A 72,089-nucleotide genomic window follows, 5' to 3' on the forward strand; every position below is an offset into this window, starting at 1 on the left:
GTTAATAAACTATTGATGGAAGAAGAAGTTTTAGGGATTGAACAGTGCGACAATGTGGAGCCTCCCGGAGGGTGGAGTCCTAGTATTGCCTACCGTCTGCTAGTGTATATATATATATATATATATATATATATATATATATATATATATATATATATATATATATATATATATATATATATATATATATATATATATATATATATATATATATATATATGTAACCGGTCGGAATTCTCTCACTTAATTGTTTTTTTTGAGTATAGTGGATGGTAATGCAGTGGAAGCGCCCCTCAGAGAAAATCCCGAACCAGCACAAACACAATAATTTAAAAATATTCTCCGTGACCGTGGAAAGCTAGCACCTGTGATTGGGGTAAATGAGACGCACTGTAAAAGATGACACTTCTATTCCCTCCAACACTACAAACACAATCAATAATGGTACACCAACACCAGCGCACTTCTTAGCATGGCTTAAAACACTACAATGGGGAACAAAAGTTATACACATGGTATCAAAAAATATTAAGAAATATTAAATGCATTATGAGAAGACTACTAAGGCAACAGTACTACTTACACCAGAATGAGGAACTCATCTGAAACAGTTCCTTCGTTATCTTACACCAACACCAGCGTACTTCTTAACGTGGCTTAAAGCACTACAAAGTTATACATGGCATCAAAAATTATTAAGAAATATTAAATGCATTATGAGAAGACTTCTAAGGCAACAGTACTACTTACACCAGAATGAGGAACTCATCTGAAACAGTTCCTTCGTTATCTTACATCACTTAGTGGCACATAAAACATTAGAAAAATATCACTTGCACCAATGAACATGCCTTAAGGGCCTCCGGCAAAATAATAGCAATCACTGAGAAATAGAAATCCCGATTTTAGTCATACTACACAAGAACATGGATCACTCATAGCATGTCTGGGATGACCCACAAAATACTATAATCCTAATTGTCTGAGAACTCGAAGGGTGTAACGACTAACCAGCCAAAGGGCAGGCATTTACAAGAAACCCGAGAAAATCACTCATGACCATCAGGCAGGCGGGTGCTCTGCTGTTTTTACATAAGAACATAAGAACATAAGAAAGTGATACTGCAGGAGGCCGACTGGCCCATACAGGCAGATCCCTTTCACACCCATCCCAGCACTTCCATGTGCCTATCCAACTTCGTCTTGAAGGTCCCTAGCGTCCCCGATCCTACTATAGCACTGATCCTATTCCACATATCCACAACTCTATTACCAAACCAGTGCTTGCCTATATCCTTTCTGAATCGGAATTTATCTAATTTAAAGCCATTTGTTCTAGTTATTTCGTTATTACTGAGCTTCAGAACATCTTCCATTTTACCCTTGTTAATCCAATTTACCCACTTGTACACCCTATCATATCTCCCCAACTCTACGCCTCTCTAATGAATGTAAGCCTAAGCTTTTCAGTCTTTCATATGGAAGGTTTCTAATATTATGGATCATTTTTGTCATTCTTCTTGTACTCTCTCCAAAGAATCTATGTCCATTCTATAAGGACACCAGAACTGAACCGCATAATCCATGTGTGGCCTCACTAATGCTAGGTAAAGTTTCAAGATAACGTCAGCAGTTCTGTTACCACAGACCTAGATATGAACCCAAGAATCCTGTTTGCCTTGTTGCGAACGCTAATACATTGTTTTCTAGGTTTCAAGTCGTTGCTAAAAATACACCTAAATCTACAAACTCTAGTTTTCTATTTCCGTGTTACCTAGTTTATACTTTAATGTTTGTATTCGTCTTCTCCTATCCCTTACTCTCTAGATTTCAGGAGTCATGAATGTTTTTCTCCACCAATACCCGTAACATGCTTCACACACATACTGTAGGTTCCGAATGCACCTGTACTTTTAAGGTATTAGCAGCCTTTCACAACTTTTAGAGAGGAACTCTTACGTCTCACGTGTGTAATCAATCATGAGGAACGTTGATCTCACACCTGGACTTGGCTATACTAATCACACCTTACCCCCATCGCCCGTAACATGCTTCACACATATGCTAAGAGCATACCCATACTTAAGGTACTACAGATTATCATCAACCTTGAAGAAGAGCCCCATTCCCCCGTGTGCAACCATCCATGAGGAGCGTTGATTATACACCTGGACTTGGTCAAAATGGTCACATACACCCAACTGTCATGGGTTGCGTTGGGCCTCCAGAACAACCCATCCCAAATGTTTGTTTACGGTAGAGATAAGGCAACCGGCCAGCCATAAATGGGACATATGTTTCCCATTAGTGGTAGGTTAGCCAGCCGATAGGGGGGGCAGGTCAGTGAGACAGTGGTGTACTGTTCATCACTTCACGCCTCAAAAACAAATTTTAGCTAGTGGGCTTTAGACCTTGGGTTAGAGAAGACCTCCTGCTCCACGGACTTAAGAACAGGGGCCATACAGTCCTACCAGTGCTACGAGTCTGTGTGTGCAAATCCCCGAGATTTTGTTAAGTCCAGCGACACGTTAACACATCCTGTAAAGAAAGTGATCAATGGTGAGGCCTGTTTGCTACAAGAGCACTCCAGGCCGGCCTAATAGATCTAGACGATTAATTCTCAGGTTGACAAACTCTCCCTTATAACTTAAGGTACTGTGGCGTGAATGTGAGTGACTGACCTATCCATACAAATTATAAGTCTAGTGTATGGAATTGTGCCAAATAAACGTAAGTCAATTATCTGCCCATTCAGATCCTCTATTATTATTATTACCAAGGGTAATGACTGATTGGTTATGACAAAGTATAACCAATAACTAAGATGGATGTTGGAAATTAATGGAAGTCATTAAATCATCATTTATCAAGTACAACGCATTGAATGCCGGAAGCAGAGTGAAATTTCTACGTAGTGATACACCATAATCTCTTGGGTGAGTAACCAGTGTGATGCAAGTAACCCATACCAGGTGCTGCAGGAGCTGGAGAGGAAGAGAAAGAGGCAGGACGGTATGGATCAAGAGGAAAGAGACGGTTAATGCAAGCCCTGCCCACAGAATGAGTCGTGGTAGTTGGTGACAGCCAGGTGGTTTATGGATGGGCTTTTTGTGCGAGATAGGAAACGTAGGGCTAGGGTATGTTTTCCTGGGGCTGGGATGGGGCATATGTAAAAGAGGAGAGGTTGGTAAAGTTTGTCAGGGAGAAGTACCAAACCAGTGGTGTGTCTTGAGTGGGAGGCACCGGCATAGGTAGGATAAAGTGAGAACTTCTTGATAAGTTAGAGAACAGCCATAGATTGTATTAGGACTAAGGGAGGATCCCCTGTCATATCACGGTGTCCTGCTACCTAGAAGGAGAGTTGGCAGTGAATGGTTGTCAGGCAGTTGGTGTTAACGACAAATCTGTGAATGTGCAAATTATATCAGTCCCATTCATTAACAACTGGGACCTTCTATGGCGAAGGGACGCTATGCTAGGGATGAGTGCACCTGTCTGGGGATGAATGCTTAACCCTGGCTGGGGCTCCTGGGGGGCAGTTCAAAAGATATCGAAGTCTTTAAGCTGCTAAAGGGAACTTTATAGGGGCACGGGGGTGGAGGGAGACTGCAGTGGGGGTGGGTAAACAAGGCGAAAGATTACAGGGGAAAGCAGTGTTGGGAATGATGACCAAAACTAAATTAGACAGGGAGTTTAAACTAAACGCGGTAAGGGGAGGACTCAGGAGCACGACTAACTTAAATGTATACTCTTGCCAGACAGTAGAGTATGAGAAAGCAAAATGGATGATATTAAGGCCTTGGTATGTACCGAGAAATCGATATAATTGCATTCACTTCCAAACATGGATCAACCTGGGCCACGTGAATTACCAGTCGAATACCAAGTGCGGGTACAAACTGTTCCATACCGATGAGCAGACCAGGAAAGGCGGAGCAATCTATGTTGAGGATATTAATCTGAGTAAATAAATAAAATAAAACAAGAGAATACAAGAAACAATTTGGATAAATTAAGCGGCGGTCGGGAAAAATTAATCACAGGAGTAATATAGACCCCCAATCTTGATAGGATCCATGAGCGACATCTGGGATGAAATCTTAGGCTTCCATACACAACAAAGTCTGTATAGTAGGCGACTTTAACCTTGGCCAAATAAGATTGGACCAGAGCCTTCTGAATGGCACTCAGAATCAGAGGATTTTCTCGAGACGATCCAGGACTGTTTCCTAGTCAACATATAACCGAACCCACACGGAGGTAATAATATATTAGTTTAGTTTTGTCAAACAGAAAAACCTCCATTAGCAATAGGGTGAGAACGAACTTGCAAACAGCGTCACAAAGAAATTCGATTCAATTTAGATTTTGGGAGCCAGACCGTAAGGAGAATTCCACTACGAAGTACCAGATTTCAGAAGGGCAAACTTTGCGACGGTTTAAAGAGGCAGCTGAGAGAGGTGTGGCCTTGCGTGAACTAACAGATATTACCGACCTGATACGAATCTGCAGGGCCCAGGATTCCGACAATTTAAATAACGGTTACTTAATGCACAAAAGCGGGAACATACCATACAAAAACTCATATCAGATATATGACCCTAAATGGATAAATAATTATTTACTTATCGTGTTATTTAAAGAAGGCTATAGGTAGAAGAATATAATGGAGTGGCGAAATTCACCTCGGGACTATTATAAGACGTTAGCGGTAGGGTTTCGCTCCGAGATAAGAAATAAGAAGGAATAATGAGGTAAGGATAGCAAAGGGAGGCGAAGACAAACCCCAAAAGTTCTGCCAAATGTATCAAGCTTCATACGAAAAGATTGGACCAATGCGGTCAGACTCAGCTCTCACTGAACGGCGGAGAAATGAGCAATAATTTGAATAAATATTTTCAACGGTTTTCACCTCAGAAAATTTAAACATGATGCCGAGGCACCGACTCTGTTCAGAGATAGTGGAAAGAAAACAAATTAAAATGAGATACGTGACTAGTAACGATGTTAGTAAGCAAATAGACAAACTAAGCCTAATAAGTCGCCTGGTCGATGAGATATTTGCCCAGAGTATTAAAGGAATGTAAGGAAGAGCTTAGTATGCCCATAGCAAAAGTTGTTTAACATGTCATAAAACAGGTGTAGTACCCAGAATCTGGAGGATAAGCAGAATATAACTCACGGTGATTTTCAGAAGAGGATAGATCACTATCTTCTAACTACCGCGAAATCAGTCTAACATCAATAGTAGGCAAATTACTGGAAGCAATCATTTCCAAACTCTATTCGAAATCACCTGGAGAAGCACCGATTGATCAATGATTCCCAGCATGGCTTCACAAGCGGACGTTCTTGCCTAACTAATCTATTAACATTCTTTTCATCAGTTTTTGAATCAGTGGACGAGGGGCACAATTATGATGTGGTATATCTCGACTTTAGCAAAGCCTTCGACAGAGTCCCCCACGAAAGACTAATTAGAAAGGTAGAAGCTCATGGCATCAAAGGTGGCATCCTTAAATGGATTAGGGCGTGGTTACAGGACAGAAAACAGCGAGTGAGCATTAACGGCACTAAGTCCCATTGGAGCAACGTCACAAGTGGAGTTCCCCAAGGCTCAGTACTTGGACCATTATTGTTTATTATATACATAAACGACATAGATATCGGCATAGACAGCAACATAAGTAAATTTGCTGATGACACTAAAATAGGACGTGTAATTAAATCTGACGAGGACTCCGCAAAACTACAGGAAGATCTAAACAAATTTTTCGAATGGTCTGAAAAATGGCAGATGAAATTCAACGTGGAGAAATGTAAAGTACTCAGTATAGGAGATGTAAACAGGGAAACCAGATATCAGATGAACAACGATGCCATAGAGAAATCCGACTGCGGGAGAGATTTGGGAGTAATGATAAGTAGGAACCTTAAGCCAAGTAAACAATGTGTTTTTGCTCGTAACAAGGCTAATAAAGTACTTGGGTTCATACAAAGGAGTGTTAGTTACAAGACTAGCGAGGTCATCCTAAAACTGTATCTTGCTCTTGTGAGACCACACCTGGATTGCGCAGTTCAGTTCTGGTCACCGTATTACAGAATGGATATAGAATCCTTGGAAAGAATTCAGAGGAGAATGACAAGACTAATCCCAGGCATTAGGAACCTTGAGTATAGAGACAGGTTAAAGCATCTTAATTTGCACTCCCTCGAGAGACGTAGAGCGAGGGGCGACCTGATAGAGGTGTATAAGTGGAAGGCAGGGCTAAACAAAGGGACATTACAAAGGTACTCAAACTATCCAACCAGGAGCGAACTCGTAATAATGGTTTTAAATTAGACAAATTTAGATTTAGGCGTGAAATAGGTAAACACTGGTTTGGAAACAGAGTAGTGGATGAATGGAACAAGTTGCCAAATATCATCATTAACTCGAATACGCTGAATAGCTTCAAACATAGGTTGGATGCTTATATGAGCAATAGGGGTTGGGTGTAAATGGGACTGCCCAGTATGGGCCAACAGGGCCCGCTGCAGTTTCCTCCATTCTTATGTTCTATGTTTTATGTTCTCACGGGTAGAAACCACTTTCCTGCATTTAAAACGTAACACCAACACTGGGGAGATAAATGTCCCTAAGTACCCACTAGACTCCTGGTTTCAGTGTGTGACCTTCCCTTTACTCAGGCTGCACTCAGTTTTACTCCCAGTACATCCATGGACCGGAAGAGAGTGACCATCAGCAGGTGAACCATGCCCAGCTGAGGGAGGGGTTCTATTTTCCCGTTAGTAAGAGTTTTCACTAACTGAGTGAAGATATGTGGTGTTGTATGAACCAAAGTGGGGAGATTTGATGACCCAGAACGATCATCAACCAAGGGCGGCCGCTGATCCCACGGAGTTAGTTGTCAGGGACACTCGTTCACTTCAGGCGTCCCAGCTAAACGACCGCTAACGAGTGACCAACACAGACCGCGTGGGTTCTCAAAACCCTGCAAGAGAACCCTCTGTTAGCTATTGTTAATTTCATCTCCTCCCTATCTAAACCCTGTCTGAGATCGAATAACTTACTTGTACCACTGATGGAAGTGTGTGCGCACAGGAACGGGACCACGTGATCGTTTTCCTTGGCGGAAACGCGCGGACGAAACGTCCTGTCTGTCCAAGCGTCCTGGCGCGACTAAGGCCCGGCCAGCGTCGGCATGCCTCAAGGCAGCCTGCCTAGTGACATCATCTTTCCACATAATAAATAGTTTGTTTGGGACACACGTAACATTATTTAGACGGAGAAACGATCTACAATAACTTTAAATTTAATAATAGTCCCTTAACTTCATGAATCGTGTCCACATTAATTCGATAAAGTACATTTAATTTTTGTTAAAATGCTTCCACCTGCATGGGGGAGGCGTTACTTGCGCTTATTTGACTCACCACGAGGCTTGGGTGTCTCAGCCTGCTCACTGATGGTTTTTTCCTGTTTTGGCAGGTCGGTCATTTTCGTACTAACTTCTCTAAATATCACACCGAAATTTCATGAATCATGAAATTAAATGACAGTTATTGAATTAAAAATTATTATAGATCGTTTCTCAGTCTAAATATTTTACGTATGCCCCAATTAACCTACTAGTTGTGCGGAAAATAGGTCCCTAGCCCGGGCCCACGCGTTGGGGCACATCAGGCATGATTCGCGTGGAGGCGGTCTAACAGACAGGACGCCTGCGTGTCAGGCCAGGACAAAACGGCCACGTGGTTTGGTCTCCTTTGTGTTACAACATCAGTAATAAAAAGTAAGTTTTATTCGATCTCAGACTTGGATTAGATAGGGCAGAGGAGAAGTTAACAATAGCTAACAGAGGGTTTATTATAGGGATTCTGTAGAGCCCACTAGGTCTGAGCGGTCTGTCGGTCTGAGTCCACTCGGTCTGAGCCCACGGGGTCTTGAGCTGTTTTGAGCCCACGCAGTTGAGTAAGCAGTTTGAGGGTTGGAGGGAAGCCAGCTGTCTGTGTGGACAACTAACTACGTGGGACCATCGTCTGCCCCGGTTGACGATCGTTTGGGGTCACGAGATTGTATATGTTCTGCGTACCAAGTTCTAGCTACAGGAGCGAACACAAACACCTGTAGAGTTTTCGTAGGTTCTATTTACTGGACAAACAGAGATACACAAGTGAGGTGGCTCTCCCTAATCTGTCTGGGGGTCAACTGGCCTCTCAGGCGACATGTGGCAAGTGATACATTAGCAGCTTCCATATGTCGCCAGGCACATAAATTAGGCGTGTGGGACATGGTAAATACATTGCCACACGCTGCTAGCTAGGCTGAATAAATAATGTATATAAATGGAACACATACATAATATACATACAGCATACATAATATACCTACACCTCCCTCCCCCCCTATACGCTCATAGCAAAGTCTTGAGCGGACCTTTTATTTTGGATCCGTTCAGAGCGTCGAGGGACTTGATCACTGGGGAGGGTATGGGACTCGACACTGGTGGCGGGGTCAGCAGAAGGAGTTGTTATGGGGCGGAGAAAATGGCGGTTCCTCCACCACACACGACCACTGGGTAACCGCACTTGGTAGTCCCGTGACCTACCGAGACCCATGACTATGCCCACTTTGTCCCAACGTAGGGAGGTCAGGTCTTCAACACGGACTTGGGTGCCAACACTCAACTTGGGAAGAGGACGGGTGTGGTCGTTGTAGCGGGCAACGACATCATGAACACGTTCGGCGGCTCGGCGATCACAATCCTCTGTCTTGGCCTGCCACTCCTTGGAGAAGGAATGAGGGTGAGCAGGGACACAAGAACAAAGGGGGCGTCCATGCAAGACCTGGGCAGGGGAGCGTCCGGTGTAGTTAGGTGTGTTGCGGAGTTCAAGAAGACCCCGGTCGAAGGCCTCGCAGTCAATATTCCCAGAAGGGGCCACCTTGAGGATGAGGTGCTTCAGGGATTTGACAGCAGCCCCAGCGTGGCTGTTGGACTGCGGGTAATGGGGCGATGACAACACATGCCGGACTCCCCATCGGTCGAGGAACACAGCAAAGTCCCGGCTTGTGAACTGGGGCCCTCCGTCGGTTCGCAGGCGCACAAGAACGCCCACGTCACGGAAGTAGTGGCGGAACTTGCTGATGGTGGCGGCAGACGTCGTGTCATTACCGCACTTGATGACAACTGGCCAACCAGAGAGACGGTCGACGATAACAAGGAAAGGACTTTCCTGACACACAGAAAAAGTCGGCCGACACAGACTCAAAGGGGCGGGTGGGGTTGTCGTCACTCATGAAGGGTTCCTGCTGCTGGCTGGGTTGTAATACTTGGCAGGGCTCACACGCACGGACAACATTGGAGATGTCGGAATCGATGCCGGGCCAGAACACAGTCTGTCGTGCACGTCGTTTGGTGGCCTCAGCTCCACGGTGACTGTCGTAAAGGCGAGCCAAGACGTGGGGGCGTGAGGCAGCAGGGACAACTACACGTGCTCCATACAGAACAAGGTCCCCATCGCAGTAGAGTTCATCGCAAAGTTTCCAATACGGGAGCAGGATGTTGTGAAGCTCGTAGCGGTTGCTAGGGAATCCATTCCTCACACACTCGACGAGTCGGACGTAGGAAGGGTCATCTCGGGCCGCTGTTCGAAGGTCCTCCATTGCCTTGTCGTCATCTGGTGACAGGTCCGAACGAAGGGATTGGACGGCGTGTAGGGTGACCACAGTCCTGACGGAAAGAGCGAGGTCGGCGTCGAGCACATGGTCTTCTGGAGTAGGGTGGCTGACAGGAGAGCGGGACAAGGCATCAGGGATGCAGAGCTCCTTACCAGCACGCCACACTGCTGTGTAGATGTACGCCGAGCGCTTCTCTTTCAGACGCTGGAGGCGAGGGTTCTCAACGGCGTCCTGCGTGTAGTGGTTGAGGATTGGAACAAGCGGGCGATGGTCGGTCACTAGGTGAAAGTGTTGCAGGCCTATGAGGTAAAACCTGCACTTGGACATCTCCCAAACCACAGCCAACAGCTCCAACTCAATAGTGGCGTAGCGCGTCTCGGTGTCAGAGAGGAAACGCGAGCCACACTGGACGAGCCGGAACTGCCCTCCACCATGATCCTTCAATAGGGCGTATCCCACGCCGTACAAGCGTGAAGCATCTGTCTGCAGAACCGTCGGCAAGGCTGGGTCAAACGTGGCGAGGACAGGTGGACTAGACAGGGCCTGTTTCACTTGCTGGAAGGCCTTGTCATGGTCGGGGTTCCACAGGAATGTCCTCTAGGGGCTCATCAGGGGGCGAAGTGGTTGGGCAGTTGCGGACATGTCCGGCGAAAACTCTGCTAACTGGTTGACGAGACCAATGAAGGACCTCAAGTCAGTGAGGTTAGCAGGGGTGGGGAAATCCGTGATGGCGGGGACCTTCTCCGGGTCAGCTGCAATACCATTCCCTGAGAGGGTGTACCCACAAAAGTCCGCCGAAGAGCTGGCCAGAACAAACTTGTCGGCATTTAGGGCAATGCCGTGCTTCCGGCACCTGCTGAGTACCTCGTAGATACGGCAGAGGTGATCCATGAAGTCCTCATCGTACACGAGTATGTGGTCGACCACTTGCACGCAGTTTGCCAGACCTTGTAGAGTCATATCACCTCGAAGGCAGAAAGCATCTCCTGTAGCAGCGAATCCCATGGGGCCACGGCAATAACTGTAACATCCATGCGAGGTGATGAAAGTTGTAAGTGGTCGGTCTTCTTCGGCAAGCTCTATCTGCCAGTATCCATCGTCGTGAAGAAGCGCGCCTTCGGGTTCACACTACGTATAGCTGCAAAGTGTGTGGGAGAAGGGTGCGCAGGACGAGACACCTGGCTGTTGAGCTTGGAGAGGTCAGTGGTGATCCGAACACCACCTTTGGGTTTTGCGACAACTACCATAGGGTGACACCATGGAGACGGGTCATTGCCGGCTGGTGCAATAATTTCTTGGGCGACCATGGAGTCCAGCTCGTTTTTCACCGCATCGTGGAAGGCCAGGGGACCCAGTCGAGGGGTGTAGATAGCGAAGGGCTTCGCGTCGTCCCTCAAGTGGATCCTCATGGGGGGGCCTACCATCTTCTTGAGAGGCTTGGATTCCAGAGCGGACTTGGTCACCAGAACGTCGCGGAATTCCTTCAGGAAGTACTTCCGGGCATCCCAAGGAGAGGTGTCACTGGCAAGAGGTAGGGGTAGGGTGACAGCAGGGTCGTTACTGCTCCCTTCGTGCACCCTGTTGGCGTGTTTTACCTCGAGAATAGGTTTTGGGAAGTCCTGGGAGATGATGGCCAGCTCTTGACAATGTCTGTAGGACAGGAAAGGAGTCGGGACACCGTTATGCACATCAAATCAGGCTTGACACGACCTGTTGCCAAAGGTGACCTGTGCTTGGAGTGAACCTAGGGCTGGGGCCATTTGTGAACCATCTGCCGTGAAGCGGAGATCCTTGAGGGGCGGTCCTAAATCACTTGGAGAGAGCCCCAAACATTGCAAATGCTGGGGACCGATGACTGTAACATCAGCACCAGTGTCGGGCAACATCTGAAGACGGGATGACACACTGCCGTAGGTCACGATGACGCTGATGTGCTGGGGAACTTTGGTCCTGGGACGGGAGGGGGAGTACACCTTCCTAATATGGCTCGAGCGTTGTCCAGGGTCGTCATGCTTCTGATTGGAAGACTGTGGGCGGCCCTCACTGGTGGAAGGGCGTTGCTGCTTCCACCGACGCTGTTCCTTGGGTTTGTTGGTAGGGCAACACTTTTCGTAGTGGCCCAGACGACCGCACACATTGCACTGGACGCGTTTGGTTGGGCACCGGACTGTGAGTGACCAGTGGCCCTTACGGTCACAACTGTTGCAGGTAGACTCAGCAGCTGGACACACCTGTGTTCCGTGCTGCTTACCACAGTTGTTACAAAAGGAGCCGGGCGTGGGCGTGGTGGGCGAAGGCGTTGGAGTAGACTTCTTGTCCTTCTTGTACCGGGACACAGCGCGTACAGCTGTAGGGGGAGCTCGGATGGCAGAGGTGGCACACCTGGCAGCCCCTTAGGAGCGACATATTGTCAACACATCCTTAAGAGAAGAGGAAGAGTCGAGGGAGGTGAGGCGTTGGACAAGCTCCTCGTCCTTAACACCTATCAGGATCACCTGCTTTAACTGGGTCTCCTCGCACTGCTGGTGGTTACCTGGGCATATATCTACCTCTTCCGAGGCTCTCTTGAGTCGTACATAAAAGGCATCGAAAGTCTCGCCCTCCATCTGTCTACAGCTAAACAATTCCCTCCTGCATAGAGCTTCATTATGCCATTGTAGAATATCCAGTACCACCTCTACAGACAACGAAGAGGTCGGAGGTACCTGCAACGTATGTTCCAAGACACGCTGATTATGCCTTTTGTTACGAGTGAGCGTTCCATCCTTGGTTGTGGATGCGCAACGTGAACGTCTTTTGTTTGTGACGTAATTTCTGCCGCCTCCTCTCGCTTTGTCTACTTTAGTATGGGCCCGGCAGTGTTAAGTTAAGTACAGAGTATCTCCTTTCTTATTGTACAGTATGTTTCTAGTGGTATAACGTGTAAACCTTGCTCGACTTTTATAACACCAAGTAAAGTATTATTTGTGAAAGATTATTGTTATTCATATTTTGGAGTTCCACAGAAATTAACTTACTTATTTATGAGGTTTCGTGTGGTGGATAGACCACATTGTTCATCGTAGTTTCTAGACTAAATAAGTCTTTACTTTTATGTTCATTATTTTGTCACTCGGTTGAGTCATTTATTTGATCAGATTTAACTTGTATTTGTTTATTTTTGTACATACTGATGTATTTATTTTATTGATTATTTGTTTATATATTCTGTTATTAAAACTACTGCATGTATTTCAATATACCCCATAGTAATGAGGTGATAATTTGGTGGGATCTATTCTTGGACCTATAGTACAAAGTGTAATTTGTGAATTTGTGATATTGTTACACCCTTAAGAGGCCCAAGGGTCGTAACACTTTCATCCCTCATAAACTTTATTAAAGCAATTATCTCTGAAGACAATGCTGAAGATCGAGGTAGATTATATATATATATAAAATATATATAAAGAAATGACTGCAGTCAGTGTGTTCGTGCGTGTGTGTATGTGTGCGCGGTCGGGCAGTGTCTCGGTGGGAGGGAGAGGTGGCGACTCACAGTCAGGGTTGCCATATGGCCGTTTCCACGGGCAAATTTTCTAATTAGGCCGTAAAAAACTTCGCCTGGCCGTGAAAAAATGGATGGTCACGGCCAAACTATTTGGCGGTATTTTGGCCGAATTTTGTAAAACACCTATTAATTCCTCATCTACTGGATTTTGAAGAAAAGTCTAGCAGATTTTCAAATTTCATAATGAAAATGCTGGCTCGGTGACCTCACCTTGTCATGACCTCACCTAATCAGTGACCTCACCTCTTCACATGTTTACATGACCTACTGAGCTGACTGATCTTTCTAGTTACTACCTTAGTTGTTAGTTCTCATATTTGAGTTGTTCAGGCTGAACGTGTCCAGCATATAGGGTTAAGCTTCAGAGCTTTCAAAGCCATCTGAGTTACTTTCTGAAATTCCGAGTGCTAGTTTTCAAAATGTCCACGAGTAAATGGAAACGGTCCTACGATAGTGGTAGAAAATATAACAAACCCTGGGACGATGACGAACTAGACGTTTTTGCTTATGCCAACTAGTGTTATTAACTTCTCCACCATTATTGTGCTCCACCACCATTTCAGATTAAGGTAAATCTTCATTGTAGATTATAGATATTATGTTTATGTAATTATTGGGCTCTCAATTCAAAGTGAAATTTTGGTTTTATTACAACATTTTAAATGGATATTGTAAGGGATACTTTTATTTTGTGTGGATTGCAAAAATAGCCTTATGCTTCCCATCAAAAAAGTTTTGGCCGATTTGGCCATGAGATGGCTTGAAGTTGGCCGTGAAACTTGTCGTACATCTGGCAACCCTGCTCACAATCAGCCTTCAGTTACCCTCTAGACCCTGCCGGAGGAGGCTGCACTGAACTCTACTCCTCACAAATGCCCTGAACATGCCTTCCACCTTGGGAATCCTTTAGAACAAGGTCACAGACTTATGGCGCTACACACACAATGCACTTATATACTTCACAGGAACTTGCTCTCACTGACACTGCTCAAAGTTGCTATAAATTCTTGGAGACGGCCATTAGCGGTTGACGACAGAACAGGGGTCCATAAGCCAGTCTTGCCACAAACTTTACACTTCACTTGTATAATGATCCAGTTAATTAACACACTGCGCCATGTATATGTTCTGGGTACCAAGTTCTATCTACACAAACACCTGTAGAGTTTTCGTAGGTTCTATTTACTGGACAAACAGAGATACACAAGCGAGGTGGCTCTCCCTGATCTGTCCCCGGGGTCAACTAGTCTTTCAAGCTACATGTGGCAAGTGATACATTAGCAACTTCCATATGTCGCCAGGCACATTAATTAAGCGTGTGGGACGTGGTAAATACATTGCCACTCGCTGCTAGCTAGGCTGAATAAATAATATATATAAATGGAGCACATACATAATATACATACAGCATACATAATATACATACAGATTCATTGTGTATATAGACTCTACAGGTATATAAGACACAAAGTGCAGGTATACAATGTACTTAGATAGTGTGGGTATACCATATACACTCGTAAACCATATTCTCTAGCCCATTTGGGTCGGTGCTGGAGGTTAGTACAGTGTCCTTTCTGGACTGGGGCCTACTGTAACTATCACGAGGCAACACACGCACGAACACACACAGTCATAGTACGGCTGTATAGATGATATTATGTATAAATATTGTATATGGCATTTTATACTCTGCATTATCTTCATTATATATGAACACGAAGAAAAATTACCATAGGTTGTAGTTAAGAAAGTATGAATGGAAATAAACACTTCCAAAGCACCCAGTGAGTCCACACAACGTTTACAGCGCTTGTGTGTGTGTGCCAGACAACGATGCTTCCACCACACCCCATCATTCGCGTAACTATATGAAAAATCGTGTTTAATTTAACTACATATTTCAAAAACCTTAAATTACTTTGACCATCTCAACTGGGCACATGGAGGCCCACGGTAACTCTCACAGGGCAACTACGCACGAACACACAAGTTATGATATGAACCCTTCCAGGCTTCACTATCATTATCATGTTATGTTCGTCGTGCTCTGTATCTTGGTAACTAGTCATATTGTCAATACATGACAGTGTTATTAGTATAATATTGTAACTTTTTACCTACAGTTATTGTTGTAAATCATGGAGAGGAAGGATACATAAATTGTAATATCAAGTGTATGGTTCGCTCAAAGCCACCCCAAGTCAGACAACGCGTCACACAAAGTTACACTGTGTGTGTGTGTGTGTGTGTGTGTGTGTTAATTGGCTAATTGAAACCCCAAAAATATTTTTCACATTGATTATGCTTAAACATTGTAAACATATTTATGTGATTATTGTAGTATATAACATATATTTAATGTCTGGACAGATTCCAAAGAGTTATGCATATTAATGCATAGATTTTGTAAGCATATTTATGTGAAGTGATGTAAAACCACATTTTTGAGGTTTCAATTAACTAATAGTCATGCCTACAAAACAATCTTGATGCTCTAAGTGCATGTATGTGTTAAATAACGAGTAACTGATCCATATTATTTTGGTAAATAAAGAAATGAAAAGCAAGCACTTAGCCATATGGATATAGTTACACGGAAGAAGGGAAATAAGGATGAACCATGGTTTTGGTGGAAACAATGTGCTCTGGGACGATGCTCACAATGACGAATGGGAGAAACCTCTTTATGAAACATCTTACCTACTAAGGATGAAGCTTAATATTACAGAACACACACAAGGCTACCTGGACCTGAGGACATCACCCCCGGCCACCTGTACCCCACCAGCATGTCGACGCACACACCATCACAATTACACTAAGAGGTGTGTCCCTCAATGTTGTCAATGCCTATGTGCCTCCCTCCACCCCTACTGTACCTGCCCCACCACACCATATCACCTCCACCACCCCCACTGTACTTCGCCACGCCTATTACATTGGCATCCCTGAGCCTGGCCGTACTGTTTGTAAACTTTGTGGTCAACCGACTCTCACACCCTCTTTCACCACATCCCCATTTGCCCTATGACCACCTCCTACAGGTCCCCAGCCGTTACCAACACCTCTTCCCTCCCTGACCAGATATCTCCCGGAAATTTCCACCCCCCCCCCACACACACACTCATCATTCTGTCACTTTATGTAACTTGCTGACAAAACCCATGACCCTTCAGGCTTTTACGCCCTTAATGCATGAGTCATAATGGCAAGCATGAACTCCACATGCTTCCCAGTTGGGCACTGTAAAGGCTTCTCCGCTTCACGTTGCACAGGATGTAAGGGGGTGCCTAATAAACTAGCCCCCTCGTGGGCAATCTGTAATCTGTAAAAAATGCTATTGAGATTTTAAACTTTCAACTTTTCACTACTTAATGTATTGAAAGTGTGCAGATCGTAACCCAAAACTTTACTTGTTGATTTTATCTTCTTTTTTTTAGGATGATTTATACAATTTCATTTAAATTTCAGCATTTTAGAGTGTGAGCTAATTCAAGACCAACACTGGCACAGGTACAGATACATTCTTGAGCTAGTACATGCCCGAGCGGTAAGGGGCGAAGAGGATAAAGTATTTAACGTAGCTTAGTTAGGCAACAAACTCTGTAATATGTAAAACAAGGGGTGTCGTCCCCCTCTGTTTAACTCATTAAACTTCTTTTCCAACCTTTCCCCCCACGACTATATGTTCTGACTTCTCTATCCCTCATGTCTGGCTGTGCCTTGAGCCCCAGCATGCCTTCCATCCTTTCCCCACCTTAACGTAAATAATAATTCTGATCTGAGCAATTTACAGTATGTTGAATGCCTACATTTCCTATATACATGATAAATTATAGTAAAGGTGTTTGACACTTTCATTGAGTATCTATCTAACAACAGGCCTATAGTGTTGTCACTTTTAGCAATACGTTTCCAAAATGTAATATTTGACAGTCCTTGTCCGCCTAAACCAACTATTTTCGACTAGTTTTCTATTAAAAACAACTTTTCTTTCCTCAAAAAAAACATAAATCAAAGTAAAGAAATTGTAATTTTCGTGTTTTGCTTCTCTGTAGATATTCATCTTACAATTGCTGTTATAATGTTATTACTGCGCTTCAACAATGAAGGTCTTTAAGAGCGTATCAAGGGTAGTAATTGCACTATTCTAGCAGCATAAAACTCTCTGTTTCTACTTACCAATAATGGAGATGTCTAAACACGTTCATCCGCCGCCATATTTGCGCTTCAAGTGTTGATATACAAACGCTTACCAGCGACCGAATCTAAATACAAGATACTGTAGTTCATCATCGTTAGGTGAGGTTGGTTCTTGTAGCAATCGCTGAAGTGTTGACATAGAAAGACAGCCAACATCATCGTCCAAGGTCGTCTGAGGAATTAAACGGTTTCCTTTATTTTTCTCTATTTGTGTAATTTTTCAACAAATTTACTTGTCTGAAAACAAAGCTATGAAGCTCTGTGTTATGGAAGCTTACAGGCATGCTGGCCATACTTGTGTACCCTCCAGGGGTGTATAATTATCAAGTAATCAAAAAAATTCCGATAGGCAAACGCCACATACGGTATATGAGAAAAGTAGTTTTATATTATATGAATTATATTTCCTCTTAATTTTTCCTACAGATCAGTCGTTCAAAGGTATATTTTGTATATCAATATTTATTAATGACTTGCCCACATAGCCACTCCTCCAGGTGACATCGGAGGCCATTCTTGTATTTGTTTGTCACAGGTGTTGACTCCAGAAGGTAACTCCATAAGATTTTCCATTGAGTGCCTAATTTAGATGCAATTCTAAGGACTAATTCATTCAGGTCGTCATCGAACACCTGATTCATTCATGGAAGACCTTCTTGACTCCCTATAAGTCATGCACCGTCTAGCAGTTGACTTGGTATTTGGTGTGTCCAGATGGTGATGATCTAACAGCTGGACCCTACTTCTGCAGCTGGTCCGAGAGTTGAAAGATAGTGTTGTAACATAAAACGATTGTGTTAGCACCTGACGACGTTTCACTATTGTTCCAAAATCTGTTTTGTAGTCAATCTTTTCAAACGTAGGGTTGCTTAACAGCCAGCCACTATCCACTGCACATTAATATTCAGCGTCTTCTACGAGCTGCCAAACACGCTGCAGAATACCTTTTTAAGTCCACCTATGAATAACAGCTGTTTTGGTTATATTGTAGTTTAACACGTTTATGCTCTATCGATCAGTTTTGTTAGCTTGCTATAGTGGTTATAAGAACATAAGATTGGAGGAAACTGCAGTGGGGCCTATTGGCCCATTCTGGGCAGTCCCATTTACACCCAACCCCTATCGCTCATATCCATCCAACCTATGTTTGAAGCTATCCAGCGTATTCGAGTTAATGCTTGGTAACTTGTTCCACTCACCCACTACTCTATTTCTAAGCCATTGTTTATCTATCTCGCGCCTAAATCTAAATTTGTCTAATTTAAAACTATTGTTACGAGTTCGCTCCTGTTTTCACTTGAAGGAAGATTCAGATTTGCCCACGAGGGGGCTAGTTTATTGGGCACCCCCTTACATCCTGTGCAAGGTGAAGCGCAGAAGCGTTTACAGCGCCCAACAGGGAAGTATGAAAAGTTCATACTTGCCTTTATGACTCGTACATTAAGGGCGTAAAAGCCTGAAGGGTCATAGGTTCTGTCAAGTTACATAAAGTGAGAGAATGATGAGTGTGTGGGAGGAAAGTTCCCGGTACATTTTATCTGTTTATGGCAAAGTGTGGCAGGTCCCTAATAATGTCAAATGCCAGGCCTGTGACTAGGAGGAGGGATATCTGGTCTGGGAGGGAAGAGGTGTTGGTAACGGCTGGGGACCTATAGGAGGAGGTCATAGGGCAAGTGAGGATGTAGTGAGAGAGGGTGTGAGAGTCGAGTACTTGAAGGAAGCTGCCCAGCAACAACCAGAGGAGCTCAATGGACAGGTATATGATTTTTCAATTATTTTACATCCATTTTGTTTTCATCTCAACAGACTTATTTCCATATTATGCACTGGGCTTTGATTGAAAACTATTCATACATACAGTCATATAGTTATACAATACACCCATATATAGACACTGATACATACAGTACATTTATACAACATACTTATATACAAACATGCATCCAAATATTGTGAAAGAGCAACAAAATGTCTTCTTCGATGTCTATAAATAACAGCACATGGAATATTATAAGTTGGGATGATTCTTGTATAAGTGAAGGAGGGAAGTGCAAGGATCGTGATGATGGTGTGTTTAGATTCCTTCACCTGTCGAATTTCCCACGCACCCTCTGCACCACTACACCCTCATCCACACACCCACACAAACACACACTTCCCACTTCTACCTACCATCACCTTATGTAATACTATCATTAGGTTAAGGTGTATTGCCATAATGTGTTAGAACAGCACATTAGCTTGTGTTACTGTATTGCTTTTGTTTGTGAGCGAAGGGTAGCTTCGCGTGTTTACGAATCCGTTTTCTGTTCGTCAGCATTACATGGCTCCATTGTCTCCTCCTATCTCCTATTTGAATCATCCGTGTTATTATCATTACATTATTTATATTATTTTGGATTTATTGAAGATTAAGCACCTCAATTTATTTCCCCTGAAGATTAACCACTCTAACGCTACGTGGGGGAGGGGAGGGGAGGTGGAGTAGGTTAGATTAGGTTTGATTACGGTTGGTCAAGTTAAATTAGATAGGTGTTCGGATGGTTAATCTTCAGATGAACTAATATGGGGTGTCTTATATTAAAGTGATACAGTTTGTTTTTATACAGTAGTCATTACAACTATCATGACTAAACTGGTGACGTCAATCAAAGTAAGAGGGAAAGAAGGAATGGGGGGTAAGAGGGAAGGAAGGGGGGTAAGAGGGAAGGAAGGGTTAACAACAGCAAAGTATCAGGCTTACACACCCTCCACCACACACGCACATACACACACACACACAGCCTTTCCCTTCCCACGTCATCAAAATGCTTAAATATCACACGATAACGGTTATTTTTTATCAATAAAGAAAAATTTACGTCACCTGGTAAGATACTCAAGAAATGGTGTAAGTGTTGAGTTATGAAAATCACACATGCCCCTTCCTACCACAACTTCTAGAATATCTGCTACCACACCTACTACCACAATTATTACATGCCTAACTACCAAAGTATCTACCTCAACGCCGCCACCACCACCGATGTAAATGTTCCTATACGCTGTGTCAATACCGTTAAAGGCGATTTTGTTTCATAATATTTTTAATGGTTTGTTCTTTTTACTGTAATTGTGTGTTAGGAAGAACATGATAAGACAAACTAAAATGAATGAATGAAATTGACAGTTGCGGTACCTAGAATAATATGAAACCTGGGGAGGACGGGTAAAGACGGCCTGAAAATGTTTTGGTTGGAGGGATGTGGTCACCAATCCTCAAACATGTGAAGATTGCGCCTTAGATGATTAATTGTTTAACATTATGCCGCCGTTAACGTATGGTGCTCTTACTCTGTCCTGATACTCCGCACTTCCGTCACTTGAGATTCTTACCGGTAAATCGCCCCCCCCCCCCCAACAGTGCCCTACTTCTCGCCGCCAACATAGCTACCTGCGTGTCCCATAGTTACTCCTGGGACCTCCAAATTGTAACCGCCTGTTGATGCTCTACCAGCTGAGCTATGAGGTAATATAATATATTTAGGGTGTTTTATGAGGCAAGTGGTACCAGCATGACGAATCCTGGGAGGGGGGGGGGAGGTCTCCATTGTGTCCGGATCAGTTCTTTTTATCTCTGAGGGAATCCCGCCTGGGAACATGATGCGCTTGGTGGTGTGCGCAGAACCATCCCTGGCAGGTGTTGGGGTTCATCATAGACCTTGGGTACATAAGCCCTCGACACTTCGTCCTCGACACTATAACAGACTCCAGCTACTACAGGTAAGAGGTTCTGAGCTGGTGATTCGGATGTATATAGATAAATATTCGGTAACATTGTCATTCAAGTTTACATAGATTCAGTATGTATATAGACATTGCAGGTATACATCATACACGGACAGTAATACAATTCACTCTTGTTATATCAAATACAAGCATTAATTATATATAATGAGGAGTGTTAAAACGAGAAAAGTAATGTTCAAAGTGGATCCTTCCTATCACAAAAGCTTCCTCAAGAACTCAACAAAATTAAATTTAAGAGATTCAAATTTGTTATCCTTTGCCTTGCCTATGATGCAAAATTTAATGATAAGGAATAAGAGATTATTGTTCTTTATTTAGGAAAAATACGTTTATCGATCCCAATATTAACGGTAATTGTTGGAAATGTAAACAAAAATAGTGTATTAATCCGAAAATATTGGTGATACTACGTGACACAGCATTCGTCACACACCGCTAGGCTCTCCGTAGGTCACTCATATAGTGCGCAAGTGTAGGAAAAAAATCGGGCACACAGCCAGGCGTCACCTGCACGAGGGTGATGATGATGATGATAATGGAGATAAAATGGTAATGGTTTGCCATAGGAAGGGAGAGAAGAGGTAAGGTAGAAGGAAAGTTATGAAACGGGAAATAAAGTAGTAGAGAATAAAAGCAGGTGGGCTATCCACCTAGCAGAGACGATTTGATTGGCTGTGGTGAAGGCCGCACTGAGAGGTCGCCCGGGTTCGAGGGAACAGGGGGGGGGGGGCTGAGCTAGCGAGCAAGGGGTTGTTTGTTATTGTGTTGGAGAGGTCTACTAGGTCCTCGTGTAACTAGTAGAATACTCTCATCTTTTGTTTACTTTTGTTTACTGTACAATAGTCCTGGCTCTTGAGGGTTATGGAGAAGGCTTTTTCGCCACCATTTGTGTGATCTTGTGGTGTCCTCTGTTTTTAGTCGATTATATATTTCGTCTTCCATGACTTCTAGTTTTTGCCATACTGCCTGTGCTTGTCTGTATGTTCTTATGTTCAATGGTAAAATGTTGTATTTTTCGTGAAGCTCTTTAATTTTGGTTGTGTATGGGGGACGTTGTTTGGAGGCTCTGCGGATGGCTTTGTTTTGTGTTGCCTGGAGTTTCAATTGGTTGGTACGGCTGATCGTGTTTAATGGTATTGGGGGGTATTCAAGATGGGGGCGGACAAGTGCTTTAAATAGGTGTACTTGTATTTTCTCTTCCATTTTCCCGAATCTTCTTAATTTTGTAAGCTCTAGTTGGGTTAGTTTATTACGCTCTGTTATGTGTTTATTTTTTCCTGTTATTGTTATTGTTAGCCTCAGTATTTTTCCTTCGTTTGAGTATTGTATTTCTTTGTTGTTTACTGTGATTGGTGCTGGGTTTATCCTTGAAATGTGTATGATTTTCAGTTTCTGTGTATTAGTTTTTATTTTCCATTTCTTCTCGTAATTATTGATTTGTATTATGGCGCGAGCTGTTTTTAATGCCATCATCTGTTTGGCCTTGCCTGGATGGCGGATGATCTGGGTGACATCATCAGCATATGCAATGTATTCACCGTGAGTTGGTGGCGGCATGTCTGAAGTGTAGATTGTGTAAGGAGTTGGGGATAAGCTACTTCCTTGTGGTACTCCACTATAAAGTCTGAAGCTTGGGCCTTTGTGATTGCCTATTATAATGTGTGCTTCTTTATTGTCTAAGAAATTACACAGTAGAGAGGTGAAGTTGTTAGGGAGTTCATGATTGGTTATTTTATATTTAATTCCCAAGTGCCAGATCTTATCGAACGCTTTTGCCACGTCCCTTAAAACTATATTGCACTGTTCTCTATTATGCATTGCGTTTGCTATACTTTCGTATATAAGTGCTATGGCTGTGTTTGTTCCTCTGTGTTTCCTAAATCCGTGTTGTCTAGGGTTGTATTTGTATTCTAGTTCCAGGTGTGTTCTTAATCGGTGGTTAATTATTTTTTCCAAAATTTTTCCCGGAGTTTGCTACTGCTGTGGGGGCTTTTCCTGGTTTTGGTATCAATCTGATAATTGCTATCTTAAATTTATTTGGGTAGTGGCCTGAAGCTGTGGATGCACTGAATATATTTCTTAGTAGAAATACCATGTTGTTTGGTAATTGCTGTAAAACGAGTTTATTTATTTTACTGACTCCAGGAGCCTTGTTCTTAAAACTGTTGATTGTTCTTACTATTTCGTCCACCGTGATTGGTTTGATTAGTGGGGACATGTCATCCAGTGTATTCAGGTCAATTGTGGACTCGATTGCCAAATGTGGGTTATTTGCGACTTGTGGTTGGATACTTCCCTCTCTGTGGTCATGCAAAAGTTTAAGTTTTCTTCTTTGGTTATTTGAAAAATCTTACTCCAGAAAGATCTAAATTCCGGCTCTTGTTCGGTTGGTTCTGTTAATTTGACTTGATTTCTATTTACTGTATAGTTAGACTCGTTGCTGGAGGTTCCCATAAAGTGCTTTATTTTCCGCCAGAACTGGTTCTGTAGTTTCCTTCCGTTTCTGAAATCAGCTTCTGCCAGTTCCTGTTGTATGCTTCTTTTGAGATGTTTTTTAACTGTTCGTGTATTATATTGCATATCCGTCTGCGTTCTGGTGTCCATCCTTGTTGTGAGATTAGTTTAATTAGGTTGCTAAACTGTGTCTGTATGATTCTTGATTGGTGTGAGTATTGAGGGTGTGGTAATGTTCGGTAAGTGGTCTTGGGTATATTGTGTTCCATGGCCTGGCTAACGTGCTCGTACCATATGTCCAGTGATTGGTCTTTTAGAGAAGTGTGCCTGTTGTGTAATTGTATGGATTGCTGGTTATTTAATTCTTGTTTGAAGTTTTCCCAGTTAGCCCGGTTACAGTTGAATCTTAGTCTGGCCGGGATCTGTGTTGGGGCTGTGGAGAGTGTGGCTATGATAGGGAGATGACCACTAGTGGATATTGGGCCAGGTTCGAGTAGTATGTTTAGGTGGTGGTGTTGATTTGTTAACACAATATCTGGGTATCCTGTGTGGAGTGCTCTAATGTACAGGATTCGTGGAGCAGCAGAAGGGGCGACAGGATTTTGTTCACGAGTGTACGTGGGGAATTCCTGTCCGAGGTGTACTACGTTGCCGTTGTAATAGGCCCCTGTCTCATCAACAGAACATATTATATAAATGGGTCAATACATCTGATATTATATTTAGATTCACCCCCTGTAAATTTCCACTGTCTATGAGTAAGACATGAGTTGGACACTTGAGCGGGCAACTCTCCGAAGAGGGCGAGACCCATAGCTCAGCATTTCTGTAAACCCGCACTGCGAGGTCCTCACAGTCAGTAGCTCACCTCAACTTATATCGTAAGGACGTGACCTATCGTTTATAATACATAAACGCCGTCCCCTTCTCATTCACTCCAAGACAGTGAGACTTACGGTTGATCTACACTCAGGAATTATATATACAACCTTTTATAATAAAACAAAGGAACTACCGTTTGGGTTTCGTTACTTAAAACCCAAATATAAATATATGTGAACGGACTGGTTAATTGCACAAGCAGCCGATTCATATAGGTGGCAAGCGGTGTGTACGGATTCTTCAAACTGGTAGTCGTATCACCTTCGGTGTTTTGTGAAAAACTGAAAACACACAGCAGTGATGCGTTACATAATCAGGAGTGTTTAAAACTATATCCCGTATTGAGACGATATTTAGTGAGTGCTCCTTATCTCTGTCACATACAAATACGTGCAGAATTCGTAATATACATATATTACAGCCTGTTGGTACATATCCAGATTGAGCCCGTTGAAATAGACCCCACTCAGCATTTTCTAGTTACAGTGTTGAAGAAAGGTTTCATAACCTGGACTAACAATTGGTATTTCACTAGCAGCTGAACAGTATTGTTGTGTCGTCAGTGTGAATTACGAAGTTCCCGTGTCATCATACAAGATCTCCATATATACGTGGACTGTGAAGACTTGGCATACCGCAGTTTCGCTAGCGACCCAGCAACGACCAGAGTGATAACCAATCATCAGCAGTTTCTGATCGCCGAGGGAGAAACTCCCCTAGTTGAAGTGGACTCGTCTCTCACCAAGGCAGAAGCGTCTCATCGTTGCCAAGGAAACCAGGAGCAGCGCACGCATCACTAGGAAGAGGCCCCGCCCACACTCCACCCACCACTCGACTCAGAACTCTTGGAAGGATCACATTTTCTATACAGACGTAATCCCTGTATAAATAGGTATTTAAATTACATAATTCTACACACATGAACACGTTCGAGAGATATCTTCACACCGATAGGTTCGTCGGATAGGATTATTTCAATGATAAAGTGTCGAATGTAAGATGAATGTATTGAAATCCTATAATTTACAGTGGTTTGTGTGTCTGTCTTCTTATTGATAGTGTAATAATTAACTACAATTCATATTCATTTGTCTTGTAAATGAGAGGCAAGTGATCTGTTTACTGTTAAGTATTCATTGACCCAAAGGGGACTAATAGATAATTTCTAAGTTCCCATGTCTAATGTAGATGAAATTGAAAGCCTAGCGCAACTGTTTGCTTATAACCAACTCGTCGATGATAAAGCCCAGACTGACATAGATTTTGAGTCGGGAGCACAGTTAAATGAGTCGACAGGAAGTAGTGAGAAAGTTATAGACGAATCATTTGACGACTTAAACCGTCGTACCCTACAATCTGGTAATCACTATAGTTCCTCACCTAAGTATACAAAAGCAGTTACCCCTGTTACAGGTGATAGTGTGTCTGTTGCTAAATTGGTAACAACCTTATTAACCCAGCCTTCTGTTAGGAGTAAGAATACTAACTTGCTTAATACTAACACTACAATGGCGTCCTCTAACCCTCACACCAGTATTACTACCACACCTAAATCTGATAATGTTATTAATATCATGCAGCGCGGCGACTATGTTCGAAATTTCACGGGACAAGATGATTATATGGTCTCACATTTTATTCGTGCATGTGAAGATAGCAGGCGCACTAGTCACATAACGACTGACGAGAAAAAAAAAGCATATGTACGTTCCCATATAACGCAGGGTTCCTATGCTGGCAGTCGTTTGAATGCGTTTGGTTTGCAAAGCCCTGACTATGGAAAGTTTAAGCGAACGTTAATTGGGATTTTTGAGGGTAGGTCACAGCTGGGCCAGCTGCAATGGATATTCAGATGGTTGGATTGCTGTACTCCAGGTATACGCAATGAAACGCCTGTCGATTCTGTTGACATTGCAGGCGAGGTTCGCCAGGATATGCAATCGACCTTCCGGTCCTCAGACTGGTACAACTCACTGGGTGATATGCCATCGGACAATGTGGAAGCATTGATAAAACTAATAAGTTTTCTCCTTTCCGTCCGTCGTCCCTTATATAGCCGGGCACAGGAAGTACAGTATGAACCACCCCTAGATATGGTGGAATAAGCAAACAAGCTCTGTCCCCAGGCTACAGGCCCCTTACTGGCGCAGCCCTCAGTGACGTCACCACAACCCCAGCTGCCTCAGATGGCGGAGATACCTCACTCCCAGACTCCATATACGACACAGCTAGCTCCGGTTGCTCCTCCCCGCCTGACATATAAACAGAAAACATCGTTACGATGCCCACATTGTACTAAACGTGGCCACGTAATGGAAGATTGTTTTCAGCTCCGAGGTAATAGTGCAAATTTTAAGGCCACACCCGGTGCAAAGCCATTCTCAAGGTCAAACAGTGAGGGAGCCAAACCAGCACCTCCTCTGACCCAAAAGGGCGCAAATGGTGCGCTCTTCACAAATCGACATCTCATAGTTCACATGAGTGCGATGTATTAATAAAGGCTAGGGGAGTGGACCTAAGTGAAACGGAGGTGTCGTATAGACGCAAGCAGAAACGTCCCCAGGACAAGTCATCGGGGAAAGACCAGCGCACACCACAACAAGGAGAGGGACAGATAGGGTAATCCCCACCCCTCCTCACAGCACTTCTATAGCGGCCTCGTTAGTAGCGGCGCTTAGCAAAGTGGAAGTGTTGTCAGTGCCGGTGAGAGTGGATAATACCAGATTGGCTCTTGATATAGACACAGGTGTTTGCGCTAATGTATTGGCCTTGACATCATATCACGAGTTACAACGTAAATTCCCTCACCTCAACTTCAATTGGAGACCTACTGTAGTAACGCTGAGCTCGAAGGAGTTTCAGGTACTCAGCTGAGCATCAAAGGAATGGTGACGTTACCACTCAGATTCTCAAGACGTGGTTCTCCCTTCTACGCGGACTTCTATATAGTCCAGCAGTTTAATTTTTCAGCCGACGGGTTACTTGGTCTACCAACTCTTCGAAAGAACATGATAGATGTTCATCCACGTAATAATAGTGTTACGTTTAAAGGTGTTTCCTACACAGCAATGAGTCATTCTGAACCTATGCTAACCGCTAGGACGAAAGTGTTGTCTTCCAAGCCTATTAAGAGGAAGGCTGATCATGCGTCAGAGATACCTCGTGACCTCAACCACACACTTTCCCAGCGTAATTACAGCAGCAAGAGTTGGACGATCGTACCAGCAGTGTTGAAGAGTACTCTCCATTACCAAAATGAGGAAATCACCAAAGCAACTGTCGAACTACCCAACGTGTACACTGGCACAGATGTTGTGTGTCTCCCGGAAACATGCAAGGTAAAAGGGCTGTCATGTGAATCTACCCTGAGCACTATACGCCCTGGTGGTTTGACCGACGTACTGATTCTAAATCGAACAGGCGTTCAACGAATCTTAAAGCAAGGATGTTATTTGTGTGATTTTTCTAGTATATCACAACAATGTCGAAGTGCAACCTACTAAATTCCCAATTGGAGGTATTGTTGCGAAATGCCAACAGACTCGACTGGCCAGGATAGATCAAATAGCGCCACATGTTAAGGTGATCGATCATCCTCAGGGCAAGACACGCCTTTTAGAGCTGCTTGCCGACTATAGACATATAGTAGCCTTGCCAGGGGAAACGCTAGGTCAGACAGGTTTAACATCCCATCATATAGCGTTAAAGGAGGGAACCAACCCTATTTACGTACCAGCTTATAGACTACCTCATAGCCAGCGCGCTGTAGTGCAAGATATGGTACAGGGTATGTTAGATGAGAATGTTATTAGACACTCAAAATCCCCCTTTAATAGCCCATTATTCCTCGTCCTGAAAAAGGATGGTGGATGGCGCCCTGTTATAGATTTCAGGCGCGTAAATGATCAAACGATCCCTGATAGGTACCCTATGCCTATCTTGGCGACATATTGCAATCCTTAGGCAAGGATAATGCGGTATTTAGCAACTTAGATTTGCTTAGTGGGTATTGACAAATACCACTCGATGAGAAATCACGGGAAATCACGGCATTTAGCACGCCTCAAGGCCACTTTGAGTTTCTACGAATGCCATTTGGTCTCAGAAATGCCCCACTAACATTTCAAAGAATATCAACACCCTGTTTGCCGGACTAATTGGTAAAACAGTCTGCACTTATCTGGATGATCTAATAGTAGTCAGTAAGGACGTCAATTCCCATCTGATTAAACTGCGTGAAGTTTTGGCCAAACTTTCCACAGCAGGCCTCAAAATAAAACTCTCGAAGTGCGAGTTTTTAAAATCCAGAATCCATTTCCTTGGTCACGTAGTTGACGGTGAGGGCATGCATACAGTTAATGATAAAGTCAAAGCTGTATCTCAGTTCCAGCGTCCTACCTCAAATGATCATGTGCGTAGCTTTCTCTGTTTATCTGGTTATTATCGTTCCTTTATCAAGAACTATGCAACATTAGCATCGTTCCTAACGAGGTTGCTCAAAAAAGATGCAATGTTTATATGGGATGCTGAACACGAAGAAAGTTTTACGGCATTAAAGACAGCGCTAACCAATGCCTCGATTCTAGCATTCCCAGACTACACTCACTCAACATTTCACTCTCTGTACTGACGCTTCAGGAATTGGAGTCGGAGCGGTGCTCATGCAAGAGGATACGCGTAGGATGTTTAGAGTGATAGCATTTGCAAGTCGCAAACTAATCGATGCTGAAACACGGTATTCGGTGACGCATTTAGAAACGTTAGCCGTTGTGTGGGCACTTAAGAAGTTCAAAGACATTATCTTTGGCTACAAGATAACTGTTTTTACTGATCATGCGGCAGTCACCGAACTGTTCCATGGCAGAAACTTATCAGGCAGACTACCACGCTGGTATCTGACAATTCAAGAGTTTGACCCCGAATTTAGGTATTTACCTGGGAGGGCGAATGTTGTCGCCGACGCTCTGTCAAGAAATATAGCACCAGTCATGCCTGTATCAACATTCACTCTTTCGCAACTGGAAGATGAGCAACGACGCGACCCATATTGGTCAGCTGTTATTTTTGCTCTCGAATCCGGTGAGGATGTTAAACTCCCCAAGTTATTTCTTCCCTTAAGTCAGTTTGAATTACGACATAACATACTCAATAGGACGAGAAAATCTCCTGAGGGTAATGTGTCTCAAATAGTCGTACCTGACACGTTGCGCAAAGCAGTATTGACATTGTTCCACGATGTCCCACAGGCAGGTCACCAAGATCGTGATAAATGCTTAGCGGATTTACTTAAGAAGTATTTCTGGAACACTATGAAGAAAGACATAGAATGACACATAGCTAATTGTTTGGCGTGTGCTCAACATAAAGGATCAACAGGATCACCTGCCCCGATTCTACAATATCCTACACCAGACCGTCCGTTTGACACAGTCGCTATTGACTTGTTATAACTCCCAATGAGTCATCAGGGATCAGGATACGTCTTAGTGTGTGTGGATCATTTTTCAAGGTTCGTGGTCTTGGTCCCACTAAAAAGCAAAACGGCCGAAGCAGTAGCCTATGCATTAGTGATGAATCTTATATGTCCATATACTACGCCTAAAGTTCTGCTCTCTGACAATGGAACACAGTTCAAGAATCAGCTATTAGAGCATATATGTGCACAATATGGTATTAAACAAACTTTTGTGAGAGCTTATCATCCACAGGCTAATGGCCTTGTTGAAAGAATCAATCGTAAAATCCTAGAAATACTGCGTCCAATTGTCAGTGGTTTTCAATACGCATGGGAGGGTTGGTTACCCCAGGTTGCAGCGTCTATAAATGGGTCAGTTAATAGCTCTACGGGCAAAACACCTTACTATATTGTCTATGGTACAGATAAACGTCTGCCTTATGACATCCTTACAGATGCGCCATACCCGGTTTATAATACGGATGATTTCGCGGCAAAACAAATTCATGTCTTTACAGATATTCATATCCAAGTACGATCACATCTAGCGGCGTCACGCGCCGAAATGATCATCAAACAACATAAACATGGTAAACCTGCCGCATTAAACGTTGGGGACGCTGTTATGTTAAGAGAACCTGAAAGGAACTCCAAACTTTCTGCAAAATTTTCTGGTCCATTCCGCATAATCTCAAAAGAAGCAGGCAACAAATTCAAAATTTGGAAGCCTAATGCACAGATCGCAGATGTCGTGCACGCGGATCGTCTGAAGAAGACCCAGATAAATGTATTACCTCCAGTTGATGATGATGTGATTGATACATCCTTACAGACTGTCCAGAAGCAAAATGTCCCAAATGACTATTGTATGAAACTACGTTCTGCGAGTAGGCGTTAACTCGTTTGTAATTCCTGACAGAATGGCTTGGATCGTCAGTGTGTTGCTTCTACTCTGTTGTGGCACCGTTGGGTTGACGGAAATGTCCACATCAGTCCTCAAACCAGGTGCACTTGTGGCACCTCTCGGACGCGTTTTCATAGTTGAGGACGTGGTGAACATCAAGTATGAACTACAGCCACTACTCCAACTTCCGCGTCAGATGGAAAACGTCGACGGCCAACTGCAATCGGCATTGGACAACCTTCATGGTCTCAGCACAGCTTCGAAGAATTCGACAATAGTTTCACAAACTATAGACCTTCTACACTTTCGTCTCCAGAACCTTCGCGAGTTTCTCGTCGATGTTGGAAAAAATCTACCTGCATCTCAAGCGGATCTTGCTCAAGAAGTGCATTCTCAGGCACGACGAAAAAGGGGTCTCTTTAATTTTGTGGGTCTCATCCAAAGCGCCTTGTTTGGCACGGCAACGGCCGATGATGTAGGTAAATTGGGGGACCGAATGAACGTTGTCGTTCAGGCTGTATCTCAACAGAATCGTATTATTTCTCAAACCTTTCACGCGATTACTGCTCTAGAATCAAAGGTTAATGCAATCATAGTGGAGTCTAACCAAGTTTCGAGGATTGTTACTAGGTTACGGAAAGCAATCCCGACATTAGACTGGCTCCCTTACTTCATAGAATATTTGCATGCTGCTGAAATTTCAGTTCATAAAATTGTAACCTCTAAAAAATGAACTAATAGACAGCATTGTAGATGCCGGGATAGGACGTGTGGACGCGAAGCTTGTGCCTGTGCAGACGCTTCTTGAAGCTTTAAAATAGCCAAGTTGCAGTATCATTTAACTCCTATTTTCAATGAAAATGAGGTTCAATATTATTACCCACTGTTGGAGTCAACCCTCATGCACAATGCAATTCTGATCCACATTCCTATGCAAGGGCAACATGAGTTTAATGAATGGCATTTAGAACCCTTCCCCTGGTTTGTGAACGACACACTGTATACCCTAAATAGGCCTAAAGAACTTTTCTTAGTAGATGAAGAATATTCTTTGCTATCAATAGAGGATTCTGAGGTACTGTCACGGTGTAAGTCGTCTTATCTACACCTACACGTATGTCCAGCCTACATGTTTGCATTTATTCCTGCTGCAGAGGGAATATGTGAATTGGCAGTCATACAACCAAATGTACGCACAGCGTTAGCTCAATGCAGTTATAGGCCAGTTAGTCTAAAGACTGTGTTCCACGCTCATCTTCACAATGTGCAGTATTTGTTCTTTCCAAATCTCACTACTGTAATTTTAAAATGCCAAAATGGTGTTAAGCAGCTAGTTGTTAAAGGGCATTACAAGGCTCCGGATTACTGTGAAATCACTTGTAGTACATTACGGACCTTGCCTACTCATCAGCATTTTGCGTTAAATCGAAAACTCAAGTCTGCTTTAATTCAACTTCCTATAATGAATTTCACTATCAAGGATATTCAAATAGTATCAGAGAAATTAAAAGTTTTAGCCTTCTTGAACGAGACACATTTTGCTGATTTGGAAAATAAATTGCCATTTTACTTACCACAGGAATTTGCACTACCAAGTCTTACGATTCCCACTATTTTGTTAATTCTGGCAATTATGTTCCTGTTCTGTTATTACAGGGCAGTATCATCCAAATTCAACATTTTTCATAACATACTAACCGGTACGACACTAAAGTCTAGGTCCCCTGTAGTAGCGAATATCCCTACAGTAATAGAATCCCCAGCTTAGTGTCTACATATCTGTTTATAACATGGTTAGGGTTGTCTAGGATGTACTGTACTCTGTGAGTTATTTAGGCCTCACGGAGCTTGGCTGGTAGGTGACCGAGCCATGTAATAGGCCCCTGTCTCATCAACAGAACATATTATATAAATGGGTCAATACATCTGATATTATATTCAGATTCACCCCCTGTAACTTTCCACTGTCTATGAGTAAGACATGAGTTGGACACGTGAGAGGGCAACACTCCCAAGAGGGCGAGACCCATAGCTCAGCATTTCTGTAAACCCGCACTGCGAGGTCCTCACAGTCAGTAGCTCACCTCAACTTATATCGTAAGGACGTGACCTAACGTTTATAATACATAAACGCCGTCCCCTTCTCATTCACTCCTAGACAGTGAGACTTACGGTTGATCTACACTCAGGAATTATATATACAACCTTTTATAATAAAACAAAGGAAGTACCGTTTGGGTTTCGTTACTTAAAACCCAAATATAAATATATGTGAACGGACTGGTTAATTGCACAAGCAGCCGATTCAACGTGGCTCACTAGTGTGTTCAGGGCCTACTGCGTTGTTGGTATGGTGTCCTAGTATGCGGTGTCTAGCGTTGAGATCACCCAGAAAGTATGCAGGTATGTTCCTCCTCATCAATCTGAGCACGTTTGCTATTGGAAAGACAGGTCGTCTTGGAGGGAGGTAGCAGGTGCCGATTATGATTGGACCCGTTGTGCTGTTAATTTTAATTGCCAGAAAGTTTTCTTGAAATGTATCATGGATTTTATGTTTTATTCTTCTTTTAATTGCTATGGCAATTCCATTTTGTAACGGATTTTGGCTGTTTTTGGGGTATACTGTGTCTGACGTTTGTCTTGAATACCCACAAAATGTTCTATACTACTGAGGGTATACACAAACACTTGTTCTCTTAAAAGTAGGTTCTATTCTCGTACGGGAGATATATATATACAGAGGGGACCCAGAAGCTCGCGTCCAAACCACAAGGGCTCTGTCTTCACTCTCTCTATGTATTACTGCGCGCTGGGATGTACAGATGCCAGCATTCACAAGCTGAATACATAAATTATAAATATGATAATTTATATACATAATATGGTGCACAATAAATGGGAATATTACATAGAATTAATACATGTTCTGTAATAATTTACTATACATAATTAATGGAGTAATATAAGAGTAATATAATAATACACAGCTCAAGGTACTACTTTGTGTCCATATCATACACTGTGTAATTGAATATCTTAATTCTATTTGAATTACCCCTGCCGTGAGAATTTAATATGATGTCGTCTGGGTCTTGGGTACGATATATGTTGTTGTATAATTCGTGAGCTATTGTATTTGTCCAGGCCAGTACGTTGTGTTGTATTATTTTCAGTGTTCTGTTTTGCGTAATCGTGCGGGAACTTGGTGCGTGTTAGTTTTTTTAGTTTAACAAATTTATTGGCAGAGCTTGTAGTACAGTTTGCCTATTCTGAGTAATTCAGAGGTTCATACACAAAGAAATACATCATATTCATTAACAGCTATAAATGTATAGAGGTCAGATTCATATGGGTAATGTCACTGTTCACTGCCATGCAGGACAGAGGTTCGTACACAAAGAGATGCATCATATTCATTGACAGTCATATACATATATGTACACACACACATACACATATACATACATATACACATATACATACACATATACATGTACATATATATACACATATTCACACATACACACACACACACATACACATATACACACATACATACATATACGTCGGTCAGATTCATGTGGGTAATGTCACTCTTCACTGCCATACAGGACAGAGGTTCGCACACAAAGAATGCATCATATTCATTGACACTATATATAGGTTAGATTCATATGGGTAATGCCACTGTTCATTGCCATGCAGGACAGAGGTTCGTACACAAAAAAGGAAATACATCATATTCATTAGCAGTATATATAGGTCAGTGGATCACATACATTGGAGTCATATTCTAATTGAAGACTAATCAGTGTGGGCTAGCAAATTTGGGATAAACAGCAAGAATGTCCTCAAGCACACCTGATTCAATGAAGTAATTACATCGTTCAAGATACAATAAGTCAGGTGCGTGTTGTTTGGTTGCTCGGGTCTCTACGGGGGAGAGTCTCTGTCTCTCCTCCTTCAGTCCCGTTCTTATTTTCTTGAATTTTGATAAGTCTACGCTCTCGATTTTGTTGTATTTGCTGCTTAATTTTCCACCACGTATTAATGTTTCTATGAATCCCTCCTCTACCCTGTTGTCTTCGTATGTGTATTTGGTTGTTCCTTCTTTAATATATTTTAACAGTCTCTCTTTTGTTACTGTTGGCTGGGAGTTGACTGAGTAAAACCTAATTCCTATGCTGGCCACTGATCAGTAGGGTTCTCTCTACGTGGTCTTGCTGGTGTTGACTTCGTTGATTGGTCGATTGTGTTCTCTAGGGTCTCGTAGCGTGTTGTGTTTAGTTGGGAGTGGGTTGTATCCATTGCAGTCTCTGCTTCTGTTCATTTTTCTTGTTGTGTTATTTTATCTACCCTTTCTTTGCTGGTGATTCCTAGACTGTTTTCGGTTATTATTTTGAAAATGTCTGCTGATGGGGCATTGTCTGGGAGTTTACCTGTGGTTGGTTGTTCGCTGCAAACGTTTCTCTGAAAGTTTTTTCCGAATGTTCCCGGGTTAGCCACGTTGTTTATGTGGGCATGTATTAGTGTGGCTAGTATGGTGAAGGGTAGACCTTCACTTAGCTTCAAGTAAGTGTTTTCTGCGTTGGTTTTGTCTAGCACTTAAGAAGTAGTGTCTTGCAACTTTGCTATTGCAGCATAGGTTTTGGTTGGGTCAGTTTCTATATGTCTGTTCGATTTTTCCTTTTCCTTCATGTCTTTGATGATATCCTTCCATACTGGGCATCGTGCTGCAAAAGTGCGGTGAGGTCCTTTGCAGTTCAGACATTTTGGATTTTCTTTGTCGTTACATTCCCTGAATGTGTGCCCTTCAGCTCCCCATTCCGAGCAGTACTTTTTGTCTTTATTAGGGCACTTGGCTAATACATGGTTATATTGATAAAATATCCAGCAAGGTGTTATAGGATATAAATTTTCTTGTTCGATTTGGTCTTTTGAAAGGTGGTAGTGGGAGATGCAAATTCCGTTTTCTAGTGCCTTCTGGGCCATGGCGATTTCTTTGAATCTTACTTTCATCATCGCTGGAGCCCTGGGGAGCAGTACCACCTCTTCGACTTTTGCCCATGTGTTTTTCTGTTCTAATTCTTGTGCTATATCAATTGGGGAATTGTTGGTAATGGTCTTATCCAATCTCTTGATAACAATTGACTTCTAAGCTCTAAGCTGTGGTGGGATGGCTATTTCGAAGTTATCTCTTTTTAGTGTGTCTATCGATTCAGTTGATAACATGAGATCGACGTCGTTTTCTTCTATGCAAAGCACTATGAAAGAGTCCTCTGCTTCTATTAGAGCGGCGAATTTAATTCCTAGGCGTGCGCATAGAATTGTGCCTAATTCCTCTTTTCTTTTTTCGTATACTTCTCCCCGAAGGGAGCGCACCCGAATCCTGTTACTCGTTGTCTTTGTCATGCTTGGGTCGTCATTTTTTCCATCCGTCCAGTGGTGGGTAAGGCCACCGTTACGTGGGGCGAAGCTTGTGTCCTACCTATTCCGGGAGAGTGACCTAACAAAGGAATTTCAACACCCCCCACCGCCGCTTGATGGTCGAGTGGTCTTGGGGTGGTTCCAATGTCTTTCTCCCAGAAGCCCCGTTAGGGGAGCCTACTTTCCTAGTGTTTATATAATCTGCTCAGTTATAGGCGTAAGCCCTAGTGTACCTACTTGGGGGAGCATGCGGGATATGCGACCCCTTCCCGGGTGGACCCGCACGATCATGGTTATCCAGGAAGGCTCGGCAGAGGGATGGGTACTGCTCCTGCCCCCTTTCTTGTTCACAAACTCCTAGGAGGGAGGTGAACAGTTACAGGGGGGGACCCAAGGACGAATACACCTTTAGGGTGCAGGTCCCCAGACCAGAGCGAAAAAGAAGGAAGAAAAGAGGAAGAATAGCCACTGGTGTAAGTAACACCGGTGGGGTCGTGGCAGAAGTCCGCTGCAAGAAGCCGTTACAGAGCACCCAATCAGGGCCGCCTCTGATCAGGAGTCACCCCTGATCAGTGGGGAGGCACAGAAAGGGCGTTGTCTGGAACAAGCTTCTCACGTGTCAAAGTGATGGTTAGTGAGATGGTCGTTGAGTTCAGTTCGTCAACGGTAAGAGACAGGCTGGCTGGCTTGGCAGTGAGGGGTCTGGAGAGACGTCCAATCACAGCGAAGGCTGGCTGGCGAGTGTGTACGGTAGGAGGGTTGCTGGACACACACTCACTGATGGCTGACCTTGGTTGATTTCCCGACTGTTTATCCTTGCTTGTATCCCTGCACTGTCTAGGTACAGTACGTTGTTTTTATACAGTACCTACACTGTCTATGCCCACTGTATATTATGCGTTCTCTATACCTGTATACATGCTGAATCAATTGTAAACTTGTATGGCCATTTAACTGAGTACTGTAGTATGTATTTATGTATGTGTAGCATCTCCACATCCTTGAAACGTCTTTATCTATCCAAAACGAGAAAATAAGAAAATGCTTAAAATATGGTAGACAATTTACTGAAATATGTTTTAATCGGATGTATTAGAGAAATCTTATAATCCAAGAAAGTTTACTGCCTGCAATGAACTTCCTAGTCTGCACAGTTCTAATTATAATCCAAAATTGCACTTTTTATACCTTACTACTTGTACTGTACAGTATATGCACCCAAGTAGTACCAAAGGTCGCCTCGCCTTTCTAAATAGGCTTCATTTCACGAGCTTAATTTTGTATGCCTTGTATACTCTATGTCCAAAATTAGTTTTACCTCTCTCTCTCTTTCCCTATCTCTCAGCAGCAATTATCTCTGGTTTGACTCCCAAGGTTATATTTCACTCTCGTTTATTTCTCAACAGACAGGATGATTTTGCTGTTTTTGCTGTACCTCGCCTGCGGGGTCTTCGCTGCTGGTAAGACCAGAGTTACGTTTGTTAGGTGATGGCAGTGTGTAGTGAGTTAGGTGACGGTAGTGTAGTGTATGTATAGTGAGTTAGGTGACGGTAGTGTACTGTATAGTGAGCTAGGTGACTGTAGTGTACTGTATAGTGAGTTAGGTGACAGTAGTGTGTAATGAGTTAGGTGACGATAGTGTACTGTATAGTGAGTTAGGTGACGGTAGTGTACTTTATAGTGAGTTAGGTGACGATAGTGTACACTGTACTGTATATTGAATTAGGTGACGGTCACGGTAGTGTAGTGTATAGTGAGTTAGCTAACGGTAGTGTACAGTGAGTTAGGTGGCGGTAGTGTACTATATAGTGAGTTAGGTGACGGTAGTGTACTGTATAGTGAGTTAGGTGACGGGTAGTGTGTGTAGTGAGTTAGGTGACGGTAGTGTAGTGTATAGCGAGTTAGGTGACGGCGTTACCTGAAGCCTCTCTCCCCGGCACCTACAGATGTGGTGGACCCTAAGGACTGCACTGCCTTCCCCTGTATGATATTCAGTGATGACTTCGACTATTTGGACCACGACGCCTGGGAGCATGAGATTACCATGTCCGGTGGCGGGGTGAGTTACCGTGAGTGACTGAGGAGTGAGTTTCCGTAAGTGACGGGGAATTACCGTGAGTGACTGATGAGTAAAGAGTGAGTTACCGTGAGTAACTGATGAGTAATGTCATGAGGTACCGCGAATGACTGATGAGTGATGGGGTGAGTTACCGTGAGTGACTGATGAGTGATGGAGTGAGTTTCCGTGATGTGTTTGATGATGTGGTGTGCGAGTGACTGATGAGTGGTTGGGTGAGTTACCGTGAGTGACTGATGAGTAATGGCGTGAGTTACCGTGAGTGACTGATGAGTGGTGGAGTGAGTTACCGTGAGTGACTGATGAGTGGTGGGATAAGTTTCCGTGAGTGATTGATGAGTGATGGGTTGAGTAACATTGAGTGACTGATGAACGATACACTAATGGTGGTAGGGTGAGTGACACTGATGATGGTGGTGAGGTAAATTACCATAATGCAATAAGTGACACTGATGAGTGACGAACTCACAAGGAACCCCACTCTCTCTACAGAATTGGGAGTTCGAGGTTTACGTGAATAACAGGAGCGTGAGTTACACCAGAAATTCAACATTGTTCATTAAGCCGGTGAGTGTCTGTCTCTCTTTCTTCCTTTTTTCTTTAATTTATATTTGTTTTCCTTCCAAACTCCCCCTGGCCTCTCAACATTCCCCCTGACCTCATAACATTCTTCTTCTTGACCTCTCAACATTCCCCCTGACCTCATAACATTCTTCTCCTGACCTCTCAACATTCCCCCGGACCTCACAGCATTCCTCTTGATCTCCAAGCATTCTCCCTGGCGTCTCTCTCTGCAGGGTCTCACATCCGAGTGGAAATCTGAAGAGTTCCTAACTAGTGGTGATCTCAATCTGTGGGGAATGAACGGACGGGGAGACGTGTGCACCGGCAACTCCTACTACGGGTGTAACCGGGTCGGCACCGCCACTAACATCGTCAACCCCGTCACAAGCGCCAGGCTGAGGACCTTGTCTGACTTTGCCTTCAGGTATAATAGGGAGGGAAGGAAAGGGGAAGAGGGAAATTAGGGAGGGAAAGGACATGGGAAGGGAGGGGGAATAGGGAGATAAGAGAATAGGGAGGTAAAGCAGGGGCAGATCCAGGGGGAGGCTCCTGGGGGTCCGAAGCCCCCTTTTTATCAGAAAATTCGAATATTTTTTCTTTAATATAGTATTGTACTCAAGACATTTTTATGTAGTAAAAAATAATAACTATTGACCTCAGAATATCTCCTCGTATCAAATGGACATGACTTCAAAACGGCCTCAAAAGCCCATGATATTGGTCAGATTTCAAAGGATTTTCGTGGGGGGTGGGACTTACAGCGCCCCCCATAAACTCTCCCCCAGCTGGGTGGGCTCGCTGCGCTCGCCATATTTCTTCACCTTAACTTCTTGGACCCCCGTTTTGATATTCCTGGATCCGCCCCTGTAAAGGAAAGGGGGGGAGGGGAAGAGAATAGGGGGAGAATAAGGAAGGAGGGTAAAAGGAAGGGTGAGATACTAGAAAGAATAGATGGAGATAATATGGAGAAAAGAAGGGAGAGAAGGGCAGAGGAAGGGGAAGAATATAGAGGGATGAGGAGGGATGGTAGTACAGTACAGTAATTACTTCCTGTGATGAGGTGTTCAGGGGCTGTTTGCATCTTTACCTGTATTTTGTTCGTTTTAAATGACCTTATCGTGAAGAATATGTAAATTTTTTTGAGATGTAGTTTTTTTATATGTTCAACCAAATCATAAGAGTTTGGTTGTGAACAGGAAAGAAGTATTTACAAGACTCTCAGGATCACGTAAAAATTAGACCCCCCAGTTTATTTCACCTTATCAACCATTCTAATTCTAACCTAAGCTAATCTAATGCTAATCCAACCAAATCTACCATAACCTCATCTAATCCATCACAATCTAAACCTAGCACTAACCTAATCCCAAGATAGCATTCGGGTGTTTTAATCATCGAGTGAAATAAACAGGAGGGGCTTATCTTCATGTGATCCCTGATTAAGTACTTCCTTTTCCAGGTACGGCCGCATCGAGATTCGAGCCAAGATGCCTAGCGGGGCCTGGTTGTGGCCAGGTGAGTTACAGGGGCGAGGGGAGTGGTCAGGTCATTTACAGAGATCCCATATATAGAAGAACACAAGTACCTAATAACAATAAAACAGTAGTAGTGAATATAAACATTAAAATTATGATAATAACAATAACAATTGATATAGAGTACTAATAAATATAAACTGAATTATTGCAAAACTACACAGTATTACTGAAGGAGAGGACTAATTTTTTTATTCTGGTAAGAATGGCCCAAGATTGTTTAAGTGGAGGACTGTGGTCACCAACCCTCACATATGAGAACGGTACTCTGATTTTTGCAAAGAAAATTATATTTTAAAATCTATCTACTGTATTGGTATTTTCTGTCTAATTGTCTAATATCATTCCAGTTGATTGGTTGTACGTACAATTTTATCTAATTTTATTTCTTAATTTATCATTTCACCACTTATCAGCTTACTAGCCATTCTTTGTTACTTAGTGAACTTTATTGTCCCTCCTGAATTTAAAGCTCAGTATTATATTTATATACCCTGTATTTGAAAAACTGGTTTGGAATGTGATGGACAAGTGGATACAGCACTCATTTCATGTTCCATGGGTTGGGGGGTCGATCCTGGACGATCCCAGTTCATCCAGCTGTAAAAGGGTACCTATTACCTTAGTTTACAATTTGGGAAAGTGGATGTGGCTGAGTGCAGTACCAGCCATGCTGCCTCCTTGTGTACTGAAGGCTTAGGACAGTGTACCTGTATACAGTGTGCTGTATCCACTGTCCCCAATGGGCAGTCATACTTTCACTTTCATTACTTTTTTATACATTTTTCTTTGAATTCTTATTTATTATTTGCTTACAGCTATGTGGTTGTTGCCTAGAAACTGGCCCTATGGTCTATGGCCAGCCAGTGGTGAGATTGATATTGTCGAGTCTCGCGGTGAGTAAACTACGGCACTTCTTGTGACCCAACTAATAGGGTAATTCATTGTAGCATCTCTTATAGGATCACATGTACAGTACTATAGATGAACAACCCTGGCTTATTTCAACTGATAATTGATCCTTTAGAAGGCAGGAGTTTCTCTCAGCTGAATAAAATCGTTTGGCATTAATCAGAATAAAATAAAGTTCCTAAGTGTGGGGCTGCCCTCGAAAGGGTTAAACACCCAAATGTTAACCTAACCTAAAGTAATCAAGTCTAGCTTAACCAAATATAATAAAGCCTTGCCTAACCTAACTTGACCAAACCTTAGTTTATTTCACCTAAAGTAATTAACACTAAATTAATGTAACATAATCTAGCTTAGCCTAACCTACCTGACCTAATCCCAGCTTATATCACCTGATGATTAAACACCCTAATTTAACCTATTCTAGCATAACCTAACATATTCCAACCTAATTTAACCTAACATCATAACTTAATGTAGGTACAGTATAACCTTACCTAATATAACCTCCCCAAGTAATATTAAGGTGTTTAATCCTCAGGTGAAATAAACTTTGGGGATAAATTTTTAGGATCCATAAGAACATAAGAACATAAGAATGGAGGAAACTGCAGCGGGAAATTGACCCATACTGGGCAGTCCCGTTTATACCCAACCCTTATTGCTCATATATGCATCCAACCTATGTTTGAAGCTATCCAGCGTATTCAAGTTAATGATGTTATTTGGTAACTTGTTCCATTCATCCACTCCGTTTCCAAACCAGTGTTTACCTATTTCACTCCGGAAACTAAATTTGTCTAATTTAAAACCATTGTTACGAGTTCGCTCCTGGTTGGATAGTTTGAGTACCTTTGTAATGTCCCCTTTGTTTAACCCTGACTTCCATTTACACACCTCTATCATGTCGCCCCTCACTCTACGTCTCTCGAGGGAGTGCAAATTAAGATGCTTTAACCTGTCTCTGTATTCAAGGTTCCTAATGCTCGGGATTAGTCTTGTCATTCTCCTCTGGATTCTTTCCAATGATTCTATATCCATTCTGTAAAACGGTGACCAGAACTGAACTGCGTAATCCAGGTGAGGTTTCACAAGCGCTAGATATAATCTTAAGATGACCTCGCTAGTCTTGTAAATAACACTCCTTTGTATGAACCCAAGTACTTTTATTAGCCTTGTTACGAGCAAAAACACATTGTTTACTCGGCTTAAGATTCCTACTTATCATTACTCCTAAATCTCTCTCGCAGTCGGATTCCACAATGGCATCGTAATTCATCTGGTAACTGGTTTCCCTGTTCACATCTCCTATACTGAGTACTTTACATTTGTCCACATTGAATTTCATTTGCCATTTTTCCGACCATTCGAAAAATTTGTTTAGATCTTCCTGTAGTTTTGCTGTAGTGTTGCTGTCTATGCCGATATCTATGTCGTTTATGTATATAATAAATAATAATGGTTCTAGTACTGAGCCTTGAGGAACTCCACTAGTGACGTTGCTCCAATGCGATTTAGTGCCGTTTATGCTCACTCTCTGTTTCCTGTCCCTTAACCACGCCCTAATCCATTTATGGATATTACCTTTGATGCCATGCGCTTCTACCTTTCTAATTAGTCTTTCGTAGGGGACTCTGTCGAAGGCTTTCCTAAAGTCGAGATATACCACATCATAATTGTGCCCCTCGTCCACCGATTCGAAAACTGATGAAAAGAATGTTAATAGATTAGTTAGACATGAACGCCCGCTTGTGAAGCCATGTTGGGAATCATTGATCAACTTGTGCTTCTCCAGGTGGTTTCGAATAGAGTTTGAAATAATTGATTCTAGTAATTTACCTACTATTGATGTGAGACTGATTGGGCGGTAGTTAGAGGATAGTGATCTATCCCAACTTCTTGAAAATCGGTATTACATTCGCTATCCTCCAGGATTCTGGTACTACACCTGTTTTTAATGACATGTTAAACAATTTTGCTAAGGGCATACTTAGCTCATCCTTACATTCCTTTAATACTCTGGCAAATATCTCATTGGGACCAGGTGACTTATTATGCTTCAGCTTGTCTATTTGCTTATTAACATCGTTACTAGTCACTACTATCTCGCTTAATTTGTTTTCTTCACTATCTCTGAATAGAGTCGATGCCTCGGGTATCATGTTTAAATTTTCGGTGGTGAAAACTGTTGAAAAATATTTATTCAGATTATTGCTCATTTCTCCGTCGTTATCAGTTAGCTCGCCTGTATCTCAACGGATTGGTCCAATCTTATCTTGTGTTTTAGTTTGATACATTTGGTAGAATCTTTTGGAGTTTGTTTTCGCCTCCCCTGCTATCTTCAGTTCATAGTTCCTCCTGGCTTTTCTTATCTCGGTCTTGACCCTACCGGCCAATTCCTTGTAATACTCCTGGAGGTAAGTTTCGCCACGATTTATCCTTCTACCTATAGCCTTCCTTTGGCCAATAATGTTCTTTAAATAATTATTTATGTATTTAATTATTTATCCATTTAGGGTCATTGTTGTCTGATCTGAGTTTTTTGTATGGTATGTTCTGCCTTTGTGCATTAAGTAACTCATTATTTAAATTGTCGTGGAACTCAGCAATCTCAGATCTCGTTATCAGGTCCGTGTCATCTGTCAGGTTCACATTCAAGCGTGACACCCCCTCTCTCAGCTGCCTCTTTAAACTATCAAAGTTTGCCCTTCTGAAATCTGAGACTTTAATGGAATTCCCTTTACGTCTGACCTGAAAATCTAACTGGAATCTAATTTCTTTGTGATCGCTGTTTGCAAGTTCGTTCCCTACCTCGACATTGCTAATGAAGTTTTCTCTGTTCGACAGAACTAAATCGAGTATATTATTACCCCGGGTGGGTTCGGTTATATGTTGACTTAGGAAACAGTCCTGGATCGTTTTGAGGAAATCCTCTGATACCGAGTTACCCGTAAGGTCAGTCCAATCTATTTGGCCAAGGTTAAAATCGCCTACTATACAGACTTTGTTGTGTATGGAAGACCTGCGCATTTCATCCGAGATAAGTCGCTCATTAACACTATCAAGATTGGGAGGTCTTATGATTAATTTTTCCCAGCCGTCGATTAATTCTATCCAAATTGTTTCTGTATTCCGCTCAGTTTTTATTTCCTTATTTATTGCGCACTTCAGATTATCCCTGACACAGATGGCTACTCCGCATCCTTTCCTGGATGGCCTATCGGTATGGAACAATTTGTAATCCGCAATTTGGTATTCGACAGGTAACTCATGTAAGTCTAGGTTGATCCATGTTTCAGTGAATGCTATTATATCGATTTTTTCGGTACATACCAAGGCCCTAATATCATCCATTTTGTTTCTCATACTTCTACTATTCGCGTAGTAGACATTTAAGTTAGTCGTGTTCTGAGTCCTCCCTTTACCGCGTTTATGTTTAAACTGCCTGTCTAATTTAGTTTTGTCATCATTCCTAACACTATTTCCCTGTAATCTTTCACTTTGCTTACCCGCTCCCTCTGCAGTCTCCCTCATCCCCGTGCCCATATGTTCCCCTAGCAGTTTAAAGACTTTCTTATCCCTGTACTGTCTTGTATACTGTTATTGATGTAGCATATTTATAAACTTGAATGTTGTGCCTTTTCTTCTAAAGGTTTTGTAATATTTAACTCAAAAGGTTTAAGTCGTATGATACAACTGTTTCAATTGTTTGGTTTTACCCCCCAGGCCACAGGACTGTTTGTCTGTCTGCCGTCTAAAATGTTTGTGCACTTGATTCTTCCGAAATTTATAAAAATTGCACAGCATATATTATGAATCCCAAAGTTCCTGATCCATGCCTTTCAAGGGTATTAGGCTGTTAGCCATGGGTGATCCCCCTTAATTTGTATACTGTACTTTCTTATCTGTCAACAGCCATGGGGTCAACTGTTTTTAGTCCAGACCCATTTTTTATGATCCTTTTTCTCCTCACTTTAGGTAACAGTGACTATGGCACCCTAGGAAACCAGTATGGAAGCACAACACTCCACTGGGGACCTTATTGGCAACTAAACATGTACCAAAAGACTCATACTAAATAGTAAGTGATCTGATCCACTCATTTTTAGCTGTATAAGGAACAAAACTGCATCAAATTAAAATTCTAATTACAATATGGAAGTCATACTTAAATGTAGTGAATGTCATTAAACTTATAAAACACCCATACATGCAAGATACATGCTTGTTATTTGTAGCTAATGAAAACTGTTGCAAGAAATTTGTTGAGGACCCTGGTTAAGACCTCCCCAGGGACAACAAGCGGTATCATCACTCATGCATGATGACTTTCTTTAATTTTTCACAAGTTGTCGGAAAATCAATGATTAACATATTTCTTTACGTTCACTCATCGAGATAGGTTCTAACTCCTTTGTTCATTTCATTAATTGAGAAACAGCAGTACATGTATAAGTACACTATGTTCATCATAATACACATATGCACACATAACCACCACACATATGCACTAACACCTACTCGTTTCTTCAGCCAAGCTCCCACTGGATCCTATGCTGACAATTTCCACACATGGAGAATGGATTGGACCAAGGACGACATGAAGTGAGTCTCACGAAGCTTAGTCTTTTACACTGTAAAAAACAACGACCCGTATCACAATCATTTGAAGTGTGTGTGTTTAAAAATCAAAATCTGGATTTTTATGAGTCATGATGCACACCAGGAGTCATGTAGGTTTGTGTAAAAGTGTTGTTATGATTGTAGGTTCTATGTGGATGATGAGCTCAAGTTGACAGTGGACCCCTTCACTAACTTCTGGGACTTTGGTGGTTTTGGAGACTCCTATGATAACCCCTGGGCTGCTGGTGGTAAGATGGCTCCTTTTGACCAGAAGGTGAGCATATTTACAGTATTTTTTACCTTGTCTGACCATGATCCTCCCCCTTTGTGTCAGACACAAGAGGGAGGAAGTGGGAGTTTTGTGCCCTCAAGCTGATCACTGCCATCGTTTACACATTCAAAACCTTTTCAAGTGCCTTTCATAACTGATATTTCCAATTGTCTCTAAAAGTACAGTAGTTACAAAACATATTTCAACAGTCAAATGTGTGATGCATTCCCCAATGCCCCCAGTCCCCAACTCTGTACTATACTCTTATATGACGACTGGCCATATTTTAGTATTAATATTGGTTTATGAACATAAAAATTTGCCTTTTATTGAAAGGTTTCTTGCCACGGGGAAAGTGATGTAATTTTTCTAACATACAACAAGTATAGGGAGCAATCAGACAAATGTCCTTGTCAAATCTAATCACAGATATCCCCTTGCAGGATTATTTGAACTAATTGAAGTTACCTTGTATATTATGCAAAAAATAGATGCAGAACTGTTCAGTATAATATCCCCATTAGCCGAAATAAATGGTGCAGAGCTCTTCCGGAAATGCAAGATTTCCGGGTATAGAGACAAATTTCTCATCCCCAGAAAAAATGCACATGCCCAGAATTTTTCCGGGTACTGAGGAAAGTTTTCTTAAGAGTCTAAACTATGCATCTCACACGGACAGACACAGAGCTGTATTTATACCACTGTACATGTACAATAATTATACTGTACACTATTGTAAACAAACAAAATATACTACTGAACAGGGGTCATCATTATCCGAATCATCAATATCCGTAGTTTTGCATTTATGAGACCAAATTGTTGCTGAAATACAGGGGTCCCCGACTTACGAACGTCCGCCGATATGAACGACGTTAAACTTGAAATTTTCAGTATTTTATTTATCTGATGACTTATTTTTTACTTTCATTTACCATATTTTGTCATTCTATTTCTTTTGTCTTAAATGAAACAATTTTAGATGTACAGTATATAAGGACTGAGGCTATGATATAGTGGGATTTTAAACATTGTTTTGTAAGTACGGCATTAACATAGCACGTGTTCCGACTTACGAACAAATCTGACTTACGAACTTACTCGGGAACGGAAACCGTTCGTAACCCGGGGACCTCCTGTATACGTAAAAAGCGACGGCTCTTACGAGGAATTGCATCTGTGGACATGGTATGTTGCCATGGTTACATGTAATGTAACTATAAAAGTAGAGGATTATTCATTACAATACTTTAATGTGGCTTAGAAATAAAAGAAAATCTAATATAAATCTATCAAATAAAAAAACTCGTAATTTCGAGTAGATATACGTTTTTCTTCTTTTTCTTTACTCTGTTATACGCTCACACAATCTTTCATACACATGATTTTGGGTATACAGTGCTGTACTGTATAAAAAAAAATTCCTTTTTTTTTTACTTTATTACTTACACACAATCGTTCATACAGAATGTGCTAAAAAAAATTCAATAATTAATTATCTTCAGGTCAAAAACATTAAGGGAATAAACATTTCTTCGTGAGAGTTAGCACACAGATCGTTTGATGGGGAGTGAGGAGCAGCATGGGGGTGGGGGTAGGGGGAGCAATCTCAACTGTTTGCTGTCTCCTGTGTGTAGTGAAATGATTTCCAAATGGCAATGCAGTATTTTTTTTATTTTTTATTCCTCACATTTACTGGTGCACTATACACGTGACACAGTTCAGCCGGGCAGTCACCCAGCTGACTCAGGACATGTGTGGCTGCTGTGCTGTGTGTATGCAGTGACGTTACATAAGGGAGTGTGGCTGGCCGCAGTTTTTTTTTTTTTTTTTTAGGGAATCACCCCACCCAGGCACAGGTCACTGACCCACACCGGGGCCTGGGGGGCGAAAATGTAACAACAATAAAAATAATAATAATAATAATAATAATAATAATAATAATAATAATAATAATAATAATAATAATAATAATAATAATAATAATAATAATAATAATAATAATAAAGAACCACAAAGAAATACAAAATGAAAAAAAAATCAAAAGTGAGGAAAAGTATATGTATGTTGTGTTGTCAATAGTAAGAGAAACAATTGAGACCCTGCAATTGTGTGTAAATGAGGCAGAAAGTCAGATCAGCAACCTGGGGCTTGGTCACAATTTTCGTGATGCCATGTGGCAGCAAGATCTACCATAGACAGCACATTATGCTTCCAATATCTTCCCAGGCGGTAGTACCTCCCTGTTTGGTAGCTGCCTAATACCTACTACAGTTCACTACCTCAATACATAGAGTAACATTCACTTTCCACACATACACACCCATGATCTTCAACCTTCTTATTTTATAGTTTAATATTGTATTTTATTTATTTCTAAGCCACATTACAGTAGAGAATTTTTTTTTTTTTTATTGGGCACCCCCCTACATCTTTATGTAATGTGAAGCGCAGAAGCGTTTACAGTGTCCAACAGGGAAGCATGCTAAGTTCATGCTTGCCTTTATGTCTCATGAGTTAAGGGCGTAGAAGCCTGAAGAGTCAAGGGCATAGAAGCCTGAAGAGTCAATGGTTTATGTCATCAAGTTATTGGAAGCTCCAACAACTTGTCCCTGAATTCGAATTCGCAACTTTCGATTTACATCAGGTACCTACTTTACTGCTAGGTGAACAGGGACTAATGGGGGCTAGGAAGTATGTCCAAACAACTTCCACTGGCCGGGGAATCGAACCCGTGACATCTCACTTGCGAAGGCAAGAGCGGTACCACTCTACCACCAGCTCCCCCACAGTAGAGTATTGTAATGATTTTTTTTTCTCAAATGAACATAGACAAGAGATGCTCACCCGAAACGAGACCCAAACGTAAGGGCGGTTCAGGGGGGTCAAATGCATATGAATGGAGTCGTGTACAATAGATACACATACCCTTTGACCCTACTAATGATAAAAGGTATAAAAAGTAACCTTTTAGGTTACATTTATTATCTTATGGTCCAAATCAAACCCTATTTACATTACTGCATTTCTTATGGCCAAATGGTGATACGATGATACAGGATGGCCTGCCTTTGTCCTGTACCATCTGCTGTAGCAGGAGTTACTAACTGTCACTCTCCTCTCACTCCATGAAGGAGGGATTGTACAGTCTCGTTCAAGATTCTTCGAGCACTGCTGGAGACAGTTGACAACTCGAGGCTGTTTGTTTACTATAGAACGTAGTAAAAATTATGAATGAATGTAAAAGTGATCGGTGATTGGTTACTTAGTTCTCCATTGCTTAATTAATGGTTGGGTTTAAACCTCATTAGCAATGTCGAGGTAGGGAACGAACTTGCAAACAGCGATCACAAAGAAATTCGATTCCAGTTAGATTTTCAGGGCAGACGTAAGGAAAATTCCACTAAAGTACCAGATTTCAGAAGGGCAAACTTTGACAGTTTAAAGAGGCAGCTAAGAGAGGGGGTGTCGCGCTTGGCCGTGAACCTGACAGATGACACCGACCTGATAACGAGATCTGAGATTACCAAGTTCCACGACAATTTAAATAGTGAGTTACTTAATGCACAAAGGCAGAACATACCATACAAAAAACTCAGATCATACAACAATGACCCTAAATGGATAAATAATTATTTAAAGAACATTATTGGCCAAAGGAAGGCTATAGGTAGAAGGATAAATCGTGGCGAAATTCACCTCCGGGACTATTATAGGGTATTGGCGAGTAGGGTTAAAACCGAGATAAGGAAAGCAAAGAGGAATAATGAGGTAAGGATAGCAAGGGAGGCGAAGACAAACCCCAAAGGATTCTATCAGATGTATCAAACTAAAACACGAGAAAAGATTGGACCAATACGGTCAGACTCCGGCGAGCTCACTGATAACGACGGAGAAATGAGCAATAATTTGAATGAATATTTTTCAACAGTTTTCACCGCCGAAAATTTAAACATGATACCCGAGGCGCCGACTCTATTCAGAGATAGTGAAGAAAACAAATTAAGTGAGATAGTAGTGACTAGTAACGATGTTAGTAAGCAAATAGGCAAACTAAAGCCTAATAAGTCACCTGGTCCCGATGAGACATTTGCCAGAGTATTAAAGGAATGTAAGGAAGAGCTTAGTATGCCCTTAGCAAAGTTGTTTAACATGTCCTTAAAAACAGGTGTAGTACCAGAATCCTGGAGGATAGCGAATGTAATACCGATTTTCAAGAAGGGGGATAGATCACAATCCTCTAACTACCACCCAATCAGTCTAACATCAATAGTAGGGAAATTACTGGAAGCAATCATTTCAAACTCTATTCGAAATCACCTGGAGAAGCACCGATTCATCAATGATTCCCAGCATGGCTTCACAAGCGGACGTTCTTGCCTAACTAACCTATTAACATTCTTTTCATCAGTTCTCGAATCGGTGGACGAGGGGCACAATTATGATGTGGTATATCTCGACTTTAGCAAAGCCTTCGACAGAGTCCCCCACGAAAGACTAATTAGAAAGGTAGAAGCTCATGGCATCAAAGGTGACATCCTTAAATAGATTAGGGCGTGGTTACAGTACAGGAAACAGCGAGTGAGCATTAACGGCACTAAGTCCCATTGGAGCAAAATCACAAGTGGAGTTCCCCAAGGCTCAGTACTTGGACCATTATTATTTATTATATACATAAACGACATAGATATCTGCATTGACAGCAACATAAGTAAATTTGCTGATGACACTAAAATAGGACATGTTATCAAATCTGACGAGGACTCGGCAAAACTACAGGAAGATGTAAACAAATTTTTCGAATGGTCTGAAAAATGGCAGATGAAATTCAACATCGACAAATGTAAAGTACTCAGTATAGGAGATGTAAATAGGGAAACCAGATACCAGATGAACAACGATGCCATAGAGAAATCCGACTGCGAGAGAGATTTAGGAGTAATGATAAGTAGGAACCTTAAGCCAAGTAAACAATGTTTTTTTGCTCGTAACAAGGCTAATAAAGTACTTGGGTTCATACAAAGGAGTGTTAGTTACAAGACTAGCGAGGTCATCCTAAAACTGTATCTTGCTCTTGTGAGACCACACCTGGATTACGCAGTTCAGTTCTGGTCACCGTATTATAAAATGGATAGAGAATCCTTGGAAAGAATTCAGAGGAGAATGACAAGACTAATCCCGGGCATTAGGAACCTTGAGTATAGAGACAGGTTAAAGCATCTTAATTTGCACTCCCTTGAGAGACGTAGAGCGAGGGACGACCTGATAGAGGTGTATAAGTGGAAGGCAGGGCTAAACAAAGGGGACATTACAAAGGTACTCAAATTATCCAACCAGGAGCGAACTCGTAACAATGGTTTTAAATTAGACAAATTTAGATTTAGGCGTGAAATAGGTAAACACTGGTTTGGAAACAGAGTAGTGGATGAATGTTACAAGTTACCAAATATCATCATTAACTCGAATACGCTCAATTGCTTCAAACATAGGTTGGATGCTCATATGAGCAATAGGGGTTGGGTGTAAACGGGACTGCCCAGTATGGGCCAATAGGCCCGCTGCAGTTTCCTCCATTCTTATGTTATGTTCTTATTTTTCGTATTATATTATACTACGTACTATAGTAAACAAACGGCCTTGAGTTGCCAGCTGTCTCTAGCAGTGTTCGAAGAATCTTGAACGAGACTGTATATGCACTGTATACTATACACACACTAGCCTAAAATAGGCATACAGTACATTGTCCAATCTGCTATGTACACTACAGTACTTTCACATTTACTGACTGTACAGTATAGAATATGCAACTGTAATCACTTTCTACATCTTAACTGTATTCTTGGCAGATTGTCCTAGTACAGTAATGTACAGTACTGCACAACACAATTTGTATGCAAAAATAGCAGCAAGCGAGGGAACAACCTTGTACAATTGCAGAAGAATATGCCCTAACCGTGCAAGCATACGGCTTAAGTTACCAAAGCAACTAGTCCATCCAGCAAGTGGGGACGCATCAGAGCATGATACACTCTTTCGTAAATCCAGAAAAATTTGTTCGCATGCCCGGAACGGAGAGAGTACTGTATTCCCGGAAGGCTCAAAATTCATTCCAGCTATTGGAGAGTTTCAGGGACCGGAGATTCCATCTGACGGGGAGATTACTGAATACTGTATACTCTCAAGGAGGGGAGTTCCACTCAATGCTAGTCTGGGATTAAAGGAGTTCTGGTAATCAGAGGTTCTGTAGAATGAAATTTCAACAGAAGTTCTGAGCCTTCCTAGATCCCTTCATAGGCTGATTGAGGGTGCACATTGTTGGCCCTATTGAGTATACCCTATCAAAACACTGACTGTGAACATGACAAAAGTGTAGTAAAAGTGACGAGATATCTTTACAAATATGAAGTACACTCAAAACTTTCTGGCATGATCAATAATGTCGATTGTTTTGATGGCATTTTTCTGCAACAAACCAAGGTGAAATGCCCCAAAGCCACATCCAACCCTCAGATGAAAGCAATACAGCATACCATCTGAGGGAAACCAGTAATGAAGTTGTCCACCTAATGCTGTTGATGTCATGGCAAATGAAAATATGGTGCATAAGTCTATAAAATACTAGAGATTCATCGAGTACTGTACACTAAAGGCATACCAGTATATACTGTATCTATTTCATTCACATCAAAACTACATGCTAGTTGGCTGATTTTCATAATTATCACCTTTACATAAACTCTCAATTAGCAATACCTCTAATACAGGATTGTTTTAAAGTTCTTCTCATCCATCAGTTCTACATTGTCTTGAACTTGGCTGTGGGCGGCACCAATGGTTTCTTCCCAGATGATGTGCCGAGCAACCCACCCAAGCCCTGGAGCAACGTCTCCCCTCAAGCCTTGCTTGACTTCTGGAATGGAGTTAGTAAAAACATATCACCTGTATATTAGGCATTAGCCCCTCCACCCCCAGATTATTTCACCTGATGATTAAACACCCTAATGCTACCTGGAGGGTTAGGTTAGATTGGTTAATCTTAAGATAAGCTGGGGGGCTAGTTTCCAGGGGATTCTTAAAGATACTCACACTTTATTTAGAAATATTAGTAAAATTAAAAGGTTTGGGTACTGTATAAGATGTGATGGTATTAATTCTTGTATGGGTGAGTATCTCAAAGGTGGTGACCTAAACTGCATACGAACAGAAATGCATCTGAAAATTACTTAATGTAGTTGGGTAAAGGTATTGGACTACATAATCATCTCATCGTCATTACTCAGAGAATTGAAGTGTGTGTGAATAACCCCCAGAGTTTTAATCAGCTTCTTCTGTTGAAGGGGGTCATGTTTACAACCAGATTTAAAAAATTGGAGTCACGAAGGACACTGTACTAGTGCTCGACAGGGAGGCGTGGTAGTAATATTAATTTATATTGGAATTAGTTCATTTTACCGTCATGACTCAAATTTTTTAAAACACTGATTGTAAATATGACGACCCTCGTCAACGGAAGAGGGTGATTAAACCTCCAGGCATAAAACTTTTTCTATTACAATACACACAAACTATGGACTGAACTTAATCTAACTTGTGTGTGAATCTGTATACAGAGAATGGTCTGCAGTTTTGATTTTAGTAGTTTATGTAAATTGGTGGTCAGGCAGATATCTAAAGTTTCTTTGGAAGGGGGGGGGGGATACTATGAGTGTACTGACATTTGTTTACAAATAGTATAAAGTGGAATTGTTTTTCAACTACATATTTATGACCAATCTATTATTCTTAGAAATCATAGGTAAAGTGTCACAAGTGGATTTAAATTACTTGATTACAAGTAGATTATAATTTCCTGCTTTGATAATTATCAAAGCAGGAAATCAAGTTGCGTAGTAGGTAAATGAAGGGTGTTTGAAGTATAGTATGAAATTTACCTTAGGTTACAGAACCCAAGTACAGTATCATTCTTGTAGGATCTCCCTTGACCATCTCTTTACTTCATGATGTCACTAACTCTCACTGACTCACTGATAGTCTTTCACTCTCCCATCACCCATTATTAGTACAGCAACTTGCATTTCATCTCCCTATCTCACCCCTGGTTGTCCTTACAGCATTCCTCCTGGTTGCCCACCTGGGAACAAGGTGAAGGACGCATCAGTGAGAAGGCAGCTCTTCAAGTGGATTATGTAAAGGTGTGGAAGATGGAAAACATCGACCAATAACTTGTCTTCCCAAGGTACTAATTTTGCATTTCTGCTTACATCTTACAGACTTTCATGTGTTGCCCTGTGTATAATGGTAAAACAAAGGGATACTTATCTGTGTTGCATTGTGTTATATAAAAAATATTCACTTGTGCATTGTCTAAAGTTCTAGTGTACAACAAATATTCACTTGTGTGCAGCCCTGTGAATAATGATTTTAATGTGTACACTGTACATGAATTATGCTTTAAAAGGATTTTGTTCATTGATTTATGATACACATGGGATATGTGTGCACTGCACAAAACTTTGCTTTCATAAACCCTAGTGCTGCAGTCTTTATTAAATTGTCTAACTAATTATGCAAATAAGTTTTATATTCACATTCAATATAATGTAGTGTATTCACAATCATTCATACCCGATGGTGAACCCGACCATCAGGAACTCAAAGCTCGTGTAGGGAGGTTATTTAAGAACGTGCTTCATTCCGATCAACCGGGCAAAGTTACCAATATTTCCAAATTGGCCAGTTGGCCCACTGGTGCCACAATCCAGGCATCAAGTACCCCAATATTATTTCCCTGAAATAAAAAAAAATAAAAAAATGTAACCAACACTAAAAAAAATTCACATCATATGACAAAATGAACATAAAAGTGTAAAGAGGATATCTATGAGATATAGCAATTATTATTCTCTGGTGTTTGAGGTTTGTTTGAAGGTTATATTTCACCAGGTGTTGGTCACACTGGAATGGTCGGTGGTTGGTGTGCAACAAGTCAGCTGTCACAACAGAGTGGAAAAGTGCGGGAAATATGATACCCATGAATGTAGCATACTGCTGTCTTTTAAACAGTACAGTTCTCTATTTAGCCACATTCAAGAGAAGGGAAAAATTTTACAAGACAAGGTATCTGACCCTAGAGCAGTGATTAAGAAGAGAAATGTTATGTTTTCATTGATGCACACTCATGATCAGCCAGGATTGTTTAACACTTGTAAATAACTGACAATCATTGAAAGTACAGTATATGTAAACAAGACTGTTGCAAGCAATCTCATTTCCCATCAGTTTTGAATATATTTTATCTCAATATATCAAAATTTGGAGGGTGAAAAAGTTTTTATAATAGGGACTGTCACAGGGCAGGTACCCCCTCCCGATGAGTTGGTCCAGTGATCCTGATAGGAAACCCATTCCACTGGGACTGCCTTTGGGTCTGTAGGCATCTCTGAATAATCACACATGACGGTACTCCCGATCGATCGAGTGGTGTAACGACTATGAATACGGCCCTTACAGTAATTTGAGAACAAAGTGAAACATGCATAAAAAAATATATATATACCTGTATATATATATATATATATATATATATATATATATATATATATATATATATATATATATATATATATATATATATATATATATATATATATATATATATATATATATATATATTCTGAGGTGTATGGGAGAGGGAAAGACTAGGGAAGAATGGGCTGAAAATTGCAAACAAAGAGAAAGGGGAACAACATGCAAGAAGCATCAGTATTTGTGAAGAACCAGAAAGGTGTTCTAATGACAACTGTAATTTTTACAAGGTTTAGTTGGCAATAAAAAGTGTGCAAATTTTCATTTATCATGAAAACCTGTCCATCACCCATAAGCACACATCTGAAATATACCAGTACAATATACATATACATAGAATTAACATATGTTATGAAGTCAATAAATGAAAGATGGCTTCTCCACAACACCTTTACTGAAACACAACTGTACATATAATACATAAATTATGATACATACCAGAGTAAGTAATGCTTACAATAACCACAACTTATGAGCACCTGGAATGTTCTATAATTCTTACTTAAGTTTGACACTCATAAACTATGAAATTTACTCTTTAATATCACCCACAACACTTCCACAATATCATTAGTAGTACGTATATCAGACTGCTCTATTTACAATGACTTAAATATATTGCATTGTTTAAGTTAAATAGACATACTGTACTGGGCAAAGACAACATGCAGGAAAAGGTTAAGAATTATACATCCTTTTAAGAATTACAGGACATATCTATAAACTATTACATCCACACATTTATTCAATCATTGTTTCTGGGTATATAACTACGTATACACTTTACTTGCTATCTATAGATATTGTGCGATGATTTCAGCGCCAAAGTTCAAGTATCTTTCATTTACCTTATGACTTAATTTTGAGGAAATAAATAGTATAATGCAGAAGATAGTCACATATGATTACTCATTACCTTCAGCGAAATATGTGGGTTCTTAAACTTATACAGTATGTTCTTGAATATCCACAATTAACACTTATGCTTACCATATTCCTTTTACCAATCTCTTCGGCAAACGGATTAGCTCCTTCATATTTTATAGATGATAAAGTAAAAGTAAATTTCATCACTCAAAGAAAAAATACTGCCAACATTTACTTCTGGACTTAATCTACCCATATAAGTGACCCCAGTTTACACCAGCACCCTACAAATTTTCATTATTACATTTTATGTAAATGCACTAAACATCTTATGAATGTTTTTAAATATTTTTCACAAGCATGTACTGTAGGTCACTAGATATACATAATATCTCGTGGACTTTAAAGGTATTTTAGATATAACTGTATATATATTCCATATCAACAATAAACAGTCATACTTAAAAAGGAAACTATTGTATATATACGTATATCTGACACCATCTATAGTGAAGCAGGGTGACACTTTTGACTAAGAAAATGTTTCAAGTACATTAACATCACAATAAATTTTCTATATTTCTGTATTCATAATACTCAAAATATTTACATACATTTGTTATGCTATTAGATGACTGATAAATATGCAATGTCTCCATATGTTAAGTTTTCAACCATTCACTGATCCAAATAAAAAATTTACACACTAATGGCTATTAGAAAAATGCCATACTTCATGTTATATAGGCGTATGAAGCCAATGTCCCTACAATTTCAGAATATATCACGTTCATGGTTTAACAATCTCTATCTGATGCAGCAACTTCTTAGATCAGTATCAAGCTTCATTTTAATCAGTGTTTGGTACCATAATGGCTGTCCCTCAGGGTCATCAAAACGGTCCATGGTCTTGATATCACTATGCATATACGTTCCAACCCTAAGAATGGTAACCATCGGCAGAGTTGCCAACAGACTAACCCAGATGGAAACAGTGAAGAAGCCAACACAGTCCCAGGCTCCACCAAACTTACCCTTTACAGTAAATGGCTGCATCTGGAATAAGAAAAATAATGTTTCACTTTCATGTTAGGACTGTCTTTACTAATAACAATAGCTATAGCTTAAGACCTATCTGGTAAACAGGATTGTACAACTTGGAAAGAATAAAAACAAAAGACTAAAGTGGCTTAACAAGACTTAACCAGTAACCCCTTGAGTATGATGACTTAACCCTTGAGTATTGTGTATAACCATCAACCCCATAACAATGAATCTATGAATTTCTTATTATGGATCACTAATTTCATGTCTCTATTCCTTAATCCCATCAGCACAATTACTTATTCCCTTGAGTACGATGCCTTGATCCCCCTGAAGAGTATTGTTGTATTCAAAGGATAAAGTCATTGTGCTGAAGAGGTTAAGGAATGGTTACATGACATTACAATATTGATCATAATAACAAATGCCCCCTCCCCCCCCCAAAAAAAAAACCAGATATATAAATGGGGTGGGACTATTAAAAACAAAGACAATAACATCCTATTTGAGACAGAAGAAGTAAAAGAGAGATGGGCAGAGTATATAGAAGAACTATAGAATGGAAAGGACAGAGTAAAGGTAAGAAACAAAGAGGAAATAAAGATCAAACTGCCAATTCTAGAATCAGAAGTTGGGAGAGCTGTGAGCAAAATGATAAAGCTTGTGGGGTTGATCAGCTTCCAGCAGAAGTTATAAAACAAATGGACAAGAATGGGATAAATTATATGACTAAAATATGTAATTATATATACTGTACTGTACTTGACTTCAAAGGAAACTTTCCCAGTGATTTAAAAAAAATCAATATTTGTATTACTGTACAGTATTACCTAAAAAACCAGGAGTGCACCCAACTTAGAAAAATTAGCTTAAGTCATATCCTGACCCTATTGTACTAGAATTCTAAAGAAAATCTTTACTGGCAACAAGAGCCTGCAGTGTTAGTAAATAATGAGCATACTACAGGTATTAAGCTCACAATTAGACAGGAAGTATGACAAGGCTGTGTTCTATCTCCAACATTGTATAATATATATTGTATGCAGAATTCTTAATGAGAGAAGTTATAAGTACCAATGAAGGACTAAAAGGTAAAGTACAGTAACATAAAATATATGCCATGCAGATGATACTGATCTTATCTTGGATAATGAAGAGGCATTACAAAAACTGGTTAACAGATCAGTAAAGAACATGGATTAAAAGATACTGTAATGCTGTAAAGACAAAAATAATGGTTGTTTCTAAATTGGGAATAAATCCTAAAATAAAAATTATGGTAGGCAACAGGGAACTTAAAAAAATGGAAATTTTGGTTTACTTTGCAAGTAACACTAGCTGTGATGGTAGATGTACAAAAGAAATCATAACAAGAGCGTATCATGCAAAAACAGCATTTAACAATCTAAAAAGACCTAATAAAAAGTGACATTAACTTCAATTTGAAAAAAAAAAGGCTGCTGTAAAGATATAGGTACTGAAGTATATGGCAAGGACTGTTGTATGGGTCAGAAGCATGGACACTTTCTGCAGACACTGGAAAGAGATTGGAGGCCTTTGAAATGTGGTGTTATAGGTGAATGTTAAGAATACCTTACTGACAAGAAAACCAATAAAGTACTAAGGTTAGCGTTGGGAAATATTTGAAATGTACAGAAAAATGAGATACCTGGTCATATAATTAGGGATAAGGGGACGATAACAGAAATTTTATTGGAGAAAGTTGAGGGTAGGAGGTCTAGGGGAAAGCTGAGACTGGGATGGATGGATGAATGAAATTAAAAACTGAGTCACACCCAAGATATACAAAATATTGGAGGATTGGTAAAAACAGACTGGAGGACTGTGGTCACCAACACTCAGATATGAAGACGGTACTCTGGTTAAGTGTACAGTATTAATTACTACAAGTCCACTCGCCATCTTTTCCTGCACGTTAGTTTTGCCTTCCTTGATGAGTCAGCTGATAAATCATAAACGAAATGCACACATTTTTGTGCACATTGTTATTTATCTCTATTTCTGTTATACTGATCAGTACAATAATTCAATGGTTCTATCGAGAAACTGGAGGTAAATTAGAGAACTGTTCAATACAAATTATGTTGAATATAAAGCCTTTCGAGATCACAGGGTCTACTTACAGGGTCTCCTTCACTTTTACATGAAGCTAAATTATCACTCATCTAACGGGCTATTTATTTTTTTAATCTGATTTGCCCTAAGGATTTTCCACTCACCCTGGACGAGTGGCAAGTATGATTAGGAAGCCCTGACTGATATGACACGTATGAAGATGAGCCAGACTATGGCACATGTCGCACACGACACCCATACACAAATGTTCAACTGCTCGTAAAGTGACGTATGAACACACAAACCATTTGGACTTGAGAATTTTCCGGACTTGGGGGGAAAGAAAAAACAAAACAAGTTTATTGGGCTTATTGAAGTCTGGTGCATAGAAAAAAAATCTGATTCATAGAGGTTTTACTGTACTCACATTGCAGAAAGTAATATCCATATAAAAACAAATAGAATTCATTATTACCAAGAAATTACAATCCACCTTTCCAGAATACACGTGCAGGTGGTTTATTCAGAGATGAAGAATCACTGTCGTATGTATGAATCGCTTCCCATGACCTAGTGGACCTAATGATCTTAAATGTTTATAATTTTTAGTACAAACTATCACACAACTGGCTCTAACAATGCACTAGCAACAGTATTCAAATGTGGCTTGTAAACAGACTGCCAAATTTATACATGCCAATAAGAGTTGGATGGATATAACTTTAATTCTATTATATTTCCCCCCTTTTTTAGCATATATATTGCAAAGGAACACAAGAAACAAACTTTTGCATTCTTAAAGTTAGTTAAGAATTACAGATTTGGCAGCCCAAACTAAGAAAGGACGGGTTAACACCACAACGATGAATTACTGTACAAAAACAATATGAGGAATGACCAGTTTCTTACAGATAATAGAATTTTTTCAATCAGTTTTCTTCACCGTTAACCCTGGAGGAAATGAGGAATCAGGGTAAAGAAAATCTTAAATTTGTAACATACCTGTACACCACTCAGTACAAGCTTCACTAAGCCATTACTTGAGCCAGTGTTATTATTGACAGCAGCTGTAAAGGTTACATTCTGTGTGCAAGCATATGACATGGCTATTGGAATGCCACTGATTTCTGAAGAGATGGGCTGTAATATAAAGAAAGAACTTATAATACTCTGAACAGAGAAGAAAGGGTCATTAGAGATTCCCAGAATTTCTGTCTTTACCCTTAAAACTGATTTTGCCTAAGTTTAATAAGAATTTTATGGCTTTCCCAATATTTACAATTTAAATCACAATCCATGAAAACATTGGTGAACAATTAAGAGAAAAATATGATCAAGAAATGAATTCTTGATCACTGTGCTATCCATTAGTACGACCTGAATTAAATGAAATGACACTGAGTTACTTGGCACTTTTTAAGGAATAATTCTGAAATTCCACTTTGTGACCAAGTCTGGAAAGAACTTCTCGTGTATATGCCCACCAAAATCTAATTTTTGAGACTCATGGACTTCACATGTTTCGACCCTCAAATACAAGTAAAAAGGAACTCTTGACCATCACCAGATTTGTCATCAATTACTGGAGGTAGTGGTAATAATTGTAAATAGTAATAACATAGTAAAAGAAACGTCCTGTACTTCATACTACCTACAAATCAGTATTACTTACCTCGTACTGCTAACTTCGCCCCATTGCCTCACATACACATGCCACTTCAGGCACTTTCTCGACTCTTCCTACCCTCCATAATGCCAACCCGTGGCAAGAACACGTGTGTCTTTACAGTTTAAAACATATATATGCTTGACCAGTTTGTAAGATTAGAATTCTTTTACTTGTTTTTTAAGTTTTCCTGAATACACCAACATGGGCAGAGGATGCCTACCGTTACCCAATGATCGGCCAAGCCTTCAGCAGCCTCTCTAGCCTTTTAAATAAGGTCTTAAACACCAGAATTATAACTAAAGGGTGAGGAGTAATGATTTAGGAAGCTGTACAGTACAGCATTGCATAACAGACCCAACTACAGGGTGGGAATGCAATACACCATTTCCAGTCAGCCCCAAGGAAATCCGTAGTAGGAAGGAAGGATTTTAAGTCTCTATTTCCAAATTAAGTTATGGGATGGGATTTCAGAATCTATCCTTTATTTAAACCTCAATACCTTCCGAATTAGCATCATTAACACACAAAACTGAACATATCAATTTAATCTACAAAAAAACACTAACCTTGAAATATATCTCTGTAGTGTTAAAGTAGCCGTTAATACCAATTAGTGTCCATCCTCTATTTACCTTCTCCAAATTGAACCTGAAATGATAAGACTTGTCACACCATCTGATAATTTAAGTTGTATTCCTCATTATCCATTCAAAAATTTCTCACCTAGAGTGAAAGAAAATTTACATGAACAGAATCTCTCAACACACTCCTAGCAAATAGTGACCAATGTTTTAGCTCCTGCAATAACAGAGTATTGGCAATTCTTGGGAAAGCAAAGGAAATCTAATTTAATCGAGGATGGCAAGTGTTTACATTACACAAAGGAACAAGTACCTGAAGAATGGCAGGAAAAGGCATTATGAATGAACAGAAATATTACGGGGGATTAACTTTGTCAGGTACAGTATGGCTGAGAATTGTGGTGTAAACAGTGCTCTGATGTTTGGTTGAAGTGATTGCATTTGAGTGACCACAATACTCTTCCACACTAAATTTAAGTCTATGGAAAGATACTGAAGACGAATTTGATTCGTCGTGAACATTTTGGACATACTGTACTGTAACAGCTACACCCCCAAAATATATGGTTATGTGATAAAAATGTACAGTACACTTAAAAGCTCAACAAATCAAATGAATCAGTTTAAAATATATTGATGGAATATGTAATTTGATCTCAATGAAAGGCAGCCACGAAAAGAAATAATCCCGGTAATGAACTGTACTTAAAGAAAATTGACCTTTCCAAAGGTACGATTTTTATTACTTTCAACGTTCTGGTATTTGATAAAAATATTGGCCGTATTATCATCTGAAGTTCCCGGACAATGCCCATTGGCTTCACCTATACTGTGGTCTTCATCCACAACAAGTACCTCACTGAAAAAATAAAACTGGTAATAAAAAAAGATTTTTCTCTTTAGACACATTTCATCCCTTAAAATTAACTAAACTGTTTTGGGCTATCATAATAACTCCCATTGCTACAGAAAAAAACAATCACCATCCAAATTGCTTTTATCATTGTTAGTTATCTCCACTTGTATCCATCTTGCCAATTATTATTCCTGTACAGTTCTTGTCAGTTCTTGTCACGCAGTCCGCCACTACAACAAAATTCAGCCCATAAGAGCCCGCACTGATAGATATAAGAATAGCACCATCCCATCTATTGTTAAAATAATAAACAACTCTTGATTTATGTACTGTACAGCCATGTAAATGTATTCAACGCATATCATTATGTCTAAATCAAATGTAAGTTTGTATATTTTCAGCTTCCGGCTGCAACTCTATTAATAAACAGTTTATTATTATTATTAATATTACAGTCAATGTCTGTCTGCCATCACATACACACACACGCACACACATACGCACATAAATACCATACAGCCAGCGTTCATGTACACATAAACCCAAGGAATGAGAAACAATAAATCTCACCTGTCAGTACTATTTTGTTCGGAATGGCCTGGAGTGAACGAGCCACACGAATCCTCTCCTCATACTGTTCACTGTGCTCCTCCTGTATCAAAACAAGTGTGTGTGTGTGTGTGTGTGTGTGTGTGTGTATGTGTGTGTGTGTGTTATGTGTGTGTGTGTGTGTGTGTGTGTTCACCACAAACACTTCCATACACTAAACACAAGCACCCCCTCCCCCGGGTAAGGCTTTGTGCGTTTGTGTGTAATAATAATAATAATAATAATAATAATAATAATAATTAACGGTTTATTGAAAGAGCATAGCAGCCAGAAGGTTGATAATATACAGTTACATAATTGGGGAATGGGTTTCGATTTACAAATAATATACAAGTAACATAAGTGATACAAATAAGATATATTATAACTAGATGAGGAAAGGCTCAAATTACAGGGCATTTCAGCATAGTGACAGTGCAAGAAGTATTATTTACTGGGAGTGAATACACTGGTTTATTACAAGTTATTGATAATTTTTACAATGGTTGGGACTGGGCTGTTCTTATAGCGATCAGTTCGTGCACGTATGGGCTGGATGCGGTTGTGGTGTCGAACAGCAATTCTCGGGCTAGGGCTCTCAGGTGGTAGTAGGAGCCGGTGTCGAGGATGGTGCAGAAGCTACTTACCAAATTTGCAGATGAGTTCGTGGTGATGGTCAGTGAGAGTCGAAAGGGTCAGTGTGTTGAGCGCTTCTTGAGAAGTGGAGTAGGAAGGGGAGAGAATAATCTTGAATGCCCTCTTTTGCACTTTTTCTAGGAGTTTACGTTATGTGGCATTTAGGGAGGGAGACCAGGTGGGGGAGGCACAGGTGAGCTTGGGAAGTATGAATGTTGAGTAAACACTGAGGAGCTCAGGTGCAGGAACTCCGAGGGACTTGAGTCGGCGGAGGAGGTGGAGACGGAAACTGGAGGACTTGACAACTTCACTCACGTGTGGTTTTCAATTTAGTTTGTTGTCTATGGTGACGCCGAGGAGCTTAGTGCATCTACAACCTGAAGTGAGTTAGGACCTAAAGTAATGGAAGGGGGTGTATGTGTATATGTGTGTTTGTATGTGTGTGAGTGTGTGTGTGTATGTGTGTGTGTGTGTTCACCACAAATTCTACACTACACTAAACACAAACACCCCTATCCCGGTTAAGGCTCTGTAATAATGATAATAATAATAATAATAATAATAATAATAATAATAACAATAATAATTAACGGTTTATTGGAAGAGCTTGGCAGCCAGAAGTGCTGAAAATATACAGATACATATTTGGGAAATGGGTTTCGAATTTCAAATAATATACACGTAACATAAGTGATACAAATAAGATATAGAATAACTAGATGGGGAAAAGCTCAAACGACAGTGCATTTCAACATAGTGACAGTGCAAGAAGTAGTATTTACTGGGAGTGAATACACTGGTTTATTACAAGTTATTGATAATTTTTACAATGGTTGGTACTGGGCTGTTCTTATAGCGATCAGTTCGTGCACGTATGGGCTGGATGCGGTTGTGGTGTCGAACAGCAATTCTCGGGCTAGGGATCTCAGGTGGTAGTAGGAGCCGGTGTCAAGGATGGTGTAGAAGCTTCTTACCAAATTTGCAGATGAGGTCGTGGTGATGGTCAGTGAGAGTCGAAAGGGTCAGTGTGTTGAGCGCTTCTTGATAAGTGGAGTAGGAAGTGGAGAGAATAATCTTGCATGCCCTCTTTTGCACTTTTTCTAGGTGTTTACTCTGACGTTTGTCTTGAATACCCACAAAATGTTCTATACTACTGAGGGTATACACAAACACTTGTTGTCTTAAAAGTAGGTTCTATTCTCGTACGGGAGATATATACAGGTATATATATACAGAAGGACCCAGGAGCTCGCGTCCACACCACAAGGACTCTGTCTTCTCTCTCTATGTATTACTGCACGCTGGGATGTACAGATGCCAGCATTCACAAGCTGAATACATAAAGTATAAATATGATAATTTATATACATTATATGGTGCAAAATAAATGGAATATTACATAGAATTAATACATGTTCTGTAATACTTTACTATACATAATTAATGGAGTAATATAAGAGTAATATAATAATACACAGCTGAAGGTACTACTTTGTGTCCATATCATACACCTCCCTCCCCCCTATACGCTCATAGTTTCATCTTGAGCGGACCTTTTGTTTCTGAGTCGCTCGGACCTGTGGAGTACTGGGGCAGAAACACAAGGTGGGGATGGATTTACTTTAGAGACATCAACATTAGGGGACTCAACTAGGGAAGGGTCATCACTAGGCAGCTCCACAGGTCGGAGGAAACGACGGTTCCTCCATCATACTCTACCACTAGGAAGACGCACTTGGTAGTCCCTGGACCGGCCAATACCCATGACAACCCCAACCTTGTCCCAGCGGTGAGATACCGGATCTTGAATCCTGACCTGCTGGCCGATACTCAACCTGGGAAGGGGGCGGGCATGACAGTCATACCGAGCAGCGACATCTGCGGCTCGTTCTGCTGCACTGCGGTCACATTCCTCAGTCTTGGCCTGCCACTCTTGAGAAAAAGACCTCGGGTGGGCAGGAACACAAGACCTGAGATGATGTCCGTATAGAACCTGGGCTGGGGAGCGTCCGGTGAAGTTCGGGGTGTTGCGTAACTCCAACAAACCTCGATCGAAGTCCTCGCAGTCGATATTTCCTGAGGGTGACACCTTAAGGATCAGGTGTTTCACAGTCTTGACTGCGGCTTCAGCGTGTCCATTCGCCTGGGGGTAGTGGGGCGAGGTCACGACATGACGGACTCCCCAACGGTCCATGAAGTCCCGGAACTCGTGGCTGGTGAACTGGGGTCCTCCATCAGTCCTGAGGCGGAGGGGAACACCAACTTCTCTGAAGTAATGCCTGAAGTTCCGGATGGTAGCAGTAGCCGTTGTATCACTACCACAGGGGACGACGACAGGCCATCCAGACAGTCGGTCGGCAATGACGAGGAAGGACTTCCCTTCTACTGCAAAGAAATCGGCCGACACAGACTCGAAGGGTCTTGAAGGGTTGTCGTCGCACATTAAGGGTTCCTGTTGCTGGCTAGGTTGCAGAATCTGGCACGGTTCACAGGCACGGACGGCACTTGCAATGTCCGCGTCGATTCCGGGCCAAAATACAGTCTGCTTCGCCCGTCGCTTGGTGGCCTCCACTCCTCGATGGCTGTCGTGAAGGCGGGTCAAGGTACGGCGGCGTAGGGCAGCAGGAATAACTACTCGTGGACCATACAAGACGAGGTCTCCGTCACAATAGAGGTCCTCGCGTATTTTCCAGTACGGGAGTAGCGATTCATGATGGTCGTATTGGTTAGATGGAAATCCCTGAGACACACAGTCGACGAGCCGGATGTAGGAAGGGTCGGCCCGGGCTGCGGTGCGGAGATCTTCAAGGGTCTTGTCTGCATCCGGTGCTGTAGACTCTTCTGATGTGAAGACGGCCTTCAATGAAACTACTGACTTGAGGGATGCAGCAGCTGTAGAACACAACATCTCGTCCTCTGGGGTGGGGCGACTGACAGGGGCGCGGGACAGGGCATCCGGGATGCACAACAGCTTACCCGCACGCCACACAGCCGTGAAGAGATAAGGCGAGAGCTTCTCTTTCAGACGTTGAAGGCGAGGATTCTCTACTGCATCCAAAGAGTAGTGATTGATTATAGGTATAAGAGGGCGATGATCCGTGAAGAGGGTGAAGTGCTGAAGTCCTATCAGGTAGAAGCGGCACTTCGCCATCGCCCAGACAACAGCCAACATCTCCAGCTCAATCGTGGCATATCGGGTCTCAGCGTCGGTCAGGAGCCGGGATCCACACTGCAGAAGGGCGTAACCAACGCCGTAGAGTCTGGAGGCGTCAGTCTGGAGGACGGTGGGTAGGGCTGGGTCGTAACAGGGGAGGACAGGTGGACTTACGAGGGCCTGCTTGACTCGCTGGAAGGCCTCTTGATGATCTGGGGTCCACAGGAATGTCCTCCTGGGGCTCAGCAGGGGGCGTAACGGCTGGGCTGCGGCGGAGATGTCAGGTGTAAATTCAGCCAGCTGATTGACCAGACCCAAAAAAGAACGGAGGTCTGTCAGGTTGGCAGGGGTTGGAAAATCCCTGATTCCACTTACTTTCTCCGGGTCAGCTGCGATGCCTGATGCTGAGAGAGTGTACCCACAGAAGTTCACTGATGGAGCGGCGACTACAAACTTGTCAGCGTTGAGGGTAATCCCGTACTTTCGACATCTGGTGAGAACTTAGTATATCCGGGAGAGGTGGGCACAGTAGTCTTCGTCGTGGAGTAAGATATCATCAACCACCTTGACACAATTCGTGACTCCTTGAAGGGCCGCGTCACCACGTTGACAGAATGCATCACCCGGAGTGGCAAATCCCATGGGGCCTCTGCAATACTGGTATCTTCCATATGGTGTGATGAATGTGGTCTTCTTCGGCCAACTCGATCTGCCAATAACCACATAAGGCGTCCATAGTTGTAAAAAACTTCGCTTTCAGGTCCACACTTCGAACAGCTGCGAAGGGTGTGGGTGAAGGGTGGGCTGGACGGGAAACTTGCTGGTTAAGTTTTGACAGATCGGTGGTGATCCGTACTCCACCACGAGGTTTGGCGACGGGGACGAGAGGGCGGCACCAAAGTGAAGGTTCGTCTCCGGCCGGTTTGATGATTCCCTGAGCAACCATGGAGTCAAGCTCTTGTCTAACTAGCTCCTTGTAGGCGTAAGGAATCAAACGAGGGGTGTGGATGGCAAAAGGTGTAGCACCATCCTTAAGATGAATCTTCATAGGTGGACCCACCATCGGCTTGAGTGGTGTGGATCCTAAAGATTTCTTATTAACCAACACGTCAGCAAACTCCTTGAGAAGGTAAGCTCTTGCGTCAGAAGGGGACGTGTTAGTAGAGATAGGGAATTCCTTCAACCTGTTGACATGGGTGACCTTTAAGATAGGTTTAGGGAATTCCTTGGAAATAATGGCCAACTCTTGACAATGGCCATATGATAAAAGCGGAGTCGGGATGCCATCATGAACATCAATCCGGGCTGAGCAAGACTCCTTACCAAAGGTAAGAGTAGCCCAGAAAGATCCCAAAGCTGGAGCCATCTTGGAACCATCAGGTGTCAGTTTCGTTGTCTGAGGAGGGGGCTGTAGGTTGCTCCTGGGTATTCCCAAACTTGCTAAGTGTTGTGGACCAATTACTGAGACGTCAGCACCGGTGTCAGGTAACATCTGAAGACTGGATGACGAGTTACCGTAAGAAATGACGACATTGATGTGCTGGGGCGTCGTGTCTGTGGAACTATGTACACGACGGCAGGAACGACTGGACACAGCGTCTTGATGCTTGCCAGAAGGAGGGGGCACGCCAGCACTACCTGAGGATGACTTCTTGGATCCTAGGTGGTGTCCTTTCCGTGTCTTCTTACGACAACATTTGTCATAATGGCCCACACGACCACAAAGTCTGCACTGAACTTTGCTAGCAGGGCACTTGACTGTGTAAGCCCAGTGACCCTGGCGGTCGCAACTTCTGCACACGCTTTGAGCAGCTGGGCACTGGGAGGCATCATGCTGTTTTGCGCAGCTGTTACACAAAGCTGCTGCTGAAGGTGTAGCTGGAGGGTGAGGGGTGGGGTTACCTTCCTGCTTCTTACCCTTTCTGGAGGAAGACACTGCCCTCACCTGGTCAGGCGGTGAGCGTAAAGCTGAAGTCGCACACCTGGCGGCCTCGTACGCTCGACATTTTGTAGCAACATCTTGAAGGGAGGAAGTAGGGTCGAGGGAAATGAGATGCTGAACTATCTCTTCATCTCGGACACCCGTTAAAATGATTGTCTTAAGTTGTGTCTCTTCACAGACTTGAGAATGTCCGGGACAAACATCAACTTCCTCTGAACACTTTTTGAGCCTTACAAAAAATGCGTCAAAAGATTCTCCATCAAGCTGCTTACATTGGAGGAGTTCTCTTCTTCTGAGTGCTTCGTTGCGCTGTCCCTTGACGTGTTCCTGCAACTTGTCGAGCACGGCCTCTACCGTCAGAGTTGTCGTAGGAGGCACTTGAAGTGTGTGCTCGAGAGTACGTTGTGTCTCTAAGGACAAGCACATACGAAGCTGTATCATTTGTTTCAGCTGTGATAAACTTGACAAGTCAACCATTGTTGCGTAGTCTTGCCAACGTCGACGCCATTCCCGAAACATCTGATAAGAAGCGTCAGACATCAGAGAGGGAGGCGTCTGTACTGCAGCCTTTTGAGGTGTTGTTGATACGACTCTGGGAAATGAGGTACCAGTACCTCTAGTCGCATCAACGTCAGTAGTAGCAGACGAATCTTGTACGGTAGATCGTTGTGGGGGGGCTAACAGAGAAATCAAGACTTCAAATCTGGCTTGATCCTCCTTTCTTCTAAGATCATCCTCACTTCTACGTATGTCTTCGAGTTCTCTGCGTCGTTGTTCCTCTTCATGGCGCCGTTTTTCAGACTTCCTGTACCGAATTTCTTCCTCTTCTCTCCTTGCAATATCGTCTTGGCGTCGAGAAGTTTCCATCCACTTTATCAGTTGACGGAGATCTGTGGACGCATGCATCGCAGGAGAGCTGGCTCGCGACGAGCTAGGAGATTCTGTGGGTGACTCGGCGTTGTCACTGTGGGGAGCGTGGGGCTTGAGCGTGGGTGGGGAGAGGTCTCCCACACTAAAACTCGTAACCCCATCGTCCAGGGTATCATTTTGATCCCTGTGAGACATGCCGACTGCTTCTGTACTCTATCTGTGCAAAAGACCGGGTCAGCCCCTGGTAATCTATGCACAGAATTACAGAAGCCTACGGTAAGTCACAAGAAAATATAAGGTGAATGCGTGTGTGTGTGTGTGTGTGTGCCTGGCGGGAGGGGAGGCTTGGCGCGCTGCCAGATGTAAGGGCGGATGGGCAGCGTCGAGCGCTGGTTCCTCAGTCACCCTCAGACCAGAGACGGGAGAGCACGTACTGTCGGGTCGCTCCCTTCTTCATCTGACCGCAACTTGCACAGACAACTATGATTAAAATACACAACACAGCACTTCACAAAACACTTCACTTCACAGCACAGCACTGTACACAGCATAGCACTTCACAACACTGTGAGTCTAGAGGCTTGTAGTAGTCTTGCTGTCGATCGTGAGCTGAAGACGAGACGCCATTAACAGAGTCTGGGCGGGAAGGCTTGGTCCACTGTATCTCACTGAGAAATAATTACTGCGCCATCTGACGGTATACACAAACACTTGTTGTCTTAAAAGTAGGTTCTATTCTCGTACGGGAGATATATACAGGTATATATATACAGAATGACCCAGGAGCTCGCGTCCACACCACAAGGACTCTGTCTTCTCTCTCTATGTATTACTGCACGCTGTGATGTACAGATGCCAGCATTCACAAGCTGAATACATAAAGTATAAATATGATAATTTATATACATAATATGGTGCACAATAAATGGAATATTACATAGAATTAATACATGTTCTGTAATACTTTACTATACATAATTAATGGAGTAATATAAGAGTAATATAATAATACACAGCTGAAGGTACTACTTTGTGTCCATATCATACATTTACGTTGTGCGGCATTTAGGGAGGAAGACCAGGTTGGGGAGGCATAGGTGAGTTTAGGAAGTATGAATGTTGAGTAAACACTGAGGAGCTCGGGTGTAGGAACTCCGAGGGACTTGAGTCGGCGAAGGAGGTGGAGACGGAACTGGAGGATTTGACAACGTCACTGACGTGTGGTTTCCAATTTAGTTTGTTGCCTATGGTGACGCCGAGGAGCTTCGTGGAATCTACAACCTGGAGTGTGTTCGGACCTAAAGTAATGGAAGGAGGTGGGACAATGTCGGAGGAGAGGTTGATGTGCATAACCATGGTCTTGGTATGGTTGATGGTGACATGTTTGTTGGTGGCCCAGTTTTGGAGACTGTTCAATAAATCCTGAAGGGCGGTATAGTCGGGAGCAGAATTGTTGACGTTGATCCCAATGGTGGAGTCGTCGACATATTTCCAGCGAGCAGGGGTTTCTCTTAGGGCATCATTGATGAGCATAAGGAAGCAGAGTGGTCCAATCTTGGTGCCTTGGGGGACGCCACAGGTGAGTGACTGAAAGGTGAAGACAGCCCCTCGGAAGCGTACAGCTTGGTGTCGGTCACTGAGGAAGTCTGTAAGCCATGGTATAAGACTTCTCCGAAGCCCGAGGTCAATAGCTTTGTTGATGATTATATTGTGGTCGACTAGGTCGAATGCTTTAGTGAAATCAATGAAGGCGACAGCTACAGACGTTTTTCGTTTCTCGAGATGGCGGTATATGTAATCGAGAAAGCTGACAAGACAGTGAGTGGTGGAGGAAGTTTTCATATTGCCAAATTGCTGAGGGTCTACGACTCCTGCAATATCAGCATAAGCCCA

General features: G+C 41.9%; 1 protein-coding gene across 4 annotated transcripts; it reads left to right on the forward strand.

Moving 5' to 3' along the window:
* The first annotated feature begins 21,096 nt into the window (after positions 1-21,096).
* Positions 21,097-57,253, forward strand: LOC121866404 (beta-1,3-glucan-binding protein-like). Of its 4 annotated transcripts, XM_042366057.1 has the most exons (13): positions 21,098-21,200; positions 37,756-37,809; positions 38,296-38,408; positions 38,919-38,993; positions 39,224-39,414; positions 40,450-40,505; positions 41,344-41,421; positions 45,413-45,515; positions 45,968-46,039; positions 46,202-46,331; positions 53,123-53,248; positions 54,440-54,564; positions 55,272-57,253. In XM_042366057.1, the coding sequence occupies exons 2-12, from the start codon at positions 37,761-37,763 to the stop codon at positions 54,548-54,550; spliced, it is 1,104 nt and encodes a 367-aa protein (XP_042221991.1). In that variant the 5' UTR covers positions 21,098-21,200; positions 37,756-37,760; the 3' UTR covers positions 54,551-54,564; positions 55,272-57,253. The 4 variants fall into 4 exon arrangements, 3 of the variants coding, with proteins under 3 accessions (XP_042221991.1, XP_042221992.1, XP_042221990.1); XR_006088970.1 differs by lacking the exon at positions 55,272-57,253 and having other exon boundaries at positions 21,097-21,200; positions 53,106-53,248; XM_042366056.1 differs by lacking the exon at positions 55,272-57,253 and having other exon boundaries at positions 21,099-21,200; positions 54,440-54,892.
* The last annotated feature ends 14,836 nt before the right edge of the window (positions 57,254-72,089 follow it).

The sequence above is a fragment of the Homarus americanus genome, unplaced genomic scaffold (genome assembly GCF_018991925.1).
Source record: "Homarus americanus isolate GMGI-L3 unplaced genomic scaffold, GMGI_Hamer_2.0 scaffold16430, whole genome shotgun sequence".
NCBI lineage: Eukaryota > Metazoa > Arthropoda > Malacostraca > Decapoda > Nephropidae > Homarus > Homarus americanus.

What these genes read in the sequence shown, in the direction of transcription:
- LOC121866404 (XM_042366057.1), top strand. Translation starts at nt 37,761, where the DNA reads ATGATTTTGCTGTTTTTGCTGTACCTCGCCTGCGGGGTCTTCGCTGCT. An exon ending in CTGCGGGGTCTTCGCTGCTG is followed by an intron (nt 37,810 to 38,295) that starts GTAAGACCAGAG and finishes CGGCACCTACAG; the next exon opens with ATGTGGTGGACCCTAAGGAC. An exon ending in TGCTTGACTTCTGGAATGGA is followed by an intron (nt 53,249 to 54,439) that starts GTTAGTAAAAAC and finishes TTGTCCTTACAG; the next exon opens with CATTCCTCCTGGTTGCCCAC.